Source organism: Sphaeramia orbicularis, chromosome 5 (genome assembly GCF_902148855.1).
Source record: "Sphaeramia orbicularis chromosome 5, fSphaOr1.1, whole genome shotgun sequence".
NCBI classification, from domain to species: Eukaryota; Metazoa; Chordata; class Actinopteri; order Kurtiformes; family Apogonidae; genus Sphaeramia; species Sphaeramia orbicularis.
In genome coordinates, this window is record NC_043961.1 from 27,592,766 (window position 1) to 27,653,080 (window position 60,315).

The 60,315-nt window shown below is 38.9% G+C and overlaps 5 protein-coding genes across 11 annotated transcripts; 4 read left to right on the forward strand and 1 right to left on the reverse strand.

Annotated features, from left to right (window-relative positions):
* Window positions 1-228: 228 nt before the first annotated feature.
* On the forward strand, window positions 229-8,755 carry pmela (premelanosome protein a). 4 transcript variants are annotated; one of them, XM_030134777.1, is made up of 13 exons: window positions 229-415; window positions 1,448-1,543; window positions 2,923-3,069; window positions 3,234-3,371; window positions 3,715-3,876; window positions 3,965-4,249; window positions 4,347-5,045; window positions 5,076-5,246; window positions 5,343-5,492; window positions 5,583-5,685; window positions 6,323-6,528; window positions 6,617-6,707; window positions 8,153-8,755. In XM_030134777.1, exons 1-13 carry the CDS (start codon window positions 361-363, stop codon window positions 8,304-8,306), a joined length of 2,457 nt encoding a protein of 818 aa, XP_029990637.1. In that variant the 5' UTR covers window positions 229-360; the 3' UTR covers window positions 8,307-8,755. The 4 variants fall into 4 exon arrangements, with proteins under 4 accessions (XP_029990637.1, XP_029990638.1, XP_029990636.1 ...); XM_030134778.1 differs by having other exon boundaries at window positions 4,347-4,775; window positions 4,929-5,246; XM_030134779.1 differs by having other exon boundaries at window positions 232-415; window positions 4,347-4,533; window positions 5,023-5,246.
* Window positions 8,756-13,352: 4,597 nt separating this feature from the next.
* Window positions 13,353-33,844, forward strand: prph (peripherin). Of its 3 annotated transcripts, XM_030134300.1 has the most exons (9): window positions 13,433-14,008; window positions 16,007-16,067; window positions 16,443-16,538; window positions 16,899-17,063; window positions 17,147-17,272; window positions 17,367-17,587; window positions 18,134-18,186; window positions 18,304-18,371; window positions 18,716-19,428. In XM_030134300.1, the coding sequence occupies exons 1-9, from the start codon at window positions 13,461-13,463 to the stop codon at window positions 18,782-18,784; spliced, it is 1,407 nt and encodes a 468-aa protein (XP_029990160.1). In that variant the 5' UTR covers window positions 13,433-13,460; the 3' UTR covers window positions 18,785-19,428. The 3 variants fall into 3 exon arrangements, 2 of the variants coding, with proteins under 2 accessions (XP_029990161.1, XP_029990160.1); XR_003935436.1 differs by lacking the exon at window positions 18,134-18,186 and having other exon boundaries at window positions 13,353-14,008; window positions 18,716-18,733; XM_030134301.1 differs by lacking the exons at window positions 18,134-18,186; window positions 18,304-18,371; window positions 18,716-19,428 and adding an exon at window positions 33,834-33,844 and having other exon boundaries at window positions 13,353-14,008; window positions 17,367-17,608.
* Window positions 21,003-30,445, forward strand: timeless (timeless circadian clock). The gene is given in 31 exon segments (XM_030134299.1): window positions 21,003-21,134; window positions 21,457-21,564; window positions 21,652-21,732; window positions 21,735-21,804; window positions 21,996-22,110; window positions 22,225-22,287; window positions 22,385-22,486; window positions 22,604-22,759; window positions 22,859-22,992; window positions 23,829-23,916; window positions 24,020-24,196; window positions 24,364-24,581; window positions 24,679-24,782; window positions 25,058-25,227; window positions 25,308-25,433; window positions 25,553-25,704; window positions 25,785-25,882; window positions 26,013-26,130; window positions 26,225-26,426; window positions 26,513-26,652; window positions 26,813-26,892; window positions 26,977-27,100; window positions 27,219-27,301; window positions 27,386-27,540; window positions 28,128-28,371; window positions 28,616-28,684; window positions 28,798-28,916; window positions 29,104-29,332; window positions 29,620-29,653; window positions 29,761-29,840; window positions 29,940-30,445. Coding segments are annotated over 30 exon segments (3,759 nt in total). The 5' UTR covers window positions 21,003-21,134; window positions 21,457-21,467; the 3' UTR covers window positions 30,071-30,445.
* Window positions 33,845-33,871: 27 nt separating the features above from the next.
* LOC115419496 (transmembrane protein 198-like) lies at window positions 33,872-49,515 on the forward strand. 2 transcript variants are annotated; one of them, XM_030134304.1, is made up of 5 exons: window positions 33,872-34,333; window positions 46,301-46,553; window positions 47,101-47,676; window positions 48,159-48,236; window positions 48,463-49,515. In XM_030134304.1, exons 2-5 carry the CDS (start codon window positions 46,400-46,402, stop codon window positions 48,513-48,515), a joined length of 861 nt encoding a protein of 286 aa, XP_029990164.1. In that variant the 5' UTR covers window positions 33,872-34,333; window positions 46,301-46,399; the 3' UTR covers window positions 48,516-49,515. The 2 variants fall into 2 exon arrangements, with proteins under 2 accessions (XP_029990164.1, XP_029990163.1); XM_030134303.1 differs by having other exon boundaries at window positions 33,876-34,333; window positions 48,159-48,307.
* A 247-nt stretch (window positions 49,516-49,762) lies between these two features.
* mmp19 (matrix metallopeptidase 19) lies at window positions 49,763-58,010 on the reverse strand. The gene is made up of 9 exons (XM_030134302.1): window positions 57,819-58,010; window positions 57,609-57,694; window positions 57,370-57,500; window positions 54,558-54,770; window positions 54,230-54,475; window positions 53,478-53,603; window positions 50,871-51,035; window positions 50,652-50,779; window positions 49,763-50,558 (listed from the first exon to the last, which is right to left on the reverse strand). Exons 1-9 carry the CDS (start codon window positions 57,912-57,914, stop codon window positions 50,328-50,330), a joined length of 1,422 nt encoding a protein of 473 aa, XP_029990162.1. The 5' UTR covers window positions 57,915-58,010; the 3' UTR covers window positions 49,763-50,327.
* Window positions 58,011-60,315: the final 2,305 nt, after the last annotated feature.

Consider the following 60,315-nt stretch of genomic DNA (forward strand, 5'->3'; position numbering starts at 1 on the left):
ATAAGTACTAAATAATGCAAATAACTGTTAAAAGTGTTTGGAAAGTGAAAAACAGAGTAAAACCACTGTGGTGATGAGAGTAGAAATGAGATTAATTGAATAAAAATGTTAGGATCCATTGCAGAAATCACAACAAATAACTCTCAGCAGATCTGTTGATACAGTACGAATGGGCGGTTCCGGTTTACAGAACCCCCATGATGTCAGAGTGGTGACCAGACGTTATGGTAATTCAGGTCCGAGGTCCTCTTAAAGAGAGTGAGGAGGCATTTCTTAAGTCTCTCTGGGAGCTGTGTTTGGAGTTCAGGTCTGACGGGTGAGGATCGGGGCTCAGAGACAGGACAGATCGACAGAAACAAGATGAAGACTCTGACACTGGTGCTGCTGGTTTGGACTTTTACATCTGCCACAGCGAGTGAGTATTAGAGATTATAAACAACAAAAGGATACCTTTTTTGTCTTGTCTAAAACATGACTGATCACACTTTAGGATCTGTTAAAGCTCAATGAATACATGATTTCTGTTTTTTTTATTCTGCAAAAAAAATCACCATAACAATTAACTTATTTGACTTTACTTAATTTCATAAAGAAAGTCATTACTTTAAAGCTAACAACATTCATTGAAAATTAACACAAACTACAAAAATAGCAAAGTTGCCTTGTGAGGAACAAATCCCAAATGCTTAAAATGGTCTTAATTATTTAATAAAATATATGCTTTGTGATTTATGTGATGATTTTAAGGTCCAACATAGATTAGTGACAGTGAAAGTGATTTTGATAACTGTGACCAATGCAAATCAACACATTTGTGCTTTCCATCATTCTGTCCATATCTATAGATTAGTTGTTCTTTGTTTAGATGACAAATTAAACAGTAAAATGGATTCACCGCTTATTTAATGCTTTTTTTATGCTGAAACACTGCAAATCTCTTGTGAAAGGGAGGGAATGTGTACAAACCTTTACACGGCTATTTTACACCATTTTGTAACAGTGTATGTGCATTTTTATTCATTTTTCATGTTAAAGGTTAATAAAAGGTTTTGGGTTGTGGTAGTATTTCAGTAAAAACATTAAAACCACCCACAGATTCACTTTCACACACCATTAGTTGTGTGTCTGGGATCCCTCATTCCTCTGGTTGGGATTACTGATGTTCAGCTGATGATCACATGAAAGGGATTGAGGGGGATTGGAGGTCGTGTGACTCCCACCACCAAGAACCCCGACACACCTCACCCTCCTCAGCACCTAAAACAATTACCCTGCTCTCTTTTACATAACCATCCCAAGAATTTATTACTCATACATTTATAATGGGGATTTTCAGATATATACAAATTTTTTGTATTAAATGTCAACACAAGACATTTAACTTTATAATAAAATAGAAGACAATGGCTATGATAATGATGGTTATTTACTTAATATTTTCCTCCAGAGCCAAGATCTCAGTTCACCCGTTATCGCTCATGGAACTCACGGATGTATCCTGTGTGGAAAGACGGAGATCCACGATTCAGGAACTGCTGGACTGGTGGGTTACTGCACTTAGGTTTACTCTAAAACACTGACACTATAGCAATTTTTTCCCCCCAAAGGTTACTGGAGGCTCTTGTGGTGACATGACTTTGGGACTTTTGATGTTATTTGAGGAAAAACTGCATCTTAACATAATCTTTTATTGTTATTGTTACAATATCGATCCAAATATGCAGGTTGTTCACAATACAAGGGCTGTTCAATAAGTTCATGGCCTCACCCAGAAATACTGGTTGTTATAATACAGGATGTTACATTCTTTCGTGATGGGATAGTGATGCTTGAACATCGATGGACCAAGTGCATTGCTGTAAATGGAGATTATGTTGAAAAATAAAATATAAATTATCAGTCTGTGTTGTTCTGTTCTGGGTGAGGCCATGAACTTATTGAACGGCCCTCGTACACTTAAAAATTAGCTGGAGGTAAATACAATATAAATGCCTTATTTTTACTTCATTTTTACTTCAAGTAAGTGTAATTCCCTGAGATAATCCAAAAAAAAAAGAAAGAAAGAAAAAGAAAGATCACAAAAGAGCATTGGTTAAGCAAAAGCAAAAGGATCTGATCTGAAGCTTTAAAACATGAAAGTGTAGTGTCAGTATAGCGTTTTTCTTTTGTTTAAAAAAAAAAAAAATCAAACAAATACTATTTGGGGTGACACAGTGGGGCAGTGGATAGCACTCGTGCCTCACAGCAGGAAGGTCCTGGGTTCGATTCCAACACCAGTTGATTGGGGTGGGACCTTTCTGTGTGGAGTTTGTGCGTTCTCCCTGTGTCTGTGTGGGTTCTCTCTGGGTACCCCGGCTTCCTCCCACCATCCAAAGACATGCACTGATAGGTTAACTGGTTAATCTAAATTGTCCATAGGTGTGAATGTGAGAGTGATTGGTTGTTCATCTCTATATGTCAGCCCTGCAATGAACTGGGAACTTGTCCAGGATGTACCCTGCCTTCACCCATAAGCTGGGATAGGCTCCAGCGACCCTAGTGAGGATAAAGCAGGTTCAGATGATGAATGAATGAATTCTCATTTGTTAGTATATTGTACATGTGGACATTGAACACACACCAAAACAGACCCTCTGAACACACCACACACTGTAGGAGCAGTGGGCTGCCATGTCAGGTGCATGGGGAGCAAATGGAGGGGGTTAAGTGCCTTGCTCAAGGGAAAATCCCCCAACAATTCTTCTGTTGGTCCAGGGAATTGAACCAGCAACCCTTCATTCACAAACCGATTCTCCAAGCTGTTTCTTTGGTCTTAAGTGAAATGACAAACACTTGGATACTGCATCTAAGTGTGATAATAGTTAATGAAATCCTACATTTATGTCTATGATGAAGTTCAACTGTTTGTAATTTTCTTTCCAGGTGGTGAAGTGACCTTCGATCTGAAAAATGATGCCCCCACCCTGACTGGAGCAAGAGCCACCTTCAATATAAATCTGAATTTCCCCCCAAATCAGACAGTTCTCTCAGACGGGCAGGTGGTGTGGGCACAGAACTGCACTGTCAATGGTACTTCATGTTTAACAGAAAAAAAATCACACATTTTTTATTTTATCTGTCATGGCTCTTATTAATCTATAGTTTATTTTGTATCATCGCATGCTTTTTAATAATAATTCATAACATGTGACTGTGTTTTGTTTTTTTTTTTTAATGTAACTTTCTTTTTTTAGGACAACAGTATCAGGCGGGCCAGGCTGTGTATCCTGATCAGGGTCCTGTAGGGACTGGCGTTTTCCCTGATGGTACACCGCTCAGAGCAAGAAGCCAAGACAGGAAACCCCGATATGTGTTTGTGTGGAAAACATGGGGTGAGGATTATTTCTCCCATTTATTGAAGTGCACGCATGAAGTAAAAGTATATTGTCCTGGTTGTAACATGAATTTCTCAGTGCTGAGGATTATCTGTAATTCTTTTATTATGTGAGTGTTACAACATATTATTTACTTTTATTTCTTAGGGATTAATATTGAACCTAAAATGTGTTCAATAGTGCTGCACAATCATTCAGCTAATTCAAATTTTTTTTTGTGATATAAAAAAATTTAATGTAATAAGAGCACAGTACTTAAGAAGATGTCCACCTATCCTGCATTTCATCGCTAAGTTGGAGACATTATTAATGAAGAAATTCAATGTTTCTTTTTGTGAAGGTCGTTATTGGCAGGTTTCAGATGGTCCGTCATCCTCACTCACCATCGCAACAGATAACGTGGCCTTGGGCTCCTACAACATGGAAGTCGTCATCTATCACTGCCGTGGGCAGGACAAGTTCATCCCTCTGGGCTACGCCTCCACAGTTTTCACCATTACAGGTATCTTCAACAGTTTAAATGAGCTACATCAACAACCTCTCATTATTATTATATCTACTATATTTCACTTCTTTTGGTCCATCATCAGACCAGGTTCCCTTCACTGTATCACTCGCCCAAGTCAATGATGTGAACCAGGACGATCAGAGCTTCATCCAGAACAGAGCCATTGCCTTTAACGTTAAGCTACATGACCCCAGCCAGTACCTGAGCAGCGCTGACATCAGCTTCAGCTGGGACTTTGGTGACAACACTGGGACCCTGATCTCCAGGGAGCGTACAGTCACCCACACATACCTCTCACTCGGCACCTTTAAACCTCAGGTTGTCCTGATGGCAAGCATCCCTAATGGCTGTGGAAACCCCACTGCTGGTGAGACTTTAAAGACCATTAGCTTTAATGCATACACACTTACTGGCCTTTATGGACACTGAATGACTTTTTTTCTTGAATGGTTTTGTTTCTGCAGCTCCAGGAGTAGTTGTGATCACCCCGGCAGCTGCTGTCCCAGCAGATGAAGGAGATGTTCCTGCATCTGATGCCACTGCTATTGATGCAGCTGTACAGCCGGCAGAAGAAGCCACCATTACAGAGGATGGAGCAGTGGTTGTTAACACAGACACAGAGGGAGCCGAGGTTGCTCCAGTTGCTCCTGCAGCTGCAGAGTTAGATGTTGTTGCAGAGGAAACAGATGCTGCTGCAGGTGAAGCAGCTGTTGCCCCTGCAGCTGATGAAACTGCAGCTGCTGCTGCTGAAACTGCCGCTGTTGCAGATGAAAATGCAGTTGCTGCTGATGAAACTGTAGTTGCTGCCGATGAAACTGCAGTTGCTGCCGATGAAACTGCAGCTGCCGCCGATGAAACTGCAGCTGTTGCAGATGAAACTGCAGCTGTTGCAGATGAAACTGCAGCTGCCGCCGATGAAACTGCAGCTGTTGCAGATGAAACTGCAGCTGCCGCCGATGAAACTGCAGCTGCCGCCGATGAAACTGCAGCTGTTGCAGATGAAACTGCAGCTGCTGCCGATGAAACTGCAGCTGTTGCAGAAGGAGAAGGAGAAGAGGCAGTTGAAGCTGTAGTCACAGTTGTTCCAGTTGCAGTAGAGGAACCTGCTGATGCTATTGATGCGGCAGTTGATACTGCAGAAGCTGATGCTGCTGCTGCTGAACCCGCTGCTGACACGGTTGATGCTGCTGATGCTGTTGCAGAAGTTGCTGAAACTGAAGCAGAAGTCCCTGCTGATAATGTTGTAGCTGCTGCTACTGAGGCCACACCTGTAGAAGAAGCAGCACCAGCTGAGGCTGCAGCTGAAACTGAGGATGAAGTACTGGAGACAGAGAATGTGGTTGCAGCTACTGCAGCTGCTGCAGGTAAGAAAAAAGTCAAAGAAATGTGAAAATAAAGAGAGGACATGGAAAACATACTTTAAATATGTGATTAAAAATAGCCTTGTGTTTCTTTTCCAGAGCAACCTGCAGAAGGTGAAGTTCAAGCAGAGGTAGAAGCAGAACCTGCACAGGTTGCCCTAGTTATAGCTAAAAGACAAGCACCAGAGCTGACAGCTGACTGCATGGTGTACCGGTATGGGTCCCTCGCCACCTCTCTTGATATTATCCGTAAGTCTATGTCACAAAATTTCACAAAATACTATGATGCAATATCAGAAACATATTTTAATAGTGATCACTCTAACTTCATCCTTGCAGAGGGTATTGAAAGTGTTGAGATTGTCCAGATGTCAAATGTTGTATCAATGGCCACTGAGCTGGATCAAAACGCTGTGGATGTCACCATTAGCTGTCAAGGAAGGTAAATAATAAAATCTATAATCTTTATATAACTTAAAAAGTAATATCTAACAATAGTGAATAAGTGGTAACTCTTGGGAAATTGTTTAAAATTAAAAACTACAGAGAGCAATACATGAATTCCATTTTGTTGTTTGTACATTGGCCTCAGCTGATATTGAACTCACAGTCTCAAAAGCACAAACATACTGAAGAACAAGAATTTTTTAATGATTTGTCCTCTGCTTAAAGGTCCTCTGGTCCTCTGGTTAAATTTGGCCATAATTTATTGTACTTTTCTAGCCATCATAATCAGTTTGTTATTGTAAAAAAAAAAAAAGAAAAACTGTACTAAGAACATATACACCTTAGAACATGTGTATCAGTATACGTCACACTGTGCAGTGGAAATAAAGTGGCTCCAGTCAGGATAAAGGGCACACAGATAGTCTCTGGAGGTTCGTGTTGATCAGTGTAATACAAGCAGTGTATTGATTTTGTAGACTTAATGTTTGTATTATATGTCCTGACAGAATTTCATGGACGTTGTCTTGTTACATGTTTATGTAGCATATAGATGTATATAATATATATAAAAAGCATATCCACTGATGATTCTTCTAATAATTACATCTCTGTCTTTACTCTCTTTCTTTCAGTCTGCCAAGTGAAGTCTGTACAGTCATTTCAGATGCAGACTGTATCACACCAGTGGAAACAGTCTGTAATGTAGCCACACCATCTCCAGACTGTCAAATGATCCTGCGTCAATTCTTCAATGACACTGGAGTATTTTGCATTAATGTCTCCTTGACCAATGATGTCAGTCTTGCTATGGCGAGTGCCAGAGTCAATGTTGCATTAGGTGGGTGAAATAAAACATCATCAGTGGCCGAAAAATCAGTCCCTCTGTCGACTGTTCTTTATAATTCACATAATCTGCTTGTTTGCAGCCTCTGGTGGTTCCCCAGCTGGAACTGCAGCCACAGTCCTGGGTGTTATGGTCCTTGCCTGTGTTGTCTGTTGTATCAGTCTGATGTATAGGTGAGTACCCCAGTTTAAAGAACTGTAAAAATAAGGCTAAAATTAAGAAAGCTACTGAATGTAAAAACAGGAAATCCACAGACAAAACAGAAACTTTTGTTATAACTAAAGAAATAGTAACAGATCAAACTACATTCATATTTTTGAAATATAATTTGTTTGCAGCCCCAAGGAGAACTTTAGCCAAATATTTAAATGATAATAAAAACTTAATTCCATGAAAAGCTTAACATGCACAAGAAATGAAATCAGAGAAATAGCAAATGATGAGTCTGAAATGTGTCCTCAAGACAGCATCCAGGATGTGCTGACTGAAATTAGGCACTGCATTAAAGAAGTTATATTTACAAAGCAAACACCAAGTGCATCAACTATACACGCATTTCTGCAACAAGATGCATCTAACAGTTGATACCATTAATTTCCTTTCTCAGAGGGTGGTGTACACCTGTTTCTAAATTTAATTCTGGCCCAGTTTTCCACAACAAGTGACGGCTTTTAAAGTCAAGGGGATTCGATTTTTATATGCAGTGTGTAGGATATAGTGGCATCTAGTGGTGAAGTTGTACATTACAACCATCTTAATACCTAAATCGCCAGGTGAACTGCACATAACTGACATAAAACCTACTTTAGAGATGGGTGATAAAATAATGATGAAATCTGAGATACGATTTTACATTGCAATAATACGCTGCAAACCCTCAAAATATAATACTGCGCAAGCATGGATTGATATTCTGCTTTTTATGGTTTCATGCAAGATTGATGAGAAAGGTGCAAGCCATCTTTTACATTTAATTATTTTTAAATGATAACAATACTATCATAATTTTTTTTTGGCATTGATATATAAATACAAATAAAATATAGTTTCCATTTTTGGATGAAAATAATTTAGTTCCCTTTTCCTTTTTTCTCTTCTCTCACATGCTTCTTCCTGAAAGCAAAACTAATCCAAAGAAATAAATATGTTTATTAGTACTTTGTGGAGCAAATATTGTTTTATGGTGATAGGTTAATAATTTCAAAACAAAACTGACAAATATTCAGACATTAATGCAAAATATTCTGTTTTCTAGGGCTTCGGTCAGTCATGGACCCTTGGAATTGTTATCACTTTTCTCCCCCTTACGGTGCCCCTGCATATCAAACCATAACTACGAATATTATGTTCCATTTCCACAAGTATATGCTCCTAAATTCTACACAATACACTTATAAAAAGTGAAACGTTACATTCAGCCCCTTCCACCGATGTTCTACTGCCTCTAGTGGTCTGTTTTGATCACCACACATTCATGTGCAGCAGGAGACTTTCTGATTCACAGTGTATTTTCTGGAGTGTTTTATCTGTCTACAGGCTCCATACTGCAGACTTACTCCTGTTCAGTTAAAGTCTGACATGAGTGAACGCTTCTCACTTGTCTGATGTTTCTAAACAGGCGGTTCAAGCAGTACCAGCCGCTCACAGAGGACAACAGCTTCAGTAATGGAGGGAGCTCATCAGTAACGTCTGTGCCTTTGCTGTTGTGGAACCTGCTGAGCCGACAGTCACCAGGAGAGAGTCGTCCACTGCTTCAGGGAAGGATTGTGTGAATATTTTTGTCTGCAAAAGCTGCAACACCTGCCAATATGTCAGTTTTGTACACATTATTCTCTAACTGTAGTAAGACTGTGACTCCCAGTCAAGGTGTTAAACCAATATAATTAAGTGAAACGTTAAGTAAAATGGCCCTGTGCACAACTGTATTAAGGAATAGAAGAAAGACAGAAGTGTAAAAAGTTGTAATAAAAATACAGAAACATTTTTAGTGGAAGGTGATATTTATTTTGACCTGCATGTTTTTTTTTTGTTTTTATTTTTTGTTTTTTTTATTAATTGGCACTGACATGACTAACTCTCTAATTTATGGCCTATTAAACTAAAAAATTGGAAAATGAACATTTCAGTTTAATTCCTTTATACTGTAATTTAAGATATCTTACAACACAAAACTTTGCCACATTTGCTGCCTTTAAAGTAATAAAATCTAACTTTACCACCACTTTGTGTTTTTCTTTCATTCTTATGCACTATGCATCCAACAGAGAACACGTTTCAATCTCATCATCAGTTAGAATAAATGTATTAAATCATGACATTGAATATAAAATGCTATGACGTTTGGGAGGAGCAGAGACGTAATCAGAAAGTGGATTGGTTGAAGAGAGCACTGCAGCTGTGGAAACACAACCACCAAGTGCTGCTGTCTGCAGAATTAAAATGATTTATTAAGACATTTACTCAGACTACATTCATGCTTTGAGCTGACAAAGAACTGCTGATAGTAACATGCACATCATATGACACACTGCAGTGCAGGAAAAGAGGTTGACGTCACTGCAGCAAAAATCTTTAATGGAAGACGGACTGGCCTGGCCTGTACACAGCATGGAGAAAGACGTGGGCTTATGGGAAGTCAAAGAAAAAACCTTTGGCATCTCAAAAGGTGATTTGTATACGGTGATAACATTTATGCAACTACCCCAATACGATCTTTATGTCTTTCTGTCCTTGCACGTGGAGGTATTTCCAATGAATACTGCCCAACAGACCCGATGTTACACTGCAGTGGTCCACTCCCTTAATTACAGAACACGGCCGTTAATCATCCAGGGCTTTTAAAGTGTCTCTGTGTCACATGTACCGAGTGCTGTTGAGTCATGCACACTGCAGCCAAGGAAACCACACAGCTCTGCAAGGCCATCATTTCTCACAGATGATCTCTATCTCAGTCTTCACAGACCTCCCGGATCTTAGCAGGCCTGCAGCTTTCATCATTCGGAACATAATGACCACTTAATACACACAAAGCAAACCACACAGACCTGCCATTAATGAAATGAGCCTGCTTTTGTTAGTTTCAAGGCCCAACATTTAGCTCCTACATGGGTATCCCCAAGATGAATCAGTGAGGTGCAGCTAATCGAATGGAGCCCTGAATAATTTGTAGCACTTATTGCCCGCCACTCCCTAGCAACAGGAGCTTTATAGGACTCTGCTTCCTTCATCTGTCCTTCGCATTGCAGAAACATTTGGCACATGTTACTGTTAGTGGTGTCGTGACCACGAAATACAGCCAACAGTCAGGATGTACAGCAAATGCACATCTATGTCACCTGTTTTCAAGCAATGGTTCAACACCTGTTTTAGTTAGTATCTAAATCAACATTGTCGAAGAGATTTGCCACATCAAGTACAACCCTAAAATCAGAAAAAAGCAGATACAAGTTATTAAATTAAATTTACAACTGAGAACACTGATTAATAAATATTCATAATTCAGAAATAATCTTTCATTTGCTAAATTGTAATATTGTCATTTCTCCTTACATGACTTAACAAATTCCACCTGACATCTGTGGATGTAACTATGTAACTATAACTACCTGTGGATGATGTTCTTGATGCAATATTGTCTGAGGGATCAGAGATCACATTATTCAATTTAGGCTTGAACCCTTTCTCTTTATGCACTGAAATATACTCAGATTACTTTAATGGTTTGATTCTGTTCTGCTCCAAAGAGGCTGCAACATCCAAATCCACTCCCATCTTTCTTGAGGAACAGAGAGAAAGGACAAGACGTTTCCTGATGCTGCTTTTAGAACAGATCATAATGATAATCACCTGTTCACATCACATTGTTATTTGATTATTTCAATTCATTTTGACCCTAAATTGCTCCTGCTCCAACTTTTTTCTGGAATATGCTGCAGCCTGAGTGTGAGAAATGAATGTATATTTAAATTAAATGTGACCAGATCAAACATGAAATATGTTGAATACACACCAAAATATATTTTAATATCACTGCTTTCTTTTTTAGTTTGCCTTTTCCATACCATTTTCTGATTTGGGGTGTAATAGTGATATTGATTTTGGCATATATCTGTCATATTATCAAAACAGTTAGTGGCATACATTATGATGCAACTGAATTAAACACAGCCCTGCGATGAACTGGCGACATGTCCAGGGTGTACTCCGCCTTTGCCCATAAGTAGTTGGGATAGGCTCCAGCAAACCCTGTGACCCTGGTGAGGATAAAGCGGGTTCAGAGAATGAATGAATGAATGAATTAAACATCACATTAAAATTAAATAATTAAACAGAATTATTGCTATCTAAGAGTTTGTGATGTAATACTCTGTCTGTTAGTGTTTCTGAGCCTGTTTTTGGACATCCTTTAAAAAAATACAGATATGTTATATTCTACCACATTAAACAAAAGCCTATAGTAAATTGCAATATGAAACTTTACTCTCAAAGTGGATGCAGTAGGTAAATGTGAATTATTAAACAGACTCTAAGAAAATCAGTTTTCCAGACCTTAATGGGTTAAAGGTTAAAGGATGACAAAGGAGGATGGATGGATGGTTTAAGCAGCTGGGCCCTGTACTGTCATTGGTCCGAGTTGAAACCACACCCAACACATGAAACTCACAGCAGAAAATATGGCAGATCCCTAAATCTACCATAATGAAATTGTAGCAGGAAATGTTTGTACCATATTTTTTTCACTGTGACTGTGACGCTTAGATGTGAAACATGACACACATCCTATGAGTCCAGTGTGTGGTAATGGGAGCCGCTGATACTGTCAGAGAGGCCTGACTGAATGCACGGTCCCAATGGGAATTCTCGGACAATCCAAGGATCAATTGCTAATGGTAACATCTGGCTGATGGTTAATATTACCAAAGTGAATGAGTTGCATGATTTCTGCATTTGTGTGTCTGCCATATTGTTAATTTAAGTGCAGAAATGTGAACAGTCCTGACACCCACACAATATGAAACCTTGACCAAGGCCAGATGGGCAGATCTGGTAAAAGAATAGAAGAGAAAGAGTGAGACGGAGGGGGAGGGAGGGAGAGGAGAGAGTTACTGACCATAAAGGAGGTTGATTAGATTACATTGCTAAGACTAACACGGGCCATTTATAACACAGAAAGCCAGTCCTCTGCAGCAGCAGACATAAAGAGGGAAACACAGAATTTAAGTGATGGTGAACAGCAATATCTTAGAAAAGCCTTCAGTTTAATGACAGTGTGGCCCAGATTCTATTTTAGGATGCAAAAAAAGGAAAGAAGTTTGAGCACCACTGTTGATTGTAGGTGGGAAATGATGGATGCACTGAGACGTGTTAAAAAATGAAATAATTGGATCTGGTTGTGCAGTGCATTAGATATACGTGAAGATAAATGGGGAGAACTGAAGGTACCACATGTCAGTGGGGACACAAAGGAAAGAGAAGACCACACCCTGTCCACACAGAGCATGCTCCGTATTACATCAACTTTATAGGACATTAGTAGCCTGTCTGCAGAGATCTCAACGTGTTGTAACGTTACATGAATATCCTCACTTCTTAGCTTTGATTGCAAGCTCATGACCACAACTGAAAAAACCCTCAGGAATGGGGAAAATATATATTTTTTATCTTTAGGAACAGTATTTAGAATCTCACTGCATGTTTGCAATGCCATCCTCATTAAAAGTTTAAAGCTTCCCTCTGCGGTTCCAATATGCTACTGGCAGGATGTCATAAAAGTAAAGCAGTAATGTTGGAAGGGCTTTTAGTAAATTAACTTTAAAATTAACTACTAAATGTGGACACACATCTACAGAATAATTTAATATTTATGGTTTGAGAGCAAAGTCATCGGAATTTTTAATAACTGCTTAAAAGAAATTATTATCAAGACTGACTGTCATGCAGCACTTTAAAGCTGTTTCAAAGTTAGATATGATACATTAAGACATTAAAATATATTGTCTTCTTAATCTGGCTGTGATATCTAAAGTCAATGAGTTCACATGTCTGCTGTAGTAATAACCACTATTCTCTCTGTCATCTGTCACTCCTGATTCAGAAACGGTTCATCTTATGTGAAGTTATCTGCTCCCAGAACTCACTGTTAACCAGAAATATCACAATTTTCTGACAACTCATACTCTAACACAGATTACTGGATATAATGCATTGGAAACGGATAGAATAACTGCAGAGTCATGGCTCTGTCCCAGACGCCCAGAATATCAATAAAGTATTCCATTACTGTAAAAGGAGAGAGAGACAGACAGGGAAGGGAGGAGACAAATGGAGGTGGAAAAGTATCCAATCAATTTATCCGTGAGATTCAATTGGAGGTAGGATTTCACATTTTCTTATTACAAACCAGGAAACTGAATCCCTAAAACATACATAATAGTAATGTAAAGTTCACTGAGTGCAAGACGGAGGTAAGGATGGTGATGGAGAAAGGATGAGTCAACGTTATCTGTAGGCACCAAAGTAAAGTGTCAATGAGGCCATAAATCAGGGAGGTGCAGAGGGGTGGATGTGAGCAGACGTCTTTAGTTATCAGAGCAGCAAAGTAGGAGCTAGTCTGTCAAATGCTCAGGTTAAAAGGGTGCAACTGTCGCGACAGAGAGGGAGATAGAGCGCTGTAAAAGCACAGGGAGGCAGGGCCTATCTCTGAAGGATAGGGAGTGGCCAGAGCCTGTATGCTGATCAGTGATTGAGAAAGGTTCATGTGGGTGGGGTGAGAAAGAATGAGGGAGGGGGAGGCATGAGGATGATGGGATAGCCAGCTTGAGAGCATAAAAGCCCCCTGCACGCTTCAGTCGGATGTCCTGTTGCATCAAGAGCATCTCCAAACCCCCAGCTTTCAATCTAGCAACAGAGAACAGAGCAAGAAAACCATGAGCCACTCTTCAATGCATACCTCTACTTCCTACAGGCGCACCTTTGGAAGCCCTCACCCCATCTCCATGTCTTCTTACTCCCCTGTGTCCTCCCGCATGCCCATGTCTTCAGGGCGCTACATGCGTTCATCGTCACCTGTAGTAGCATCTCGTTCCAACGCCTACCACCAACAGCGCTCCAGGTCCAGCGCCCAGCCTCCTCGCATCGCTTACGACAAGGTGGACTTCACCCTGGCTGAAGCCATCAACCAGGAGTTCCTTACCACTCGCAGCAACGAGAAGGCTGAGCTGCAGGAGCTCAACGACCGATTTGCAAGTTTCATCGAGAAGGTGCGCTACCTGGAGCAGCAGAATGGTGCACTGCAGCAGGAGCTCAACCAGTACAAAGGTCAGCAGCAGCATGGGCAGCCCAACCGGGCTTCTGACCTCTTCCAGGAGGAGCTGAGGGAGCTTCGGCGCCAGATGGATGCCATCGGCAAGGAGCGAGACCAGTACCAACTGGAGAGGGACAACCTGGCAGAGGACATGGCCCTCCTCAAGCAAAGGTTGGTGCCACTATGATGAGAAACAAGAGGAATGTATGAATAAATGAGGCTTGTGTTGAGACTGACCTCCTGACTTCAGTTTATGTTTGTCAGTCGTTTAAGCTGAGGGAGACAGTGCTTAGTTAAAGGATCCTTCACTGACACTGGTTGAGTCCAGTAGTGATGGTGGTTTAGGGTGTGGCACATCCGCAGACTGAACGTCACAGAGCAGCAGCGTAAGACAAGACACCGATCTGCATCATGTGTATCCGACAGATTTTATGGTAGTTTTCTTTCATCTCATGTGTACAGGTATGTTTCAATATAAAGATAAGAAATGAAAAAGTTCAGTACAAGAAATAAAATGACTCACAGAAAAATGATGATTGAGTCATTGATTCCATATTAAATCAGGACATGTTCTGAAAACAACAGATGGAATAATTACCAATAAATTATGTCCTTTAATGAAAAGTGTAGAAAATCCACATCTAATGCACACTAACACTTGCTACAGTACGGTACTAAGTCCAGCCTGCAGAGACAAACCACCTCTTTGTCTTTTCTTAAATTTAGTGGCAAATTATTCTATCTTTTTCTGCTTGTTTGTTTGTTTCTTAGTGGTTTGATTGCTTTATTTGCATTGTATTTTGCTTTGCTTGCTGTTTAATTTTTTCTTTGTCTTTAAAAATGTATGAGATACCAACTGTTACTGTAGTTTCTGATTTTCATTTGTTAATAAATATTATCAACCTTTGTGCCAGAAAATGTCTGTAAGCTCACAGGTAAAAAGAAGATCTACTTGTTGATTTCTTTATGGTTTTGGGAAGAAATCTAAGATTTAAACTTACTTTAACTACAGCACTACAAGTTGATGGATCTAGTGTGCGTTTTAAGAAAGACAATATCAGAAAGATAGTTGTACAATAAAAATAAAAGTGAATTTCTGGAAAATCAGGGCATGTTTCCTTATGAATGCTCTCCTTCAATACCTCAGATTTAGATATTTTTATGTGATTATCTATGCACACAAGGTAATGAGGGGAGATGGGAGGAGGGAAGATGGACCAGACACAGGGTGGGGTCAGCTGAGGAGTGGGGAAGGGAAAGAGGAAATGGGACCAGAGGAAGAGAGGTTGGATGTCAGGCGGGGTGAGAACAGCGTCAGGAAAAATCAATGTGACTCAGTGACTCCATTAGGTGTGTTTTCAGTGTCCCTTTGTGCTGATGGGATGGTGCCAGAGACCCCATTAGAACAGAAGGGCCCCGGTAACACAGCATGAATTAAAAATGAGAAGGCATGACCCACGACGGGATGCTTTCCTGCTAATCTACTCACGTCCATCCTGGTTGTGACTTCTGTCAGGACGGATGGGTCGACCACACAGACGGCACTCAGTCAAAAAGTATCAGAACTAATGCGTTGTAGCGTAAGATCTGATTTGTCATGACTCATCACAGTGACTCATCAATCCAAGCTATTTTTGGTAAGAAGCCCATCTGGACTGATGCTGAAGGAAATCTTCTCTTTCATTTTAATCTCCCCTCCCAGAGCAACACACACTTCTCCTTCACTAGGTGTAGATGACACAGTTGCAACAATTGCCTCTACTTGCAAAACATTCATCAGCTTTTTTAACCCACAAGGTATCTGTGCCCTATTGTTTTTAGTCCCTTGGTGTTTGCTCAGTTCTGATCTTTTTAAAAGCTTAAAAAGATCAGAACTGTGTGTGTAATTGACTGTGTATAGATGGGCTTATTGAACTGCAGAAATAACATTAGTTGAAAGGAGCAGCTGCTGGTCCCATGGGGTGCACTCCCAAACCCTTTTTACAGGACAGTGAATTAACAAATTGATCCAGAAAGCTTTTTGCCAGCTGATGCCCTGGTGCAAACCTACACAACAAGAATGTGAGGGAAAAAAATCTGTGTTCTTCTCGTACTTTGTGCTAAAAGACTGTTCTTTGTGTAAATGTGCGTTATATAAAATGATGTATTACTCCGTTCTCTTTCAACAAGGTTGGATGATGAAACTCAGAAGAGGGCGGATGCCGAGAATAACTTGGTTGCCTTCCGCAAGGTAAACACTCAGCTTACTGAACCATGATCTGCATATTGATCACAGTGTCCTCAGTCTCACATAACAGGTCAAAATGAACAGCTTTGTCCCATCTAAAACACCTCCATTATACAAAAGCACGACACAACACATTCTAAACTGTTGAACATTGTCATAAAAGTACTGTAATAAAAAGATTAATTGTACTACTTTGCTATTTATGTCTTTAATTAAAATGATCTAGTATTTATATTTATAGGTATTGAGGAAGCAGTATTAGCACTTTTAGATTCCTTGAAATACATAAAAAAAAACATGATGATCCTAAAAAACACAACTTTCATAAGATTTGTTGGCATGTAGCAATGGGTTGCTTTTGCCTTTTGCTCCAAATAGGATGTGGATGATGCTACATTGTCCCGTCTGGAGCTGGAGAGGAAGATTGAGTCCCTGATGGATGAGATTGAGTTCCTGAAGAAGCTTCATGATGAAGTAAGTGGGGTTTTGCTTGCACTTTCCCACATTTTGTCCATTTTTCAATAATTATGATTTTAATAGAACAATTTGCTTCTTACTCAAGTTGAATTATTTTAGACCAGTTTGCGACATTGCTCAATGTTTCACCATCAAATGAATGGATTAAGAACATGTGCTGTTTATTAACTATCTATAACTTTAAAAACACAAGATAGGTCAGGTCTTTATTGTCTTAATTTTGATGGTTAAAAATAAGTAATTACACTTTTTTCTATAAATAACCACAGTGTTATACTCCTTTTGTTTGAATGACTAGTTTAATTTTGAAAAGTTTGTGATATTTTAATGTTTCCGGGCCAATATATGTATTATTAGGAAATCCAGGATGTACAAGTGAGTGTGCAGACCCAGCAGCTGAAGATGGAGGTGGAGAGCTCCACCAGACCTGATCTGACTGGAGCTCTAAGGGACATCAGGGCCCAGTATGAGACCATCGCCTTAAAGAACATGCAAGAATCTGAGGACTGGTACAAGTCCAAGGTGGGCAAATACACAAACAGACAGTTGCACAGGCTAAAACAAACATGCCTTCATGCTTGTGAGCTCTATGTTTGTTCTTGCAGTTTGCCGATTTAACTGAGTCTGCAAAGCGTAACAACGATGCCATGAGGCAGGCCAAGCAGGAGGCCAATGAGTCCAGGAGGCAGATTCAGTCTCTGAACTGTGAAATTGACGCATTGAAGAACACGGTAAGACCAACTCCAGCTGTCATTGACATGTATTCATTTATAACCTCCACGTGTTGTAATCTGAACATGCTTTATCCACTACTGCATCCATCAGAATGAGGCTCTGCTGAGGCAGATGCGTGAGATGGAGGACCAGTTTAGCAACGAGATTGCCAACTACCAAGACAATGTAACTCGACTGGAGGATGAAATCCGCCACCTGAAGGAGGAGATGGCTCGCCACCTCCGGGAGTATCAAGACCTCCTCAATGTCAAAATGGCTCTGGACATTGAGATCGCCACTTACCGTAAACTGCTGGAGGGGGAAGAGAGCAGGTGAGGGAGAACATTTAGTGTGTCTCCAATCTGTCTCTTACTATCTGTGTTTCCTCTGTTTTCAAAAGAAAATATTGTTCTATTGGTTTAGATGTTCACAGTATGAATATGTTCTAATGATGTTTGCGATCTCATAGTAAAAAGGAGTTTAATCTGTGTGGTATGATGTTTGGGTCATGCAGATAATTCCTCACCAATAAAAATAGGCTCTTCTTACAGGAGACATTTTGAATTTTCACCAAAGCACAGGTATAATTAGCATGGCCTTTCAAATACCTTGAATGAAAAGGTCCCATTTTTGGAAGCATGTGAACTCTTCTTGTGTGAATTGTGTGAGTATCAAGACTCCCATATTTAACTACAGTAGAAACGCCTTTGGTTATTGTAGATGCTCATGTTTTCAGCTGTAATTTGGGATATATATATTCTAGTCCTTTTATTTTGATTAATTACATAAATAAAGGAGATGAAACTCACTTTATGTGATACCCATGAGCCACACATGAAGCTTGTTTATAACTCCCAAACTTCACTCCTCCTGTTTAGGATTACTGTTCCCATCCTCAATATTGGCATGACCAACCATGTTGGTGATCGAGGTAAGATGTAGTTGAAGGTTCTTGGTTTGGTCGTTCCTAGTGTTTGTAGAGCACATGTTCAGTAATATATGACGACTGTGTTGATTCAACCGCTGAAGTATTTTGTCGTGTTCATAGACTATGAGCAGACTCCAGGAACCAAGAGGACTGTGGTGATAAAGACAGTTGAGACTAAAGATGGAGAGGTAAAACACTAAAAAAACTAGAAAAGCACTCAGAGAGCGCAGACCTCCGCCAAGGCAGATCAGCGCCCCCACCCCGATCACCACCAAAATTTAATCATTTGTTCCTTGTGCCAGTATTAGCATTTCCTGAAATTTTTATCCATATCCGTCCATAACTTTTTGAGTTATCTTGCACATGGACAGACAGACAGACAGACAGACAGACAGACAAACCAACGAGGGCAAAAACATAACCTCCTTGGCGGAGGTAATGAATGACTGGGGACTATAAGCAACAAGGTCATACAGTTGAATGTTCCTTCCTTGAAGAAATAAACTGAACTAACCTGTTTATTTTCCATCAGGTGGTGAAGGAGTCCAGGACAGAGAAGGAGAGGGACGCAGGCCGTCATGACAAGGATGATGACGAGTAAACAAACACCCATCAAATAATGTGAAGGCCAGTGCCATGGTAGAATATCTAAAAAATAGGAAAAAAAGAAAAAAAAAACCCCTGAGCTATGTAGTTCTGATTCCTACTAGTTTCGTGCTCATTGTCTAGCAAAGAGTTTTTCTGTATAGGTGCAATGTTGAATGTTGAATGAATCCCTTTAGACAGTGTCACTGGTGCTATTCAAGCCACCTAAATTTTGCTAAACACTTATGTTACCTGTGGGGCTACGCAAAACCACTTTAATGTACCACTTGAGGCCTTGTTTTACAGTGCAATCCCGTGGAATCCTTAGATGACCACACATTTGTAGCAATGTCACTTATAAGCAGGATTTAAGTGATTTGTCTGGTAGATATGACTTACTAACAAAGCGTGACACACTGCCCTTTGGTCAACACACCTTTAATGACAGATCCGTAGATTAACATCCTTGCATTTGTTTTTGACGCTTTGCTATCCGCAAACAAATTACCAAAGACAGGACTCATAAATAAGACATGTAACACACAGAAAATAACAGTCACCAGTGGAAGAGTTTTGCTGAATGTGCTTTGCAATGCTGTGTGTATCTGGCACGATTGATGAATGATTATGTAAGTGCAAATAAAATTAGCTGAAACAAAACTGAGTTGTTTGTCTGCATAACCCACTGATATCACTATCTACTGCAAAAGGACTATTATTTGATTATTGTAATTTCCCTTTCAGAGAAAGACCACATCTCTATAACCACACTGAAACTTGTATCCAAAAGGCAGTCTTCACTTTGAGTGTGAAGTGAATTAGGTTTAAGATAAGATGAGTTGCTTGTACAGACATGCAGCTCTTTAACAAAATTATTCAGACATTCTTTGACATTCTCTAGTCTTCAGACCTCTGAATTCTCGACGAAATCAATCTAAAAAAAAAAACAAAAAAAAAAACAACAATGTTCAAAAAGTAATTAGTGTAAAATATACAACAGCCAACGACAACAGCATGTCTTGAACTTATGTCAGGCTGAAATTTCGCACTACTTACTTTTTGAACATTATTTTTCTTGCTTTGTTTTGCTTTTTGTTTTTCTTTCTAAATCTGCTCATCATTTCAGCATTGTATTTTATACTTTTTTTATGAATCCACCATGGCGATATGAAAAAGAACAATAATATTGTAAAGATATATTAGTTTTCTACTGTATGAGGAATATGTATAGGCTGATTACAAAAATGCATTAGGAAGAAGGAAACATAGCAGACGCACAAAATGACAAAATAAGATAACACGGATACTGGAATGACTCTTACTCATACCTCTGTCAAGGTCCACACTCCTGTAAAACACAGGACCAAAATAAATAAATAAATTCCAGGATGCTGTACCTGCTCCAAAATGATGTAATGAATACAGAATGCGATATTTTTAATGTTATTATTGCATAGACAACAAATGGTAAATCCATCTAATAACTGCCTACAGAAAAACAAGCAACTCATGGGGCGCAATAATGTTGTTATATAAATGTAATTTTTTTCCCTGTAAGTCGCTTTTTAAAAAAGCGTCTGACAAATGCATAAATGTAAATAAATGTAATTGTGGATTTCCTTCAGATAAAACAGCTCTGGTGTTATCCTCTTCTAGTCCTACTTTACAGTTGAAAAGGTGTTATTTATTTATTTCACTAACAATGGAAATCTTGAGTCTCATTTGATATGAATAAATATGATTGATTTGATTATTTTGACCAAATTTCACACACCTGAGTCAAAACTTTTTAACAAAAGCTAACTTCAAGTTGACTCAAGCTGACTTTAAACATTCTGCTCTACCTGAATGTACGATCACATAAGAAGACATGCGTAAAGATGAACGCCAGTGAAAACAGCTGATCCTGGTGTCTGACTGAGCGGTACAAATGACCAGGAAACCTGCTGTCTATTTGTTCCTGGGTAAAGCCTGTCAGGCAAGGTTCTGGTTGATATTGAGTAAACATTTCGTAAAAAAAAAAACCCTCTTTATATTCAAACACAAGAACATCCAGTGATGAAGTATGACCCGAAATTTCTTCGTAACGTAATGCAGTAGGGGTATCTGAAATGACTCGATTTGTTCGGTCAGTGCATTACCTTTATTATAAAGCGCCTGAAATACATGAGTCAGGGTAGAAAGCTCTGTAAAACTACATCCGGTTGGGGAGTGTTCACTGATGTTGGCGCGAGACTTGTCCATCTTGTTCGGTTATTGTGAGAGGAGGATAAAGTAAAGTTAGCAAAAAGGAAAAGGGTCCCGACATTTTACACAACCGACTGGTGAACACGGCAGCGTTGGAGAAGAAGTATCTGGAGAAACTGGTAAGTTCGTAAGGCGGTCTTCTTGACATAAAAACTCAACCTGATTAATGCGCGGAAACAGCGCATTAGCATTTACTCTGGTGTTTATTCCACAGTTAATGACTGATGTCATTATAAACAGCTGTATCTTCCCTGACTATTATTTGATACGTATATTCAGTTCAGCTTGCTGAAAAGTATGTTATATTGCGTTACCCTTTGCTAGCAGCCTAATGGCTGCTGGCAAGAATGGGTTCGACTGTTGAAAATCTGTCCTTTGGTATTGTTCTCATAATTTCCATTAATTTTTTCTCACATAATTTAATCTTCACATATTCTGTAGGTTTATTTTGCATGGACGTCTTCATAATGAATTGTGAACTACTAGCAACCTGTAGTGCCCTCGGCTATCTAGAGGGAGACATCTACCACAAGGAATCTGATTGTTTAGGTGAGTGGGTTCCTAATAATTGATTACACTGATTACTGCATGATCGAGTATAATGTATCGATCTGCTCATCTGTGTCTGTCTTGCAGAGAGTGTGAAAGACTTGATCAGGTATTTACGCCATGAGGATGACACCCGTGATGTTCGTCAGCATCTGGGTGCAGGACAGATTGTCAGAAGGACCTTTTACCGATTATTATTCAGCATGGACAGGACAAGTCCTTATTTGATGCCTGCATTAGGTAAAGGATCCATGACTGCATATTTCACTTGAACATGATATTTTATGTGTTTTTATTTCTCAAATAATTGCTAATGATGTCTGTTTAAAAGTGATATCTTTGGTTACTATGAGGAGGAATTTGCCTTTAGCTGTTGAAGATGGTGAATTAAAGCACCGGTTGCTCATATTGCCCCTCTTTTGTTCACTCAGGCTCATGGTCAACCTCACTCAGCCTGCCTTGCTTTGTTTTGGTAAAGTCCCTGATGACCTGGTGTTTAGACACAATTTTTTGCAAGTGACGTCTCATTTACAATCCTATAAAGAGGTAGTCTGCATTTAATTCCATAATTTTTAAAATTTTTATGTGCAGTATGTATATGTTACAGCAAGTTGAGCAAAATAAAAACTAATCTTTACATATTCTTCTTTTAACTTTTAGGCATTTGCAAGTGAAAAGGTGTTTGAAATATTAAGTGAGACTTTGTACAACCTTCTGCAACTGGTGAGTGTTTCACTGTTGAACACTGATGTATTATATTTTTCTTGAGTTTTAACAAAAATATGTTATTTTTAACTTGTCGCTTGTCTTCCTCTTTCAGGACTGGGAGCAAAGACAGGAGGAGGACAATTTGCTGATAGAGAGGATTCTTCTGCTGGTTAGAAATGTGCTTCATGTTCCTGCAGACCCCTGTGAAGAGAAGGTCTGACGTCAACATAGATGTCAATGTCATCACATTCTGCCAGTTCTTAATAAATTCCATTCATTGTGTTTTTCATTAACACCTCTTACTATATGTCTTTGTCTTTGCTCCCTATAGAGGGTAGATGATGATGCTAGTATCCATGATAGGCTGCTGTGGGCCATACACATGAGCGGTTTTGATGACCTGATCAAGTTTTTGGCATCTGCCCAGAGTGAGCAACAGTGGAGTATGCATGTGTTGGAAATAATCTCCCTCATGTTCAGAGACCAGGTTAGACAGAGTAATAAGTAGAACTGCAAATGATGATCACTGATTTATGTTTTCTGTGTTTGAGTTCTTTTTTTCTTTATTTATTTATTCTTCTGGCAGACACCTGAAGTTTTGGTGAGCGCTGGTCATGCTCGTTCAGCTGAAGAGAAGCAGAGAGACTGTCAGGAGCTGGAGGCACTGAGGCAGAGGGAACAGGCGGCGAAGCGATCTCGAACATTTCAAAGAGGAACCAGGTACAGATAGAAAGATAGACCTGAAGAATGAATTTAAATAATGTCTCTTTGCCTCAGTTATGTGGTGTTTTTCAATAAAGTTCATAAACAAATTTCATATTCACTCTATAACTAGCTATAAGTATATGTGCATTACCAGTAAGCCAAGACTGCACTCATCACACATACTTCATAAATAATACTGAAATATACAGTGCTGTGGAAAAATCTTAGGCCACGTCCGTCTTTGTTGTTTTTGCACATTTATTTCTCATTCTCTTTTCTTCAGGTACAACAAAAAATACACACAATATGTGCACAGCCTTAAAAGCCACACAATAAACTGAACTAAATTGGTTCTAAAGGTTAAAATCATTATTTAGTGTGACCCCTGACCCAATGATAAGCACAAACAGAAACACCTGACATGAAACCTGGTATAAAACAGGAGAAAATTAATGCAGTAAATGTCATATTGTCTGAACAAAAGGGTTCAAGACATGTTAAGTGCAAAGGGAGGTCACACTAAATACAACCACTTTGGGTTATAGAAGCTGTTTTTTTCCCCTGATACTTTTGTTTTTACTGCTCTCTCTGTCTCTGTCTCTCTATTTATGTGGATATTACAACTTTACTAAACCACCAAATCTAGTGTTGCCCAGGACTTTAGCGTAGTACTGTATGCATACAATATAAATTTTCTTTTGTATTTTTTTTTTTTTTTTTTTGAACCACTTTCATATTTGAAATGCCAATACCAAAACTTCAAAACTGACAACTGACAAATCCTCATAGATTAAAATAAAGTTTTTATTGTGGAGTTTTATTTCCACTGGATATTGATGATTTTCTTTCAGGCACTCTCGCTTTGGAGGGTCATATGTTGTCCAGGGCCTTAAGTCAATTGGGGACAAAGATGTGATCTATCACAGAAATATTCATAATGTGAGTATTGCAGTTCCTGAAATTAATCTAACATTCGAAACTTTACCGAATTAGGAGATATTAAAAAATTTTACTTGATGCTCAATGTTGTTATTGTTTATAGTTCAAAAATTACACTCACGACACTGGAAAAGCTGTGCGACGTGTTCCCAAGAGGAATCGACAGGCCCAGGAGAGCAAAGACAAACGACGCTCTGCTTTAAATGTACGACTCTTTCTGCGAGAGTTTTGTGTGGACTTTTTGGAGAACTGCTACAACCACCTCATGTACCTGGTGAAGGTCAGTCTGTGATATGAATGACTTGTTGTGTGGGTACATGAGTCTGTTTTTGTCATCTGTGTTTTAGGTAGGATAGAGTTGAATCAAACTTCACACAAACTTCAAGTCTTTACCTTTTATAGGAGGCTTACAAAAAGTAACACAAGAAATTCATTTTTACTCTGTAGGAAAGTCTGATTCGGGAGCAGACTCAGCAACACGATGAGACCTACTACCTGTGGGCACTCAGCTTTTTCATGGCCTTCAACCGTGGCAATGATTTCCGTGCTGATTTGGTGTCTGAGACCATGTCCATCCGTGCTTTCCATTTTATGGAACGTAATATTACCAACTACTATGAGATGATACTCACTGACCGCAAAGAGGCCACCTCCTGGTCCCGCAGGTAAGAGGATCATTTTCTAGGTTCATTTAAAAAAAAAAAAAAAAGTAAACATCAGTCCATAAGTTTGTCCCAGACTGACGACATGTAATATTTCCAGGATGCACCTGGCACTAAAGGCTTACCAGGAACTGCTGCTGACTGTGAATGAGATGGACCGCTCACCAGATGAAAGCATTCGACAGAGTTCAAATGTTATTAAAAGTAAAATCCCACTACATTTGGATGAAAAAATGTCAACTTTTTAAAATTGTTCTTAAGTTAAGGTTAAGGCATTTGATTATCTGAAACATGTCACACAGATTATAAGAGATCGGGAAGGGGGCAAATAATTTTCACAGCACTCTAGGTATTAAAAAAAAAAACTAAACTAAAAACAATATTCAGTTTAATACTGGTTCATGAAATCTGAAATAAGAGAAATGGTTTGCAAATTGTTGTAGAGCTTGTTTCCTCATCTATTTATTGTCACTTTCCAGGTAACATATTTTACCTGATGGAATACAGAGAGATTTTTCTGACCTTGTTGAGAAAGTATGATGAAACCCGACAACCTCAGTCCTATCTCAAAGACTTGGTGGAGACGACTCACCTCTTCTTGCGCATGTTGGAACGCTTCTGTAAAGGTCGCAAAAACATGATGGTTCAGGTCAGTGTCTTGATAATGTGGGCATATTTTTGCCTCCAGTACTTGCTTGAAGCTAATATGCAGGTGTGTTACTTCTGCAGAGAAAGAAAGTGAAACGGAAAAAGCCTCAAGTTGAAAAAAAGACATCGGCTTCAGAAATGACTCCAGAGGCACTGGCAGAAACCTGGAAGATTGTTGAGGAGGAGCTGAGGGCTACAGGGTTTCAGGTCCCAAAGTGTTCAAATCAATGTTTTTAATTCTGTACATTTATAGTAAGCATGTGTTCTGTTGTCATCAGGTCAAATGTATTAACACTGAACTCTGTGCCTTTGACTTCTGTCTGTAGCTGTCAGAGTCTTTAACTGAGAGCATTGTACCGTTTGATGCCACATCTGAAACTCCTCTTGAAGAGCAACGTACTGAGGTGATGGTTCGGATTCAGGACACCCTGCTGGCTCGACGGGGACCAGAAGCACTGGGACTGCTGCGGGCTGCCAGGTCCGTTGGACTCTACAGCCCACCAACCTCTTACTCAAACTTTACACAGTCTTGCAATTATCCTCATGTTTTATTTTCAGGGAGTTATGGCCAGAAGGAAATGTGTTTGGTTCAGCTGATGTGGAACCTGAAGAAGAACTGGAGCTCTTAAAGCAGATCATCTACGCTAACCTGCCAAGTTAGTTTTCAGATTACTACTAATGAGACCCTTATACATCATGGCACTCATACAGCATTTATATTATAATTGTGAGTTGTTTTTTTTTTTTTTTTTTTTTTTTTTTTTTTTTTTTTTTGTTTTACTTCAGGATCGTCTCCCCCTGAGCCTGTAGAAGATGAAGATGACACAGCAGAATTCGAAGAAGAAGAGTTGGAGTCCATTCAGATTTCTGAGAAGGAGTTCAAATTCCAAGACTTCATCAAGAAGTGAGAGAAACAAGTGATCACTGCAGCTACATAATCATTTACATACTTTTTATTTTTAATGTATTTAAGAATAATTCACCTGTTTTTGTCTCAGGTTTGCCAATCCCACTGTTGTGCGTCCTTATCTCCTCTTAATGAAAACCTACTCAAAAAACACACCTCACACAAATCACTGCATTGTTCGAATGCTGCACCGTTTGGGGGTCGACCTCAAGATGGACGCTCTGCTTTATCAACTCTCTGTCTTTCACATCTTCAACAAGATCCTGTGTGACCCCGCTGCAACTGCATACAAGGTAGGAGTGAAATTATTTGTGGTCAGTGATGTAAGGTCTGCAGTGGTTTACACAGAAAAGGTTACTCTTCTCTCTCTCCTTCACAGGAACTAGTGACCTTTGCCAAGTACGTGCTGAATCGTTTTTTTTCAGTGGCAGCAAAAAACGACAAGGCGTATGTTGAACTGCTGTTCTGGAAAAATGTGGGGGCTGTGCGTGAGATGACAGAAGGCTATAGCAAAGACGGGTGGGTGCTCATTGCTTTATATTTCAGTGTTTCCTTAACAGTTTAGAAGATGCATCTTTGTAAAGGACTTTCTTTTAACTTATACTTTTTAAAATGTATTAATATTTATTACCTAACACCTACAGAATCTAAAATGTATTTTGTGAATGTCCTTAAATAGAGCGGGAAAGAAACCAGCATGGACTGAAGAGGAGGAAGAGGAGTTGCGTAGACTGTATGAGGAGCACTGTCATTCTGATGGTCTGTTTTCTGTGTTTGCTCACATTTTATGTTTACTTGAATAACTTTAGTCTAATTTTTGTTACTGTTGATTATTGTCCTCAGTGCCTGATATTGTGGAAACACTGCTGCCATTACTCAGCAATAGTAACAGAAATCGACGCCAGGTAGTGGTGCAGCTGGTGCATATGGGTTTGGTGGGAAGCGCAAAGGAACTGAAAAAACCAAAGTATGTATTTCATAGAAGCTGAATAAAATGCTTAAAATGTTTTGCAAGTGTGGAATCAAAGCATCACGCTACAGGGTAAATATGTTTTTTTTTTTTGTTTGTTTGTTTTTTAACAAAGGAAGGGAACCAATATTGTTCTCTGGACTGAAGAGCAGGAAGAGGAGCTGCAGATGCTCTTTGAGGAGTTCAGAGACTCAGACGGTACAGATTATCACTGTGTAGTACCTGAAAGAGAATTTTGTGGTGCCTGCTCATCCAGTAACAAGACTGTATGTATTTTCACAGATGTGCTTGGAAATATCCTGAAGAAAATTACAGCTAAGCGATCTCGTGCACGTGTGGTAGACAAGTTGCTCAGTATGGGCTTAGTGTCTGAGAGACGAGAACTCTATAAGAAGAGGAGTCGAAGCGCTCCAGGGAAGAGCACTGGAAAAGGAATGGTAAAGTTACCTTTGTTCTGTAAATCTTTTTTTTTTACAGTTAATTTGTGGGTAAAATTAGGAATCTGCGCATCAGATTGAACATTAAGTACAAGCTGGTGTTTTACTAAGGTTTAGCTGTGGTGCTTAATAGTTTTTTAGTGTGAATGGGCATAAATTCTGTAATTACCCTCTATAATGTAAGTGAAGTAATGTGAGAGGACACAAGACTTCTGCTACTCTTTACCTGTGTTTTTGGGCTATAGAAAGTATACTTTGAGAGACCCCAATTTTGACTTATCACAAGTGTTTTCAGAGGGTTAGAGGGGTTAAATATATGATTGACAGCTGTATTACCAATCACTTTAAGATGGCCTGGACATGATTCTACTGTGTGTTTTGATACAGGCTTAGGAAAGTGGTTTCACTGCATGAAACTATACGAGGCCATTTATCTTTATATTTAGTCTTGATTTGGACTGAGGAGAGAGCCACAGCTTTACTGATTTTTGAGCAAAACTGAAGAGAGTCACTAAAGTGTCCACGTATGTACCATGAAAATGAAATGCTGATGTTTCCGCATATGAGGCTGTTCTTTTGTCTCTCAGACAGAAGAAGAGTTCTTGGCAGAGCTAACACAAGATTTCCCAGAAGATGCAGTGGACAGATATGAGGATGAGGATGATGATGATGATGAGGAGGAGGAGGTAGAGGATGAGTCTGAAGAAAGTGAGGAAGAGGAAGACCAAGAGAAACAATCTCAGAACAGTGGTAGAAGGAGTCAAAGTATGCACAGTACAGCAGAGAGGAGACTGGATATTGGCTCTATGGTCAATGCGCTACGGCAAGAAGGTGAGACAATACCCATACATACAACAGTTTATACGGTGTGCTATCAACTGGATTCCACATTATTTAAAGGAAAAAAAAAAAAAATTAATTACAATTTAAAATGTTGATTGCTTTGGTTTTCCTAAACATTTTCATGATTTTTGTACTCTTGCCTTTTGTTTAGTTATTGTCTATAGAGAATGAAGTTTTGATGTGTATTTCTGCAATAAAACAAAAACTCATTGTGCACTTGTTTTATTAACAGGCATGTCTGGACCCATGTCATGGGTACAGAATTGTCTAAACAAAACGGCAAATGATCGTGAAAAAGATGGTACGTTTAACTACAAGTAACAAAATAGAGAAGAGATTTGGAAGATATGCTGTAATCAGTGCTTGATGAACTAAAAAATCTGTCAATAAACAGTGATATGGTCCATCCTTTAGGATTGTCCCAGCCTGTACCATTGGTCCCTCTGGCTGAGGAGAATGAGGACGCCATGGAAAACAAAAGCTTCCAGAAACTGCTTCGCAAACTGGGAATGCGACCCCCTGCAAATGAACAGGTGTGTTTTGGTTCTTCAGTCACATCTGTCACATGGATGGAAAAATACTATGTAGCTGCCTTTTTCTTTACGAATTAGTAGATCTGTTATTGGCAATAAGCTCAAACAACGCATTGGTGCACAGGCCTCATTTATGACTCATACAAAAGTATTTGAGTACTGTATCTTTTCACTGGGTGGTTGTCAGGAGTCCTTTTGGAGGATCCCAGCAAAGCTCAGCCCGTCCCAGCTCCGCAGTGCAGCTGCAGCTCTGAATCCAACTGAGGACAAACCTGCAGGTGTTGAGGAGCCAGAGGGACACGGTAGTCTAACAGGAGATCCCCAGGAGGAGCAGGTCTCCAGCGACCAGAGAGCACAGGCTCTGAGAGCACTGCTGCTCAAACGGAAGCGAAAACACCACATCACCGAGGACACAGGTACATACTGTGCTTTCTGGGCCTCGTCTCAAGTGACACAGTTAATTACAGCTTTCTCAAGTACATAGGTAAATATTATGTTACACAGAGCGCATAAAGCTTTCCTATTATCAAAGGGTGATTTAGCTAGTGAAGTAGACAGGAATGTGGTGTCAGGTTGAACATTTTTGTTGTTTGTAAAGCTGGTGTAGAATTGCAGTATTTTGCACCTGCTGAAATAAGTTGTCCAGAACTTCTTGAGGATTATGACCAAACATAACTCGCATTACATATTCTTTTCACTTTAGCTCCAGTTGAAGAAACATGTAATACAGTAAAGAGGTGAGACAGTTTTTTTTGTTTCTCTGAACTGAACGACACCACAGCATAATTATGTGTTTTTTAGTGATTTGTCTCCTAAATTCTATACATATTTCTCTCCATATCAGCCCCGAAGAAAAGACTTCAGCCAAAAAAAGCAGAGTTTTGGATGATGATGATGATGATGATGATGATGATGAAGAGAATGGTAATTTGCCTTTAAATATGCAAATTCTGTGAAACCAACTGAAGTTGTGTTAAATCATCATTGTCCTGCAGAATGTATTTCACAGAGCTGTTGTTACAGGGGATGACTCAACTACTGTGATGGCTATGGATACCAGTGGTGACATAGATTCAGACGGGGAGGATATCTCTGCTCCTGTAAAACGCAAACGGAAGATGGTCCTAATTGACGAAGAGGATGATGAGGAGTAGTGCTGACCATTCAGTGTGGAAACTACTAATGGGCAGCATTAATATCTCTCAGGTGGACTATAGTGAAGGCAGCTGGAGCGCTGTCAAAGGGGAAACCACACAATCCAAAGAAATAGTACATCGATCTGCTGCAAGGGATTGTGGGAGATAAATCCTATTAACAATTCATTGTTAGCTCTGTGCATTGTTCTTTCTATTCAGTTCCTTTAATTATCCATCATATCTTATTATTAATGCAGTTTTCTAATCTAATAATTTTAGCTTTTATCTGAAAAGCAGAATTGTGTGAATATATTCTTGTACTAATCAGTGATTTCTAATGTTGATTTTTGGATTGTGGTGTAAATTGATTGTTTGTAATTAATAAAAAGCACTTAAAAATTGTGGTCCAATTACAGGTCGGTGGCAGTATTTGTTTTTGTTGTAGTGAATCATTTTGTACACAAGGGGGTGTATGTTATGGCAGTTGAGAATTCACATTACTGAATGTTTCGTGTTAATATAAATATATATATGTTAAAGTTTATTCCTAAAATGTGCAACTGTGATAACATCCAGTGGTACAAAACTACAGAAATTGCCGGGGTTTTTTTTATTTTTGTTTTTTGAATACATTTTTCACTGATTTTTTAGGAAGGTCCCAAAAATAATTCAGGAAAAGCAAACTTCAAACTATTTTTTTTTTTTTTTTTTTTTTACTTTAACTAAAAGAGACACATGAACTAATATATTTTAACTGTCTTTGTTTAACATATGAATCCAGTGTTTATCTGCAGTTACAGCTTGTATCCATCCACATTTTCAGCCCTGTTGGAGGTGGTCTCTTGTCCTCACATCTGGACCATGTTAGTAACTTCCTGTCGCAGCATCTGCTTGGCCCCCCGCCCCTCCCTTTCCCACAGAGCCTGAAGGAGACCTGACAATCCACATAGTGCTGTGTTAAGCATGTGTGCACACTAATGGGTGGGAGTGAAGCTAAAAAACAAAAGGGATATCACTTCCTTTGCAAAGAAAGACACCATGTTTCCATGAGTTAACCTAAACCAGGCATGAACAGTGAATATTAAACATGTATCGATGGCTTCTAGTTGTGCAACCAGAACATGAAAGAAAACACCTGGATTACACATCGCACACATGAGTAATGGATACATTAAACTTTAATTGCATATTGTGCAATTGTTACGCCACTTAGACGCAATGGTTTTAGCAATGAACATTTCCTCTTAAAAACTAGTTTTACTTGCTGATTGTACAAAGGCCTTCTGTGTGATTGCTGTGCTGGAGGTTACCCTTGGGCACATGCATATACTTGACTATTCAGTTGTGGTGTAGGCTGGGTGGCCGGCTTGATTTGTTTGTAACATAATTCCTTCAACACAAGAAGAGCCTCGCGACCTTTACCTTACTTCTTTACCTTACCACTGTCTACTACTTGTGGTTCAACTAGATGTTTCCCATTGTGTATGTAGGAACTGTTAAAACATTTAGAGGTAATGTGCAGTAAACACTACAGCGTCTGCCATGTCTTTAGTTCAGTTGCTCACTTGAATAGCTGAATCACAACCGTTTTACCCTTAACAATGCAATAAAACTAAATAAATGTGGCACTAATAATGTCAAGTTGCTGGGATATTTCCAAGTGATAAGTGATGAAACGTAAGTGATCAGTCAAGTTAAAGCTGACCAGTCATACTAGTTCTGATAAATAAATGACTGTAATATAAGATAATGTAAAATCCATATAAAATTTTTTTGATTCTATGTATAAAATAAAAACAGTGTAATGATTTGCATATCTCATAAACCCCTATTGTATTAATAACATAACACAGAAAGCACTAAATGTTTAATTTGAGAAAATGTACCACAGAGAAAGACTGACTAAGATAAGATTAAATTTGGTGGCAACAGCTTCTGCAAAAAGTAGACTTCAACACATTTATCACTGTAGCGCCACCTCTTCTTTTAACAACCAGGAGACTAGTTGCTGGAGTTTTAGGAGAAGAATGTTGTCTCATTCTTGTCTGATATGAGATTGTAACTGCTCGACAGTCTTGGGTCTTTGTCATACTTTTGTTTCATGATGAACCAAATGTTTTCAGTAGGTGACAGGTCTAGACTGCAGACAGGCCATTTCAGATTTTTCTACTTCAAAGCCATGCTTTTGTAATAGATGAAATTTGTTTTTCTGCATTGTCTTGTCAAAATATGCAAGACTTTCCCTGAAAAACGTTATCTGGATGGGAGCATGTGTTGCTCTAAAATCTGTGTATACCTTTCAGCATTGACAACAGCTTTCCAGATGTGGAAACTACCCACTCAATAATCACTAATGAGCCCCCATACCATTAGAGATGTGGGGTTTTGATCTGAACTTTGATTCATTTGAACATAAAATAAGTTTTCACTTTACCTTAATCCATTTTAGATCAGCTTTGTATCAGAGAAGATGGTGGGCTGTATGTTCACAGACAATGATTTAAAGTGTTTCTGAGCCCATGTAGTGGTTTCCATTACAGAGTCATGAGTAGTTTTAACGCAGTGCCACCTGAGGGCTCGAAGACCACAGGCACCCAATATTGTTTTTTTTTTTTTTTTTACCTTGTCCTTTCTCTAGAATTTTGAAATGTTTTGATTATATTATATACTGTAGATAATGAGACATTAAAAGTATTTGTGCTCAGGTTTATTATTCTGACATCACTCCACAATTTATCATTAACTGTAGACTGATGGACCTCTGCCATTTTTAGCTGACTGAATTCACCTTTACTCGCTGAGACTCTGCCTCTATAATATGTTCTTTTCACACTCAGTCATGTTATTGACCTGTTACTGATTAACTTAAATGGTTGAAAAATGTTCCTCTTCATTTTTGTAGCCCCAACTCAAATGTTTTCTTTATAGAACTACTGCTGCCAACAAAGTTAAAAATAAATAAATAAATAAATAAATTCCTTATTTTTCTTCAAATGGTGCATTTTCTCAGATTAAATGTTTGCCAACATCTATTGTGAATAAAATATGTGTTTTTGAGATTTTCAAACTATTGATTGATTTCTTTCTTTCTTTTTATTTTTATTTCTATTGCATGTGTCCCAACCTTTTCTTTCCTTAGGGTTGCAGGTCTGATAATCACGTGATTGTATTCATTTGGTCAATAGGATGGAAGTCCCCTCCGGTAGACCCTGAAGGGCAAATGAAGTGCTCCTACGGCTACCGCAGCTGTAGCTCATTCTCTGTGAATGTAGCATTACAATCCACAGGGTTGTGTTACCAGCTGCTGTCCTCTGACCTCGGTCTCAGTGTAACTGCAACGTTAATGATCATAAAAACTGAGTGGAATGTGTTAACAGATAACTTGCATTCAAGAAAGTCTAGAATAAACTTTCACATAGTTATAGCTTACTATTTTTAAGTAAAGCAGACAAAAAAAATTACAAGACATGTAGTAATGATATTGCTAATTAAGGTACTAGCTAAAATGTGAAATGTTTAATTTAGCTAGCTTACCTGGGGTGGAGCTATATAAAAACAGTAGTGCTAAGTGGAAGCTAACTGTGTTTTAGCTAATATTGATTTACTATACATTGTAAATAGTTTTCTGTCAAGTCGTGTTAAGTACAAATCATCTGAATATATTGAGATGGAGGGTCCCAGGCCACGCGTCTCATCTGTTGCTCCGTTCGCCCCCTCCCCTCCTTTCCTGCCCCTTCCAACGGACCAACTGACGACACTGGATGGAGACAGAGAAACAGAGAGGGAAAAAGTTCTCTCCTTTGTGTTTTTTTTTTTTTTTTTTTTTTTGGAGTGCCATTTACTTAAGCTGGGGGAAAGCGAGGGGAGGCGTCTCAGTCGGGGCTGTTAAGATTTTCCAGAGAAGAGGAGAGAGTAGTGTTAGTGTGGAGTCACAGAGGGGACCGTTAACGGTTGATCCACTCGCCGAGTTCAGGGACGGAGGCAGCGGCGGAGAATGGAAAGGAGTTAAACTTCCACACAGCTGCGGTTTGGGTTACCTTGGTGTTTTTGAGACATTATTCGTACGAGGCAGGGGTAGGAAGTAAACCATGTCGCTGCTGTGGGCTTAGTGTAGCCTGTGAGTTTAAGAAGAGCCCGGGGAGAAGTTGGGAGAAAACCGGTTTTCCCTGGTACCCTAGCGCCGCTTTTGTGTTTGTGAATGGTGGGGTGTTTTTCCTGTTTGACAGAGCTGATTGTCACGGAGAAGTGAACGTTTCAACTGCCGAACGCACAGGCGCATCGGTAAGTTACTACTTTTTCTTTTTGAAGATGTCCACATCAGCAACTAACTCCTCTTTTTTTTCCAACACCAGTTTAGTTTAAGCCTCTTATTCTCTGTCAGCGTACACTTTAATCCATTTAACTCAGTCTGTCCATATTATCAATAACCGTATACTAACTACATTAACAGCTCATGATTGACTAATATTGAGTAATACCTCACCAGATCCTCTTCAGATCACTGCCAAACTCTACAGCTGGAAATGTTTGGAATAAAACTTAGCAGGGCCAAGTTGCTTCCATGGCTGCTCTCTCTTTAAAACACTTGAGCCACATACAATACAACTTATCCTTCAGCTTTTCAGGACAAAGACATAATGATCTGGGATAATAAAGGCTTTATTGGTGTGCACTGAACCACACATTTTGACCAAAATCCTCCAGTGCTATGCTTTCATCAGTGTTAGCTAACAGCTTTAAAGTTTTAAGCTACTTTTGCTGCATTTCTGCAAAGTAGTGATGAAACTGCAGCCTTTAAGGATCAACCAACAGTACAAAGTAAATAAGTACTGATTTGTGGTTAGTTATGTCAATCTATTTTTTTTTATGATAAATCACTCATTGCTTAAAGTTCTCAAACAGAATGATTGTTTCTCCATCAGTGCAAACTATATATTATATGTTATTTTGCAATTAAGTCTTGTCATGTCTCTTTATAGTCTGTATGGCGTGTAAAAAGCCTTAGCCCTGCGGTTCTGCTGTGTGATCCATAGTGGGAGTGCCTCTTGGTTTTGGGACACTGTGATGACAGCCTACAGGTCCTGTTTTAGTCTGTAGTTATAGCCCCCCTCAGCGCACCCCCTCCCATATACTTGACCTACTCTGTCAGCCTGCACCAGATGGTTTTGCCCCTTTCAAATGGAAGAGAGGACGCCCTTCTCTGCTCTGGGGAAAAAGAAGGCAGGAAAGGAGGCATGACGTGCAGGGGTTGATAAAAGTTAGACTCTTATCTGTTGTTTCTCAAGGTGCCTTTTAATTAACATAGCAACAACATCCTCATTTTTGTCTTTTGTTGTAGGTATATAACTTTGAGCTGACTTTTCTTATTGTCAACACATAAGCAAAAAAATAACATTTTAAAAAGTATAAAACATGTAGCTTTCAGGAAACTGTTTTATGGAGAAAGTCTCCAGTTAGACCAGCTGACCTTCACAAATGATGTTTCCATTCCAACTTTATGAACATAAGCTTTAATTTAAAGTTTGGATAATTACTGTGCCTCAGTCTGCTTTCTTCTTTCAACAGTCTTTTTTTTTTCTCTAAAGACAACAGGGCCATAGGCAAAGGTTTATTCATGTAATTAAGGCATTCTGGCTGGCTGGCTGGCTGGCCTTCAGTGTACCTACTGTAATAAACATCTGACACAGTGATACTAGTTTGCCAGTTTGCATTGTGAAAGTTATTGTCCTAGAGCCTGTCTTATAAATTTGAGATTCCACTTCTTATTTCAATGGATTAGTCATTGGTTTTTCATTCTTATTTATACTTAGCTTCTCTATCAGTGCTACTTATATTGCAACATACACTCAATAAACACCAGTTTCACCATTACACAGTTGGATATTCTTGATTTAGGTTTTATTTAACTTTACCTTGGTGCATTTTAAAGGTTTATCCAAACTGGAATGATATTGTGCTTGCAATTGTAGAGTCATTGCAGCTAAAAATCTGTACAGAAGAACACCTTGTTCTATAACTACAGTGTTTCTGGACAGTTTATGATGGAGCATCATTTCTATGTTTGGATCACAGATAGTTTCAAGGACTACTTTTAAGGATTTGGCAAAAACTAATAAGGCTTTCTCCACTTCGGGACTGATTAAAACTGCATACAAAAAAGAGTTACTATGTGCTAGATATGATCGCTTTGATCACTAAATATAGCTGATTAAGTTTTGATTTTACTTTTGCTTACTTTTACTTTACTTACACCAGCATCATGTGAGACCCATGGTCTGGTGGGTTGTGGGTGTAAGAAAAGGCCGTTGTCACATGGAAACCACATAAAACTGATACCAGTAATTTAAAAACATCTATCCATAGGCTACTTATAGCACGATAAACATTGGTTATAGTTGAGAAGTGAGGAGACTGATGACTTGGCATGGAAAGTAAAGGACATATGTGATATTTTGGGCTCCTGAGATCGCTGTAGGAGGTACAATTACTGTACACTGGAATTTGACAAAAATGGTTAAATGATAGAGCTCAAGTGGAAGTGCTGTAGACACATATAGGCACTGCATGGAGGTCTCAACCACTACTGTGTTGTAACTCCCCACCTACCACTATAGCAAACCACAAATGGCCACAATTCAATCAGCTGTCTGTATGATTTTATTTTGGCAGCATGCCTGAACTTCAACTGAACTTATTTAAAAAAAAAAAAAAAAAAAAAAAGATTTAGGAAAGTCAGAAAATGTAAGGACTTAAAAAGATGAAACTGTAGTACCGTTCAGGGTCAGATCCTCTGTGGAATTGACTTGTCCTCTGTTGCGTGGATGGTTGCATATGTTCTCTACGCCAACCTAGTGCTCATCAGCAGAATATATTATCCCATCCACACAGTGATACTGTCTTGTTCTCACTAGCATATGGACATGGACTCCACCATGTCGCCTACTAAATACTGCTCTCCACCACAAACCCTAATAGAGTGTTGTGGAGTAGCCCCACCTTACAGAGCACACTGCATGCTTCATCCTTGACTTCAACTCCAACTTAACTGGGTGGATGAACATTATGGGCTTTGCTATGTTAATAGCATGTGCATTTCTGATATACATTGCATGCACATGGACTGTGAACATGTGACTCTTTAAAAGGCCTGTTCATTGTGTTTCTGATCTTTTTTCATGCCTCTTTATAAGCAGCTCTCTGCAGTCTTTATTTGAAAGGATTCTATTGTTTAGACTAAAGTCAGGCAGGCATGAAATGGAGAGATTATGAGGGTTAAAAATGGCTTGGGTCATGTTGGCCTATTGCTCTTTTGTTGTATGTTGGAACTGAAATATTGTCACTAGAGCAAAGTAGTAGCTGATGACAGGAAATAAAAGGTGCAGCCAAATACTTTGAAAGGGTGTGAATGTTCCCAACTTAACTGTTCCAAACACACCAGGTTGATTAAGACTGTTTCTCAGAACAACCATGATAACCAGTTTGGTAAAAGAGCATAATTTTTGAGATGCTATTTGGATATAATTGTACACTGTGAAACTGAATTTGTGTCAACCTAAAGAGTCAAACCACTCATTTTTGTCTGAACACTCATTTTTCGTCTATATAATCGTTGCTTTGTAGAGAGGAGTGCCACAATCTTGTCACATGTTGCTTTAGATTCAGTGCATTAGTTGATGCGCAATTTGTCTACTTTATTCATGGGAAGAGCAGCTGAAGACTGGGCATAGAACATCTGACACATTGGGAAGACAGCTGACAGACAATAGATCTGGAATGAATGAGAGTTGTATTTCAGTGCTTCTGAAGGAAAGTTCATCAGCTTTTGTCATTGCTGATCATTCTCTGCTCTAAAGTAGCCCTTTAGTGATGAGAGATAGAAAGCTTTAACAGATGCCCTTGGGATCACGTCCCCAAAACCACATTCAAATGTCACAGACTCATGCCCATTTGACTTGTGTAGATGCAAATTAATCCCACACTGTCAACAAGAATAACAAGGTTTTGAAGCCAAGTCTTAATAGTTTCTCCTTATTGTCGCATATGTGGCATGAATTATTTTAACAGTGAGGAAGTGTGAGTATGGAAGGATTTATCCGCTCAAAAAACACAGTTTTTGCAGAGCCATAGAGCCCTTACCCAATACAAAATCTAAGGTTACAGCAATGTGACTAGTATGTGCGATGGTAGAGACAGAGCAGGGAAATAGACTTTGAATTGTAAATGTGTGTAAAATAGTGTAAGTGTAGTGTATATTCTACCAAACAAAAAACTTAGGGCATTCAGTATCAGCAATAAGTGTGAAGTCAACATCATGTGATCCTTTGTGCATTATACAAGCTGTTGGAGCACTTGGCCACAGAAGTTCACTGAAAACACTGGATCATGAAAGCAAAGGCACTTGGTGACACAATGGCGAGTGTTATATGTAGATTACCCTGCAGTCCCGACAGATTACGAGTTTATTTGCATCATGTTACAAGGCTGCCTCTCCTTGTTTGTATTGACAACGTGAAATTTCTTAGCAGTGCGAAATCCCTTAGGCCCTGTTTGTACGAAGAAGGTTTAGGTCGTATCCGCAAAAGTTTTGTATCGGATAGACCTTTTGTCCACACAAAACTGGCATTTTCAGTCACTGAAACTGCAACTTTTTGAAACCAGGTCCCAGAGTGCATAAATTTGAAAACGCCGGTTTCATGTCTTTGTCTGTATGACCAAACCGCAACTTTTTTTAAACAATAATGTCATAGGATCACCTCTCTAACCTTTCACCCCGGAAGCAAGATGCCACTTCCCAACAACAACAATGGTGGACTACAGAGTTGTGCGCACACTGCAACAGCTATTGAGTTTATTGGAAATATTGACTCAAAATCTTCGGCTACCCTTTCACTACGATGAGCAACAAACAACCATAGCTAACAATATTCACTACATCGTCGGCTTCCTGATAAAACCTGCTAAGTGACATTTTTGGTTGGGAATAAAAACCTGCTATCTCCCCTATTATAGCTTCAAATTTCAGTCTCCTGTGAAAGTTGTTTACATTCATCATAAGTACCAACATTAAAGGAACACATACTTTTTTGTCATATTTCACACTTTCCTGTTATATAAACAGTTTTTTGTTTCTCCTGTAAAATTTGCCAAAAGTCACATAGCAGGTTTTATCAGGAAGCCGACGACATGCTCTTGGATCTACCGCAGAGAGGGGCAACCAGAAGGGCAACCAGGAGGAAATATTGGATCAGACCCGGTAGAACCAAGAAAGCTTTATGTGCATGCTCCATGTCGTCTTCTCCGTTTTTTGTGTACAATGACACATACAGGCCTAGCATTGGTACTACATCGTTTGCAGTCGTTTTCATTGGTTTCGTGTGGACGCAGATATTTCCTGAAACAACTCTGTGTTTACGGAGCACTTTTTTGAAAACAACAAGGAAAAAGATCAGATAGGAAAAGATGTGGTTGCGTGTGGACTTGGCCTTAGTAAGCTGCCTCATGTTTTCTTGTATTAACTTCCCAGCTGAAGCCTCACCAGTGTTGTTTGATGAAGTGAAGCATCTGCGTTGATGGTTCAGCTTGTTGCTTCCATCTCTGCTCTAGAGGTCAGTTCCGGTCTAAACCTGATGAGCTCCACTTCCTCTTCTGGTCTGGAGCTTCCTGCTGTGAAGGGCAGGAAGTGGTACATATGTCCTCTCTCAGTGAGCTCCAAAGCACATGTTGTGATAGAGAGAACAATTATTTGTAGTGTTAACCAATTTTATCTCAACTAGGCCCTCTTCTGTATTGGTATGGAGGTGTGTTTTGAAGAATCATCAAGGGGCTCATGGTCACCAGAAGTGACAGCAGTACCCATTTCAACTTTTGGTGGCTTTGCTCCCAAAGCATATTTTACTGTGTTGTATTATTTAGTAAAAGCTATCCTGAAAATCAATGATCTGGTGGTTTTCACTTAAACTGTATGAAGTGTGTGTGTGTCTGAGAGTGTGTTTGTGTGTGCATACATTTCATTCACATTAACCAGCATTTTTAGGTAAGGGCATTCATTGCTTTCTGGCTGCTGAATTATTATGCAAGAATATACAATACAATGTACAAGAGAGATTATATTTTAATTATTTGGTTGATCTTAGAAGGAAATGTAATTTTCATTGAAAAATAAAAATGTTATAACAGTAACAATATTGTTTTTGTTGGAGTGTATATAAAAAAAAATGTGTTCCCTAAATTTCTCGAGATAATGTAGGGCAAGGCATCTCTGTAGGAGTACAATGCTAGTGTGCGATAATCAGATTACCTCCACAATGAAGGACTGTCTCTCCATCAGTCTCTCTGACAACAGGGTTACATGAAAACTACTGAACCAGTTTTCCTGAAACATGATGGAGGAAAAATCTTCTTGGAGGAAATCCATATAAAGGGGGGAAAGCTGAAACAGTTTTTCATACAATATCAGTCACTGGAACCCTAAGCTAAAATAGAACTTAGAATGCTACTAGATAAAAAAAAAAACACCAAATGAAGAATCAGAACTAAGACCTTTTGTTACCATTTTCTGCAGGCATTTTGTCAATAAAAACTGATCTTTCATCTCGATGGACAGATGTTGTACCAAACCCATTCTCTACGATCCCCCGCTCTTCTGCAAAGACACTTTTACTTCATGTTGCACTTAGTGCTGCTCCAGATGAGTATGATTTGTTCAAAGACATACAAACTAGTCAAAAAGCTAGAATTTTACCCCATTCCAGAACGATCTTTGTTGCTGGTGCAGCACCAACCAAATGTGGAGATGGATCTGACTATGCAGGATTAGATTCTCAAGAATTAGATGCAGAAGTTATCTGATTTGTAATGAAGTGGAACAGTTATTGACTCTTCTCTGCTATGTCAGTTGTTATGTATCATCATTTAAAGTTCACTCGCAGTTGACCTGAAGTATGTTTGTGGTTTAATTATAATGTGGAACCAGAACAAGAGTGAACTATTAGCCGGTAGGGGAGGTCTGGAGACTCTGAATGGATGATGCACTTACCCATGGTCAGCCGTTGTAGTTAGGACTTGGACCTTAGTGGCCCTACCGGTTCTGTGGTCAGTGTTTTCAACCTACTATGCCACTAGCATTAACTCCAAGATTCTTCTTGTCTGTCTGTATAAGATGTTTAGCAGAGGGTGGCATGATTTATGACTACAACTGCAGAGCACAGACCTGGTGCAGTTCACATTCTTGGTAGAGTCATCACAGTGACGTTGTCACACAGCCAAGCCATAACACAACAGGTTTTCAGCTTCTCAGCTGGTCCTGGCCATCAAGTCACAGGAGAACTTCCAGAATCCTTGGCTGTGATTGCACACGCCCACCCGTGTATTAAACACACCCGAATTAGCTATGTGGGGAACTTGTAGCTGACCCTCCCTGTTCATCAACAGCTGAGCACTCAGACCCCTACAGTGTTTGTTCAGGGGTCTACACTGTTGTTTGGTTTAAAGGGCAACACAATCAGTGGTGGCTGGTGAAATTATTTTTTTGGTGGGGCGCAGTATCCAAGTCAGTTTTCAGCTACACTGTAACTACATATCACCACTGGGATACACCAAAGTACATGCACTGCTATTTTAAAATATGAATAAAAATAAAAATACACAGTATGTCTTTTCAGTCATGTATTTGTATTTGTACATTTCACCTGTCTATCCTTCAAACATGCATATTTTTCTATGACTCTATTGTTAAAGTCAGGCATGTCCCTGACAAGTGTCTTTTCCACAGATAGTATGGACAATCCACGTAGACTAGGGTTGAAGGTAGTGCAGGTAGATCACATGGCATTAAAATATAGAAAATCCACATTAGGGTTAGAACATATCACTGATACCACTTATGCTGGGACTCAGTCCTGCACCTTCACGCACTGAAGTCCATTGTGATTACTACTGAGCTATCCAACTGCTTAATGATGTTTCAGTGGTATTAGTTACTGACCTATTTGCTGATTCCATTTCTGAGGAAGGTCTTGATTCTTTTCGAGGTGTGATGTTTACTTCTGTGGGTGGTCCTTGGGCACATCTTGTATTGGAGGGGGGTCCTCTGCGCATGTGCCATTTATAACGAGAGCCTATGGAGTTCTCGGGTGGCACCCCAAACAGGAAACATGTGACTTGACTGCTCACTAAACAGCCAGAAACACTGTTAAACTACACTTGAATGCAGGTACACAGTACTCACAGGATGTATCATGTATAGCTTGTTTTCATAAAATTATCGTAGGTATGGTCTTCTCCTTCATGTGGGACAGGTGGGGCAGTGCCCTAGCGCCCTCTATTGACAAGCCACCACTGAACACAACATTAAAGTAACTCCTGTGACCTTAAGGCCTGTCACCTTTGACATATCATTTATCACTCCATAAATATGAGCAATCTGGGAACTTTTTATGTGTTTTCTAAATCATGGAAAGCATCTCCACTCACACTCAAAATGAGAAAGCGAGAAAATTTAGGTTGGAAGCAATGGGATGTTTAGGGGCCTCTAGAGAGTTTAGTCATTTTGATAGATAGCTCTGCTTGGAGTTGGAGCCCCCTCCCTCCATCACTCACCACCCCTCTGAAGACAAATACTTGGCACCCATCTTAAAGCAAACTTTAGGGATCTACCAGTCTCCTTGGTGCTCCCAGCCACCGTCTCCTTTTTCGTCCGCATGGTTTCCTCCGAGTGCCACTAGAGGTCACAGCATGGGCCTCAGGGTCTTTGTTATGTCCCATAATGGCTCTATTCTCCCACAGCACCAAGGACTTCCAAGCCTCTAGACATTGGATACCATTGTAGCTCACAGAGGGGTAACATGAGGCAGACGTACAGAGACATAGGAGTGCCCAGGACGTGTATGGAGCATTTAGTTCATTACTGTATAAAATATTAACTACTTCACACTCTGGTTAAGTTAAAAAAAAAAGTGATAACATGAACACATGTTGTTGTAGATATGAGGCCGTAGACTTTTTTCAGCTTCTAACAGACTGACTAATTGTGATGGTCCTAAATTCAGTTAGCTGGCCACCGAACATGCATTCTCAGTGTCTTAATCAATTACAAACAATAATGGAAAACAATGTGGTAGTGTCCAATTACTGTAATCACAGTATAAATGAGTTGCCATGCATTATGTTTTTCTATTTTATTTTCACAGTTTGGTAAGTTTTGATAAGTTATTTGTCAAGCAGATATACCAAAGCTGTACCAATTGTAGCTTCTCAAATATGAGTAGTTTTTGCTTTCTTTCATTTTAGATTAAATATTTCTGGATAGATTAAAATACTGAATGAAGAAGGCAACAGGAACATATACATTTTCCAGTAATTGTTGACATTTGATAGAGGAATTGAAATTGATTGTCAAAATAGCTGACAAACACATTTTTTGGGGTCTTTTGGGTATGTGTTATAGATGGCCTATAGATAATTATACATTATTTGTTTCAACAGTTTAAAACAAAGTTGTGTTTGGTGTGAGTTAACCTAAGAGAATGGCACTCGCATTCACATCTGCAATGTTGAAAATGAAGTTTCCAGTTTTTATAACTTGCTTTAGACATAGTGGTAACCTTCACCACACATAAAGCCTTGCCCAGTCATCATATCGAATCCTCCCTTGCCCAGAGCCTCCTCTATGGTTTTATATGATCCAATCATCCACAATAGAGTTTGGTTCTTCATTTTATGTTGGCTGGAGTTACTGTGATGATTATAGTCATAAGTAAGTTATAGTCATAACTATGTAGACAAATCTCTCCATAAGTTCTAATTAAGTTAGAAAAGTTTTTCCTTTTTGGTCTCCTACTTTGCCATTGTCTGCTATAGTCCACAAATGCCCTGACATTTTAGTTTGGTACTTTTTCCCCTCTCCAAAAACTTACTTATTCTTCAAATAGCATGGTTTACGTAACCAGAAGTTTTATGAATTTAATCATATAAGTTTTCATTTTATTCAATTGCGTATATGCTGTGACAAAAATTTTGAATTACTCCATGTTTTATTTAGATGTTTACACACACACACACACACACACACTAGATTTGACAGACTTGAATATTAACAGATTACACTCAGTGTTTAGTCTCGAGTATATTACAGTGTCCAGATTGCAGCAGGCTACGTGAATTTGTTTTGAAAATGTAGCATTTTAAAGAACTTTCATTAGATTTTTGCTTTTGTCACGGCTAAAGGCAAAGAGAGGGAGAGAGCAATAGGTAGTGACGAACTGTGAGGGACTGAAGAAGAAAAAGAACTTTCCGTTGAGCCCTCATTTTTTCCAAGTACAGTCATTCATAGGCAAGACATGCAAATCACTTGGCCTGCCTGAGGGAAAAGTATGAATCAAATGAGACATATTTCTTTGATAAAAGGGAATCCGGTCAGGGAAGTTTTAGTTAAAGACAAGGGATAGGTTAGTGAGTAAATGAGGGAAAGAAAGAACATTTTCGGAAACCTCAATGAAAAGGCAGGGCCTAACTGGTCCCTGACTGTTTGTCCCGAGCAGAAAACGTGAGTGAGCTGTAATCGGATCTCAGCTGTGGTGAGATCATGAAGGAGGCCTGCCAGCAGCCTCAGAAAGAGCAATCCACCCATAAGCCTTAGCCCCACTGCAGTCCTGCGTGGCTCTCCACAAGCCTACCAGTTTCACTGGTTAATCGCAAAGATAATTTTAAGACTACTAGTCAGTGCACGTGTATTGAAACAGAAATGACAACACAACAGTCATGGTGTCATTTCCACCGCCAAGACTGCTTTGTAAGGTTTTTCAGATATACATTATCTTAAGTGAGCTGCTAAGCTACGTATGTGAAAATATGATCAATGACTGTGGACCTAATGTGTATTTGAAATAAACACTTTCAGTTGCATTTATGTTTTGACTTTGTGCATGAGCAAGTGTACAGAAATGAACTGATTAAAATATGTTAACATGCAACCATAAGCCAGTTAAATGGCACTGCCTTATTTTTCTCTTGTGTAATTCTTCAAAGATAGAAAAACATGTTTCATTGCCAATGAACCAGTAAGCTACTCTCTTCAGATGACAGACTTCACTATGGAGGAAACACAGCTGGACAGCAGGTCGATAAAACACCCTTATTTGACCCTATGCCGGACATGCAGGATTGACATCTACAGCATAGTGTGCAGAATGTGTGACAGCTGCACACACAGAGGTCTGTTTCACAAAGATAGACCTTGACTAAGGTTTAGATCTAACTATGCGTCAGACTTCCGACAGATGTCTAAATGTAGCTGCTGCACAAACTTGTTTAGTTTTTGACTATTGTAAATATGACTATTTGGCTATAAATTCTGCGTGAATTGACTTTACTCTTACAAAAAAGTCATGGTTGAAAACTTTTACTTTGTGAAATAATTTTATTAATTACATTTTTTATTGGGAAATTCAACTATTAATATAAAAATATAGAGAAATCGTAGCACATGGTAGGCTCAGCATTCTTACTTTTGACTCAATCTGTCTTCACCAACCCAAACCTGGGATTTCCAATATGCAGAGTGAAATTCCAGAGGATGCCATACAATAATGTGTAAGTTAGATATAAGGTCTTTTTTACTAAACTGGTCTGTACAGCCCAGATAAAATGTACATGGCCCTCTCACATTGAAAAGGTGTTTCATCATACGTTTTACATTTGAAGGATTAAAAAAAAGAATATATAGATATTTAGGCCATTTGTAATGTCTTTTAGTACATTTGGATCCTGTGAATATTTTCTCTTCTGGATCTTAAGCTGATCTAGTTTGGAGACTCCTGTGGTAAATACTTGGTGGTATTATCATTGTTGATATTTCCAGTGATTACTGTTGTTTGTAAGTCATGCTCTAATTTTTTGCCCCACTTTATTATTATACAACAAATTATAAAATGATAACCTGTGTAGTCTTTCTGTTTGTCAGAAATTTCATTAATTTTTGTGATTCTTAACATGGTACCAAAGGCTGTAGTTCTAACTACATTCATACTTCATTTAAGAGCAAAATTAAGACCTACACCACAGTATAAATCACATTTGTAAAACCATCTTCACTTACTGTGAGGTAGTTGAAGTAGTACACAGATGGCCTAAAGCTTCACCTTTTACCCCCTTGGGTCTTCTTAGATTTTTCATTTTCCTTTGACTTACATTTCTCTACATTTCTTACTTTCCTGCCACTTAAAAACCCTTTTATATTTTATTTTGTTGCAGTCATCAAACCTGCTCAGATGGACTTCAGATAACATCACCAGAAGTTTCACCCTTGTCTTGAACATCACCCAGCCCCACCGCCTCCGACATTCACCCAGAATGGCAGATCCCACCGGGCTAAGCTCTGAAGGGGTGGGGGCAGGCATGGCCGAGGTGGACGTCTGTAGTTTGGAAATAGACAGGAAGTATGATGTCATCCCTGCCGTCATCTGCTCCATGTGTTGCCTCTTCGGCATCATCTACTGCTTCTTTGGTAAGAATCCCAGCAGGCAAACAGACCTTGGAGTCATGCAACTTTTGGGATGACATAACTTAAAATGTCACCTGAAACTGTAAACTCACTCTGAAGTGTAGTATTTAATTATATGACGTCAGGCTGAATAAAAACATACAACAGCACATTTATGATGTGGTCTGGCTGCATTCACACTGATGGCTCAGTGCTCAACTGAGATTTACTGCTCAGATCTGATTTTGTTGTTTGGCTCTTCACATTATTGTTTCTATCTGATGAGTAGATTCCAGTTTGAACTGGTCACAGTCCTCAACTAACCCACATGAACAACAAGACCAATTTTCAAAAGTAATCTTGGGGCCACTGAAGTCAGTGTGTATGTTTCCATTTGTAAAAGACAAACAATGAAATCCAGTGAATTCATAAGCACATTATACTGGTTAGACTGGTTATGATACATCTTCACAATGTTTGCATGTACAGATGTGTCGCCCCAAATACCAGTGTGAAAGAATTTGGGCCTTTTTTTCCTGCAGTTCTGACTATTGTGTCTCTTTTCCTTTAGGTTACCGCTGTTTTAAGGCTGTCATGTTCCTGTCTGGCCTAATGTTTGGCTCGGTCATCATTTTCTTGCTGTGCCACAAGGAGCATGTGCTGGACACCCAGCTGAGCGTGGAGGCCAGCGCGGGTATCGGCCTCGGCATAGGTCTGCTGTGCGGTTTGGTCACGATGCTGGTGCGGAGCGTAGGCCTATTCATGACAGGTCTGCTGCTTGGCTTACACCTGGCTCTCGCCGCCCTGCTGGTCACTCAGCAGTTCTACACCCCAACTACAGTGTGGGTGCCTTTGGGTGCACTTCTGGGAACAGGCATGCTGTTTGCTGTGCTGACACTGCAGTGGCAGAAGCTCTTCACCATGATCTCCACAGCTGTGTTCGGGGCAGCTATAATGACAGTGTGTGCCGACTACTTTGTGGAGATGTTTGCTCTGGCCATGCATGTCTATGAATGCTTACGTCTCACACCCGGTCCACCTCTGTGCTGGTACAGCTGGGTCATTCTGGGCATCTGGCCTGCCCTCAGTCTCATAGGAGTGCTGGTCCAGTGGAAACTAACAGATGACAGCTTCTCACACACTGAGGGTAAGGATGAATTATCAGGACACTTTCACTGTGTTAGTACTTTTCTAAGAAATGCCAATTTTCAGCTAATATAACTATGTATGCCCATAAAATATCTAAAAACAGCTGGGTCTGTTATATATTTGGGTGACTTGGATGTATTGTGTCAAATGTTTCCAAATTTGTTTTACTTCGGAGAAAGCTGTAATTTTCTTTAATTTGATCACGTTTATGGTATATCATATCATTAATTTATTTCATTAAAAGTAAGTGAAATAATATAAACATAGGTCACTAAACCTCCTCTGTAAACATGTAGTGTCATGAGAATTTCCATATGATCCCATGTTTCTTCAGTATGTCACTGACTATCAAATCTTTTGTTTTTGCAATAGAAATGATTCACTATTTATTAAACAAGCCGTTTCCATTTACTGTTGTGATGGCCGTCGAAAATGTGTAATTCAGAATAAAGTGATTATGGATCCTCCTTCTTTTCTTAGTTGTTATCAGTCGGAGACAGAAGCGAGTCCAGCTGATGCGGATCCGAGAGAAGGACGCCAAAAAACGACAGCAGGCAGGTGGGCAGGAAGGCACGTACCGCCGTAAACCCACTCCAGTCAAACGTTACGCTGGGGATCTACTGGCACCGGTCAGTGTCACCCAACTTGGCGTGTGCTGTAGATACTGATGAGTGTGTTTTTATGGCATCACTTATTTACACTCTGTAATGTCTAAGCTTGTCTAGTTCAGACACCTGATAATTTTTGTGCTCCTCACTTATATCTGTGTTCTTTGTCTTCTCAGAGTTACCTGCAAAGTCTGCGGGACAGACAGATGGGCACCGGTACTTCCCTTAGCAGCCTGGGCACGACCAACCACACAATGATTGACCTAGATTATGAGACGGGGTCCACTGCACCCCTCACAGCTACAACCCCAGTTGTCAGGGTCTGAGCTGCACAAAAGCAAAGAAGGGACTAAGCTTTTTGTTCCATAGTGTCTTCCTGATGCACAGTAGAACAGAAAGTGATTCACTGAGCTGTGGGTTTGTTTATTGCCTCAGTGTAACTGGAGTTCAAAGGAAGACATCGCTGCTGTTTGGAGAGAAGGACAAGTTATCAAGCTGTTTGAATGCTATAACCACTGCGACCACTGTGTGTCTCGGAGAAACACTAAAACACATCCTAATGAAACAAGGTCATCCATTTCCTGTCATTATGTATTAAATGCATAAGTACGAGCCAGATTTATCTCTAGAAGTGAAAAAAACAGCAGTTTTTTTTTTTTGACATTACATGTACTGTACAAAATTAGTTATTGCCATTAAGTGTTGTGTTATTACCCATCTTACTGTTTGGTCTTAAGATTTGTGACAGTTTATCATTAAAACAGTTGTTTGTTTTGTGTATTTTTAGATGGAGTGTGCTGAGGCATGTAGATGGATATATGTCCATAAATACAACAAAGTGAAGCAACAACTAAACGGTGCAAATAACGGTTTATATTTAAAAGCTCTTTACTGGAGCTTTTAGCAGGATCTTTTCTAGCAGCACAATAATTCTTTGACCTTTTTGTGTTTGTACTGTAGCCTCTTTCCAAGTGCAGTAGGTAAAGAATTTAGACTGTGTGTTTGTGGAGTACCTGAGTAAACCTTTTTGTAATTTAATTTATATAATGGCCAATACATGGTAACGATGAAAAAGGACAAAAAACAAAGCATGTTTGTTGTTAATTTCTAGACTGTTAAATAATTAGCTACAATATGTCAATCTGCAGGTACAATGCATTTGTTACCTGAATCTGTACATACCTGTTGATAGAAATTTGAAAGATAAATAAATGTGTTTGATATGAAAACAGTTACTCATCAGCTGACTCAAATTGCACTGTTTGTCTCTTTGGGTTCTTAGTAACTCTGGCAGCATTACTCACCACATTTTTCATCGCCAATAAAAGAGGTCATGGGGATGATTTCCTACTCTGCAATTGGTTGCAGTTGCCATGGCATTTCAAGGTTTTTTGCACACAAACAAAATGCAGACTAGACCGGCTTTTGTCACATTGAGTATACGTATTACAGTGTGACAGGGCATTGCAGTCTAAATGTAATTTTACAACTGACGTTATGTCTTGTTTAATGGCAAAAAAATGTTAGATTTCCAGCAGAGACTTTCATCACACATTTTAACAGACCAGTGTGATTTATAAGAAAACCAACATGTTTAGTTTGCAACAATTAAGGGCAAAAACATACATAAGTGTCATTTGATTGTTTACAAAAGTCTGAACAGAAAATGAAAACTCCATCATATTACATCTTACTGAAAGTATCAAGACACATAATCAAACACATGTGTTTGAGAGAAAAAAACAAGACCTCCCTTGATTTCTCTCTGAGATCATACAAAAGCTTACATAATTCTCGCAGTCACAAAAACACACATTTGTGTTCATGAACTAAGCCTCACAAAAATTAGATTATCCTAGGAACAGAAGTAGCTTTGTTATGATCAAATCCAGTGAAAACAAATGATTCTCACAGTAGATTCTGTGACGGTAACTGATGGTTAATTGGTAATGTTGAGGTTGATGGTTGTCAGTGCCCCTGGAGTGGAACCAGCACCCTGCTTTAGGCCTCTTGGTATCTGCTGCCCTCTACTGGTAGATTCCTAGCATTTCATCCAGCGCTCCCCCTTGCTCAGTGGGTACCCTCTGTCCACTCTCAACATCTCATTCACACGCCAGTAACTATCTCCCTTAAAGAAGAAGATCTTGCCATTTGTCCAAGTGAACACAGCATCTGGACTTGATGGGACACCGGTGAAAAGCATGCTCAAAGGTTTGGGGTAGAGACCCATGTCGTTATACTTCAGCTCATCAAATTGCCAGTGTTCTGAACCCTGCAGAAATAGAAAATTTAGAATGGTGTGCACTAAAAAAAGATGCAGGCACATGTTACAATACATCTGTTTCTCATGTTCTGAGGTTTTCACCTTAATAAAGACCAGTTTCTTATTCTTCTCCAGGTACAAAGCTGCATCAATACCAGCAGGGATCCGTTTCACCTGTTTGGGGTAGCCGTAGTCCAGCAGGAAACTTGTGTACCTCCACACTTTCCCTCCTAAGACCAGAAATAGTACAAACATTTACAAAGTGTCTGGACTGACAGACAAAGAGCAGAACAAAGGTGGAGCTGTTGACAGAAGTTAAACCTTTGAAGAAGTACGTCTTGTTTGTTCTCTGAGAGTACACGGCAGCATTTAGGTTTCCAGGGAGCTCCTTCCACAGCCTGTCAATCTTTATTGGTGTGTTGTGTCCCAGATCAGAGATGGTCCACACATAGTCACCACTGAAAGCAAATGTCTTCCTCCATGGACCTGGTACAGGAGAACAGAGAGACTTTATGTATCATGAGTTAATGTAAAGCCACATATTTAGATGTTCTGTAGTATGTTCTATAACAATATCTAGACTGTAACTTATCCCTGTGGTGGAAAAAGTGTTCAAATGCAAGATTTATATAAAAGAATTTAATTAGTTTCTGTTTATTTCGAATATGCAACAAAAAGTAATACTATTTTAGTCTTTAGAAATAAAACAGATTGCAAGAAAACATAAAAAATGTATACATATACATGAAAACAAAATATGGCCTCACTTGCATATTTGACAGAGCAGGAGGAAGTATGACTTATTTAATCCCACCCCTTCTCCACACGACACTCTAACTTTTAGCCTCCTATAAGTATTATGTATGAAACATCAGGTCCCTTGGATCTTTTGTAAATAGTTAATCTCACTTATCATTTTCACACACAGACACACACACACACACACACACACACACACACACACACACACACACACACACACACACACACACACACACACACACACACACACCTACCTATATTGACATACCAGAAAAATAATTAGATAAATATATACATACATCCTTGAAGGCAACACACAATTAATACACAATATAATATAATATTATTGCTACAAGAACAGAGGCATCCCTGCCTATCTTCAAGAAGCTCCTGAAGACCCAGCTCTTCCGAGAGCACCTCCTATCCTAACACTTTCAAACATTCCATCTTAAATATTCTAAAAAGGTTTTTCCCAGGATTATCACAGATTCTTCCAGGATTATTTCTGGACCTGCTGCGGTGGTCCTGCCTCTTCCCTGCCCTCATCATCACCACTCATTTATCCTCAACTGCCTCCATGTGTCTCCCCCTACTCCCCCCTTCTCCCCCAGTCTCTATCTCTATCGCTCTCTCTTTTTCTCTTTCTTTACCCTCTCTCTTTAACCCCAACTGGTCAAGGCAGACGGCCATCCTCCAGGAGTCTGGGTCTGCTCGAGGTTTCTGCTGTTAAAGGGAAGTTTTTCCTCACCACTGTCACCAGTCACAAGTGTTTGCTCCTGGAGGATTCTGTTGGGTTTCTGTAAATTGGCTTAGAGTCTGGTTTTGACCAACTCTATATATAAAGTGTCATAAGATAACTTTTTTTGTGATCTGGCATTATATAAATAAAATTTGATTGATTGAGTGATTTAATTGGTTTTCCCCTGTGAGTCGCTTTGGAAAAAAGCATCTGCCAAATGCATAAACATAAACATAATATAATATAATATAATATAATATAATATAATATAATATAATATAATATAATATAATATAATATAATATAATATAATATAATATAATATAAGCCAGTTGTGCTTCCATGCATCACTAATAAAATTCTTTAAATATTATCAGCAAAATGCATCAAAGTATGAAAAGCAAGTGCAGTCATTGTGCAGTAAAATTGTCTTTTTCAGTGTTTTATTTTTATATATGATGATTTGTGGATTCATTTTACAGCTGCTACTGTAAATGCTTCACAACGAGCCTCATTTGACTCATTTTATATACTGTTGTGTAGTTAAATCATCAGGAATGTGTTATTTTTAGAATTATATGTTTGTAGTGTTGAAGTCCTGTGAAAACATGTATTCTAAAAAAGTTAACTGTTGAGTAAGTCAGAAAATCAGGCCTGTTCTTAGCTTTGTCACAATGCATTTTCCAAGATTAAGAAGAAGTATGAGCCAGGTTTATCTCTGATAGTGAAAAACACAGCAGTTTTTGTTTGTTTGTTTGTTTGTTTGTTTTTTAACATTACATATACTGTACTTCAAGTTAGTTATTGCCATTAAGTGTTGTGTTATTACCAATATTACTGTTTGGTCTTTGTGACAGCTCATCATTAAAACACTTTCCTGTGTTTTTAGATGGAGTGAGCTGAGGCATGTAGATGGATATATGTCCATAAATATGACAAAGTGAAGCAAAAACGAAATGGTGCAAATAACAGTTTATATTTAAAAGCTCTTTACAGGAAGTTTTAGCAGAATGTTTTCTAGCAGCACAATAATTCTTTAAACTTTTTGTGCTTGTACTTTACCTCGTTCCAACTTTAGTAGGTAAAAAAATTTAGGCTGTTGCGTATGTTTGTGGAGTACCCAAATAAACCTTTTTATAATTTAATATATATAATAAACAATACATGGTAACAATGAAAAAGGGCAATGCATTTTCCAAGATTAAGGAGAAAAATGTGTAATTTTCTACCAATTTAATCCTTAAATTAATCATAAACATTTAAAATCAATACATTTGGAGATTGTAATCGGAAAAGTTAAATAAATGTAGTGCTGTAAAAATGACAATATTTACCTTTCAGATGTAGTGCAGTACAGTATACTGTAAACTTGCATAAAACGTGTAAAAAACTTAAAATTTGTACTTAAATGCAGTGTTGTGTCTTACCTAGCATAATGGCATCCAGTGTGGCAGTGCAGGGGTCAGGGATGTTCGCAGTATTATGGGTGCTCTCTGTGGGAAAGGTACCGTCTGCAGGTGTCGGACTGGCCAAAGTACTTGTGATGTGTCTGCCTGTAAAACAGAGCAGCCACAGTGGAAATAAACGCACTGTGAGGGGTCATTCTTAACCCATAAGGACCCAGTGTGACTTTTGTGGCAGTTCCCAAATGAATTTTTCTTTCTATTTAACGTTTCCTAAGTCATTTATCACTATTTATTATCATGTTATCCTCTGTATTTAGCTTTTTTTTTCACTGAAAATCATCCCATTCTCCTGTGTTGAATTGACTGATCATGAAGTAGTTCATAGAAGCTCAGCGTAATGTCAAAAGTTATTGTATCAAAACAGAAAAAAATGAAGAAAATGAGACCTTTTCAGTTAAATATAGCATTAACTGAACATAAACCAAGTGTGTTCATCAACTGTCACTTATCCAACTCCATGGGTTTTACTGGTGAATCAATGTTGTAGAAGATGACAGTGTTTCCACGGTAATTACGGAGCCTCTGAACATCCAAATGGGTCATATCTGATGACCATGAAAAGATGACAAACTGCATTTTACACCAATTATTTACATGTATTGATAGGATTAGTGGATCAACAGTTTAGATCAGTTGATGCTTTTGATCAAAGGAGGTTGTTTGGGTCTTTATGGGTTAATAGATCATCATAGGGTTAGTGGTGACATACTCACCATACAGGGCCTGGATGCCTTTTATGTCATCTGAGTGCAGTCTGAAGTTGACCCGGTACCCAGAGTAGACCGGTGCCATCAGAGCACTTCTGAACTGAGAGTGACCCAAACCGAGGGCGTGTCCGATTTCATGGGCAGCTACAATACGCAGATTAGTGCCATAGTATGACCCCTCAGTCCAGAACTCAGCCTCATCAAAATGGACAATACCAGACTCTGGTGACTCAGCATGTGCTAGTACATGACCTGCAGACGACAGAAAGAAACAGTTTAACTAAGTGTTCCAGGGGCCAAGTTACAGTCTGTTTGGAAAACCTTTCAAACTCACCACGTCCATCAAATGGCACAGGGCAGTAGCCATCTTTATCATGGAAGGAGATCCTTATGTCTGCTCTGCCAAAGTCAACCTCTCTGAAGTTCAAGGGAGTCACATCACTCCAGTACTTAAATGCAGAGCGGATAGCTGTCTTCACATCTATCTTCTTCATGTCAGGTGTGTAGTTGTGGATGCGATACGTCAGATTCCTCTTTCTCCAGCGACCTGAGAAAGAAGAAGGATTGTATAAGTCACCACAACACAACTGTGTACCTAACTGAGTAGGGGATGTAAAGCTGTCTGTGTCATTTTTCCTTCTTAATTCCTAGATTTGTGATCAAATACAGAACATTAAATACATATAGACTGTCAGTTGGTCAGGTCTACGTTTAGTAACATTATGTGGCCATAAAATTAGGTCAGCTGATTATGAACATACTGAATAACCAGGGTTGAACATCAGAGGACTTTTTCTTCCCTGATAATACATGTATTCCAAGATGACAACACCAGGATTTATAAGGCTCAAGTTGGGAAATAGTGGTTCAGCAAGCATGAGATGTTGTACATGGACTAGACACCTTGAAGTCCAGACCTGAACCCCAGTGAGACTCTTCGAGATTTGCTGGAGAAGACTTTACACAGTAATCTGACTCTTCTACCATCAATACAAGATCTTGGTTAAAAAATGAATAAAGAAGGACTCATCACCTCCAACACATGATCATGCTGAATATAAAGTTAGAAAAATGTAGGTGCACTCTAAATGGCTCTGTTAACAAATTTAACAAAATATGGGAGCCTCTTTTCTACTATGTGAATGTTACCTGGCCTGGAACTGTAAATACATTTCAGTTCTTTACATTGTGATCGACCTGTCTGTTTGTTTGTTTGTTTGTTTGTTTATTTGTTTACTTACTTAAATGTACCAGAATGCATCCCATGTCTTAATTGTCTTGTTATGCGTGTCTTGTTTGTATTGCCTTTTTTTTGGGGGTGTGGGGGGTGTTTGTTTACCATGTCCAGCATCAGTCTTTGTATTATGAACACATTACTTGAAATTATAAGTGTTATATGTATTAAATGTTGAAAAGTTCTATGAATAAATAAATAAATGAACAAATGTTCAGAGAATGCAAACCTCCGCCAAGCACCCGAACAGTGTGCATGTGTGGATCGACTATTTCTTTTTAAATTTAACAGTTTCAAGGTTGTTCCATACAACAGGAAAAAGTTGAAGTTTGGTACCAGTCATGTGTATGTCAAATTATATTAAATTCCAATCAATATTTGTTGAGTTATAATGAAAAATGTGTGGGGATTTTCAATGTTAAATTGAAATGTCCACAGAGTTCACATTCCACAGTGGATTTGGACAATTTTGTACGAGATACAAGATATTGTTATAAGCTATGGGTGTATCAAATTGGAGGCTAATTGGAGCTGTTTTGAATTTTTTATGAATTTTCGAAAATTGCTCAATGATGAGAGAGAGGAAAATTTGAGATTTTGTGACCTTGCTGCGACCTTGACTTTGGCCTACTTGGCCCAGAATTTAATGGGTTCGTCCCAGGGCCTAGGCCTATCTGTGGGTAAAATTTGATAAAGATGGTTGCAATAGTTTTCCCATAAAGTTGCTAACAAACAAACAAACACACAAAGCAAAGTGATCACAATACCTCCTGGTGGAGGTATGAATGTATCTCTGATGGAGTTAAAGGCGGTCCAATGAAATGTTGTGTGACTTTTCTTTGAAGTGTACATGCAATACAGTCTTTCGTCTCTTTTGTTCCATATTAATACAACACATTTATAGATTTTACGTTGTTTAGCATGTACATTTTCATGTCTAAATTCATTGCATTCTATATTACAGTCCAGTAAAGCCAAATACTACTTCTACTTTTAATGTGTAACTCTACTATTTAACACGTAATCCATGACAACACCTAAAATATCTGAGCTGAGTGTAAATAAGTATGGTGTTCTGCCTCCTTGTCCCTTTAGGTGTTAAACATAGGTTACCAGTAGTCAATAATTACACTTTACTGCTCTTGTTAAAACTTTGGATTCCATCAAACATGTAAAAACACATAGAGCACTGAGAAAATGTCAAAATCAGAAACTGAACACTGGATTTATTCAAAATAAAGACAGTGAGACAGTTGAGTATTTTGTCAGAAAATATGTAATATAGTTGGTTTAGCCTTTTTGGCTGTGAAAAGAAGGATTTTGTCAAACTGGAAAATTCACAAATCGAAGACTTTCTCTATAGCACATCTCTTAGGTATGGAGTGAATAATGACACTAATTTTAGAAGTGAAACCATGTGGAACCAGGTGAGGGGGTGCATATCATCATCACAAATATTAAGCTGAAAGACTATAAATTCAGATAGGCAATTCAATAGGCAATTTTCTCAGTTCTTTTTTCCTAAATCCTGATCCAGTCTTGTATATTATCTTTGGATTCCCTTTGATACTTTTAATGATTATTTATCTGAGTTGAGGGTACTTGCACTGTCCTTTTATGTGGTATTGTTGTGAAAGATATTAATGTTCTGTCTTTGTCGGGTTTGGTGTTTTGGTTGTTGGTTTTCGTCATGGTTTAGATCTGTGTTTATTGTTATCATGTATAATTGTAAAAATGAATAAAATGCGGGAGAAAAAAAAGGAAAAGAAAATATGTAGTATGAATTCTAGAAGTATTGACAATAATTGCACCATTCTAGAAAAAAAAAAAAACAGCTTAACAGCTATTCACATGTACATTTGTTGGCAGCACCTGTATTTTCTCTGTTGAATGACAGTATTTCACTACTCACCCATGACTCTGTATCTGTGCTGTTTCTTGTTAAAGGGGTCTTCCATGCCACAGCGGGGCTGCCTCATGACCTCCAGGGTAGCATCATCTAATTCTCCAGTGGGGGGCAGATCATTCACTCTCTGGAAAACCCTGGAGAAACAACAACATCAAACAACTGCAAACTCATTCAACAAAAACAGGTCAGACTCATAAAGTTAACACATTATCTTCAATTATCAGCAACCAAATAAGTTTTACCTGAGAGCTTCAACAACCTCCTCCAAATAATTAGGGTCTTGAGGATCCATAGGGTCACTCAGGTAACCATACTGCCTTAAATAAGCCTGAGAAAGTGGAGGCAAACAATGAAACATTAATAAAGCAACACCAAACACTATGACACAACACATTTGTGAAGCTATGAATACAAAAGCAGCTTATGAACAACAAAGTAAATGTACGTCTTACCGTTGCTTCCTCTAATTCAGTCCATTGCAGAACTTCAGAAATAGTACCAGTGAAGCTGAGCACTAGTAGCAGCACCAGCAGCCCAGTGTAGTCCATCTCCAACAGTCTGTGACCCAGATATTCTCAACTGGTGCAATGAGGTAGAGATGTGCTCAGCAGAGTCCCACAGCAGACTGTTTGTTCTCTCAGCACTCCAGCACTTTTTAACTCAGCCCAGAGCGTGAGTCAGGCCTGTGGCTACGATGACCCATCTCTGAAGAATGAGGATTACAACAGGATCCAGCTGACCCACTGCCAGCTCGTCCGCTCTTAAATCATACAGCTGTTCAAAGACAACGTGCAGCTCCACCAGACACATTAATACTGCAGTCAGGGTTACAGTAGTGGGATTCGCTTCACACTTTAACACTCAGGAAACAAAGAACTCACCCAGACCAAGAATATCCCTCTAACACAGGCATACGAATCCTTCAGGGTCATAGAGTCTGGGATATTTATTACTATTTACTCTGATCCTTGGTGTTAATGCAGTGCTGTAAGTATCACAGATCAATTATGTGTCTAAATTCGGGGTGTCAAACGTACGATATGTGGGCCAAAACCAATTCACCAAAGGATTCAATGAATTTGTGACATGCAAAAATAACTTTCAAGATCATTCAATTCAAGATTATCATCAAGATTATCATTCAAGATGAATTATACTTCCTCCCACTCCTTTTCGAATGTGCAAAAGAAGTCATGTATATGTATAAGTTTATTTATTTATTTATTTTTTTCCATGACTTCTTACTACCTGTTTTATTTCTAAGGACTAAGTACGATTAGTTTGTCTTTGTCTTGTTGCATATTCGAAATAAACCAAACTAAAAAAAAAAAAAAAGAAAGATAAAAAGAAAAAAGAAAAGATATTTACAATCATTTTAGTCCAGGGGCCACATACGGTCTAATTCGATCTGAAGTGACCAATACAATTTTATCATAAACATCTAAAAATAATGACAACTCCAAAATTTTCTCTTTGTTTTATTCCATAAAAAAGTAAAATTGCATGAAAATGTTAACATTTATAAATTATCTGAATAAACTGAACAACCATGAACCTTAAATGTCTTAAGAAAAATAAGTGCAATTTTAACAATATTATGCCTCAACTCATCATTTACATATATACGCATTACAACTTGGGGCAGCCATGGCTCAGATGGTAGAGCGGGTTGTCCAATAACCAAAGGGTTGGTGGCAAGAATCCCGCTCTGTCCATGTGCCGTTGTGTCCTTGGGCAAGACACTTCACCCTCCTTGCCTCCAGTGTTACTACTCACACTGTATGTGTGGGCGTATGTGTATGAATGTTCGGTGGTGGTTGGAGGGGCCGTGGGCGCAGATTGGCAGCCACGCTTCCGTCAGTCTGCCCCAGGGCAACTGTGGCTACATGTGTAGTTTACCACCACCAGAGGGGGAATATGAGAGCGAATGAATAATGGATCCTCTGTACGCGCTTTGGGTATATGTTCATAGAAAAGCATTATATAAATCTAATCCATCATTATTATTAACTTACAGATCAAAGTGGACATGTAGTAACATTCAGTAACATTACCAGCATAACGTTGTTAACATTACACATATTTTTCTCAATTAATTTCTGGTTGTTCATAGTTGTTCATGTTATTCACACTTTTTTAAAGGATAGTTTGTGGACAAACTTATCTATGGAGAAAAGTTTGAAGTTGACATTATTTCTAGGTTATTATGTTATTATTTTACTGGTCCGAACCATTTGAGATCATATTATGCTGTATGTGGCCATTGAACTAAAGCATCCATTACCAAAGGCTCGACTGTGACTAACAGGTGGGTCACAGGAGATGGTGTTTGGGCTGCCAAATTCATATGCATTTCCAAAATTTCCAACAAATTTGTTCATTTTTGCACAAATTTGTTCTCCAATGTTTCGTAACTGGGCCACAATCATTTGTAACAAAGCCCAAGTAAGAAATAATTATTATGGATGGAAAAGGCATATTTAAGAGGAGTCAGCAATATTAACATTTGCATTTACATTTATAAACATTTAACATTTTAAACAGTAAATAAAAACCTTCATATTCAGGCAGAAACACATTCAGGTAAAGGTTGGAGCAGGATCATGTATTTAGGGAGAATAATGAGTTACACTGGCAACTAACTAAGTAAGTAACTAATGAAATGGAACAGGTGACATGAAAAGGTTATTGTATTCATGAACAAAAGCATCATCCAGGAAAAGTCTAGTCCATTAGCAGGAAAAATAGGCTGAGGATCACTAGTGCGTCAAAAAATTTGTGAGAAAATTATTGAAATATTTTAAAATAATGTTCCTCAAAGAAAGATGGGAGTGGATTTGGGTGTTTCAGTTTCTACCATGAAGAAGAGAGTAATCAGGTTCAAGGAATCTGAATATACTTCAGTGCATAAAAGATGAGGACACAGGCTGGAGCTGAACTCTATGATCT

What these genes read in the sequence shown, in the direction of transcription:
- mmp19 (XM_030134302.1), bottom strand. Translation starts at nt 57,914, where the DNA reads ATGGACTACACTGGGCTGCTGGTGCTGCTACTAGTGCTCAGCTTCACT. An exon ending in GCACAGATACAGAGTCATGG is followed by an intron (nt 54,771 to 57,369) that starts GTGAGTAGTGAA and finishes CTTCTTTCTCAG; the next exon opens with GTCGCTGGAGAAAGAGGAAT. An exon ending in AGAAACTGGTCTTTATTAAG is followed by an intron (nt 50,559 to 50,651) that starts GTGAAAACCTCA and finishes CTATTTCTGCAG; the next exon opens with GGTTCAGAACACTGGCAATT.
- LOC115419496 (XM_030134303.1), top strand. Translation starts at nt 46,400, where the DNA reads ATGGCAGATCCCACCGGGCTAAGCTCTGAAGGGGTGGGGGCAGGCATG. An exon ending in CATCATCTACTGCTTCTTTG is followed by an intron (nt 46,554 to 47,100) that starts GTAAGAATCCCA and finishes CTTTTCCTTTAG; the next exon opens with GTTACCGCTGTTTTAAGGCT. An exon ending in CTGGGGATCTACTGGCACCG is followed by an intron (nt 48,308 to 48,462) that starts GTCAGTGTCACC and finishes TTGTCTTCTCAG; the next exon opens with AGTTACCTGCAAAGTCTGCG.
- prph (XM_030134300.1), top strand. Translation starts at nt 13,461, where the DNA reads ATGAGCCACTCTTCAATGCATACCTCTACTTCCTACAGGCGCACCTTT. An exon ending in ACTTGGTTGCCTTCCGCAAG is followed by an intron (nt 16,068 to 16,442) that starts GTAAACACTCAG and finishes TGCTCCAAATAG; the next exon opens with GATGTGGATGATGCTACATT. An exon ending in AGGACTGGTACAAGTCCAAG is followed by an intron (nt 17,064 to 17,146) that starts GTGGGCAAATAC and finishes TTGTTCTTGCAG; the next exon opens with TTTGCCGATTTAACTGAGTC.
- pmela (XM_030134776.1), top strand. Translation starts at nt 361, where the DNA reads ATGAAGACTCTGACACTGGTGCTGCTGGTTTGGACTTTTACATCTGCC. An exon ending in TTTTACATCTGCCACAGCGA is followed by an intron (nt 416 to 1,447) that starts GTGAGTATTAGA and finishes ATTTTCCTCCAG; the next exon opens with AGCCAAGATCTCAGTTCACC. An exon ending in GTTTGTGTGGAAAACATGGG is followed by an intron (nt 3,372 to 3,714) that starts GTGAGGATTATT and finishes CTTTTTGTGAAG; the next exon opens with GTCGTTATTGGCAGGTTTCA.